The following is a 72,089-nucleotide window of genomic DNA, read 5'->3' as shown; positions in this document are numbered from 1 at the left end:
AAGAAAGAAGGTAATTAGCAAGTAAATAAAACAAAAGTAACTATAACTAACATTTCCAAACACAATAGCTGGGATCATAAAGCTTAATCCTATAAGCAAAGGGAAACCACTTAAAAGTTTAGAGTAATAGAATCATACACGCCAATGCATTGTTCAGAAAGATCATTCTGAAGCAGTATAGTGGGTGTCCTGGAGAGGATTAAGACAGCAGACAAGGAGAGGTTGAGGCAGTCATTGTGGAAACAGGTAAAAAGGATGTTAAGAAGCACTTATCCTCCAATTAGATGTTGAAAGTAAAATTGGAAGTTATTTAAAATGACTCCTGTTTTGAGTGACTGGATAAATGTTTCTGTCATTAATCAAAGTAGGGAGTTTAGGAGATGGTACAAACTTCAGGAAAGATAATAAGTTTATGTTGGGGTAAATACTTTAAAGATAAATTTTGAGTGTCAACCATAATCCAGATACTCCTTCAAGCAGTAGCTATCTGCTCCACAAGAGCAAGTGTTCGAGAAGACAGAAAAAACTACTGATAAATGCATAAACAGGATCATGTTCAATAGTGAAAGCTGCAAATGAACTATTGTGCAGAAGTGTTCAGTAAGCATGTGTCCGTGTAGGTCAATGGGATTCAGGAGTGAGGGCTTCGCCAGAGTAGCCTGTCTATGAGCCAGAGTCAGTTTGTAAGTGATTGAAATGATAGGAGTGAACGAGAGTTTCCAGAAAGAAGGCAGAGTGAGAGCATAGAAATTTGGGGAACAACAACTTGGAAACTAATGATAATAATATGCTATTGAAATGCCATCCATCCATACATTGCTATGGGGACTTTGAGAAAAGAGTTATTGACTGAGTTCACATTAGTCAGTGAAGGCATTATCAGAGTGGAAATATTTGCACAGATGAATAGAAGTCCTCTGGGAATTCAAAAAGGTGGAAGGAAGTCCAGGCAGAGGATCCACATTACAATAGGGGAGAGGGCATACTGGGGACAGAGGGTGGTGGGAACAGACATAAGGTATTTTGGCTTGATGGGAATATGCAGTATAGGAGTGGGTGTGAGAAATGGAGCTGGAATCCCAGGGGAACCAGCTATAGCCAGGCCAAGATCTGCAAGCTTCTGCTGTTAAATACTCAGTGCTCAAGTGATGTTCTTTGTTCTCCATGTTAATGTGAATTTCTATTAACATGTTGTTATGTGACTTTATGCATTTTCTTTCTTTTTTATTTTTATTTTTAATCTTGCCTTCCTGGTGGCCTTTTTTATTTTTTTTAACTTCTCAATATACATTGTAGTTGATTTTCATGACCCTTTACCCATTCATCTTCCCTCTCCCCTTCTCCCCCCCCCCACATCTTATCTCTTCACTTGTCTTAACGAGTTCAAGGAATTGTTGTGATTTTTCTGTCCTCTTCCCCCTCACACACTTTATTGGTTTATGTGTTTATTTATTTATTTACTTATTTTTAGCTCCCACAAATAAGTGAGAATGTGTGGTATTACTCTTTCTGTGCCTGACTTCTTTCACTTAATATGAATTTCTCTAAGTCCATCATGTTGTTGCGAACAGTAGTATTTCATTCTTTTTTATAGCAGAGTAGTACTCCATTGTGTAGATATACCACAGTTTCCTTATCCACTCATCTGATGATGGATATTTGGTCTGGTTCCAACTCTTGGCTATTGTATATAGTGCTTCAATAAACATTGGAGTACAGGTATCCCTTCAGAATGATGGTTTCCATTTCTCTGGGTATATTCCCAGCAGTGGATTAGCTGGGTCATATGGTAGATCTATCTGTAGTTGTTTGAGGAACCTCCAAACCATTTTCCATAAAGGTTGCACCATTTTTGCAGTCCCACCAACAGTGTATGAGAGTTCCTTTTTCTCCACAACCTCTTCAGCACTTATCATTCTCAGTCTTTTGGATATTAGCCATCCTGACTGGAGTGAGATGGTATCTCAAAGTGGTCTTGATTTGTATTTCCTGGATGATGAATGATGTTGAGCATTTTTTCATGTGTTTGTTGGCCATTCATATATTTTCATTTGAGAAATGCCTGTTCAGCTCCTTTGCCCATTGTTTAATTGGATTATTTGGGTTTTGACTATAAGCCAACAAATTTGAAAATCTGGAGGACTCGAATAAATTTCTGGACACATACAAAATACCAAAACTGAGCCAAGAAGATATAGAAACTCTGAACTGACCAATAACAGTAAAAGAGATTGAAGCTGATATTAGAAGGCTCACAACAAAGAAAAGCCTAGGACCAGATGGGTTCACTGCAGAATTCTACCAAACCTTCAAATAGGAACTGATACCAATTCTCTACAAACTATTCCAATAGATTGAAACAGAGGCCATTCTCCCAAACTCATTCTATGAGGCAAACATCACCCTGATACCAAAACCAGAAAGATACATCAAAAATAGAAAACTTCAGGCCAATATCCTTGATAAATATAGATGCAAAAATCCTTAATAAAATACTAGCTAACAGAATACAGCAACACATACACAAAATTATACACCATGGTCAAGTGAGATTCATCCCAGGGATGTAAGGTTGGTTCAATGTATGCAAATCAATAAATGTGACACACCACATCAATAAAATCAAAGACAAAAACCATTTGACCATCTCTATAGATGCTGAAAAATCATTTGACAAAATTCATTCATGATAAAGTCTCTCTACAAGTTAGGTATAGATGGAAAGTGTCTCAACACAATTAAAGTCATATATGATAAGCTCACTGCCAATATCATCCTGAATGTAGAAAAGCGGAAAGCTTCTCCCTTAAGAACAGGAATTAGACAAGGATGCCCACTCTCACCACTCTTATTCAACATAGTACTAGTCAGAGCAACCAGAGAAGAGAAGGAAATAAAGGGCATCCAGATTAGAAAAGATGAAGTCAAACTGTCCCTGTTGGTGGATGATATGATCCTATATATTGAACAGCCTAAAGCCTCTACAAAAAAAAATTCTCTTAGAGTTGATAAATGATTTCAGCACAGTTGCAGGATACAAAATCAACACACAAAAATCAGTTGCATTTCTATACTCTAACAGTGAACATGCAGAAAAAGAAAGCTAGCCCATTTACAATAGCCACCAAAAAATAAAATACTTAGGAATAAAGTTAACCAAGGATGTGATAAATCTCTACGAAGAGAACTAGAAACCACTGTTGAGAGAAATTAAAGAGGACCCAAGAAAATGAAAAGATATCCCATGCTCTTGGATTGGAAGAATTAACATTGTGAAAATGTCCGTATTACCTAAAGTGGTCTACAGATTCAATGCAATCCCCATCAAAATTCCAATGACATTTTTCTCAGAAATGGAAAAAACTATCCAGACATATATTTGGAAAAATGAAAGACCATGCATAGCTGAAGAAATCCTGAGCAGAAAAAAATAAATAAATAAAAATGGAGGCATAACATTACCTGAGTTTAAACTATATTACAAAGCTATAGTAACCAAAACAGCATGGTACTGACATCAAACCAGGCACATGGATGAATGGAATAGAATAGAGAACCTAGAAATCAACCCATACACCTACAGCCATCTGATCTTTGACAAAGGCAGCAAGTCTACATACTGGGGAAGAGACTGCCTCTTCAGCAAATGGTGCTGGGAAAACTGGATATTCATATGTAGGAGAATGAAACTAGACCCATTCTTCTCAACATATACCTAAATCAACTCAAAATGGATTAAAGTATTAAATATACATCCTGAAACAATAAAACTCCTTAAAGAAAACAAAGGGAAAACTCCAGGAAGTAGGAGTGGGTACAGACTTCATGAATATGACCCCCAAAGAACAGGTAACTAAAGGAAAAATAAACAAATGGGATTATATCAAACTAAAAATCTTCTGCACAGCAAAAGAAACAATCAACAGAGTGTAAAGACAACCAACAGAGTGGGAGAAAATATTTGCAAAATATACAGCTGACAAAGGATTAATATCCAGAATATACAAGGAACTCAAACAACTCTACAGCAAAAAAACAAATAACCCAATTCCTGGTGATCTTAATAGCTCCTTGCAGGCAGTGATCTCTGCTTTCTTTTTTATTCCTTATTCCCTTTTCCCGCTTGCTTGACATTGTCTCCTTCCTCAGTTTGATTTCAGAGGCGGATTTAATAAAATAATTTAAAGAAATGATATTTCTCGAATCTGAATAGACTCATAGTTTTGGCATTCTTGTCAAATTATCGAAGATGAGTACATGATTTTTGTGGGATTTTCGGTGGATTCCTTTAGAAAAGGAACACTTTTGTTTGGCTAAGCAGTCAAATAAGACAATTGTTGATGGTGAGAAAGAAGCCTTGAGTTTAATTTTCTTCTAAACCAGGACATGACAAATGTAGAGATGTAATGAAAGGCAGTGATATTTTAAGGGTTAAATTTGACTAGAAATCTGATCCAGGATTTTTGGTGTGTGTGTTTGTGTGTGTGTGTGTATGTGTGTGTGTGTGTGTGTGTTTCTTTATGAGACTGACATGTAGAGGGGGTAATACAGATGGGAACACTACATCCAAAGAAATAGAGTGCAATTTTTCCACATTTAAACCTCTAATTACTAATATAAGAAGAGAAGGTCAGGAGAGGCCAAGTTTTACCCCATAAAGTATTTACCATAATTCTGGCACAGATAGTTCAGGAATAATGTAAAACAAGGCCTATGAAGCTGGAATTGTTAGTCTTACTCAGAAATACTCACACTTTACCAGTGTCAACAGCAGCTGCCTCTCCTGATGATGTTCTGCCTTTGGATCTTCATTAAGCTCTTCCCCTCAATCATCGCACCTTGCCGTTTTCTATACATAAAAAAAGGAGATGTTGGATAAGTTTTCACCACCTTGCAGTCTTGTGCCAATGACATTTCAACCCCTCCATCACCCTGTTAAACAAACAGAATATGTCGCATTTGCCAAATACCTCATCCTACTATCAATTCCTTCTTTTCTTTTTTTTTCATATATCCTTAAATTTGCATTATTCAGAAAACTATCTAGTTAAAGGTGACATTTTACAAATAAAGAAATTGAGATCCAGACAGATGAAAGGAAGACTCAAGGTCACAGGACAGAACCAGGTCGCCTCATCCCAAGGCATTTCTCTTTCATTTTTTTTACTTAAATTTTATTTTTAATTGAAAAATAATAATTGTATATATTATAAGACACAACATGGTGTTTTTGTTGTAGAATGATTAAATCAAACTAATTTAAAAATCTATCACTTCACGTACTTATCTTTTTTGTGTAGTGAAAATATTTAAAATCTATTCTCAGTAATTTCAAAATATACAGTGCATTATTATTTATTACAGTCACTGTTCTGTGCAATAGGTCACTAAAGCTTAATCCTTCTAATTGAAATTTTTTACCTCTTGATCAATATCTTCCTTCTGCCTTCACCCTTCTTCTCCAGCTTCTGTGAGTTTACTTTTTTAGATGCCACATATAAGTGAGATCATCCAAAGCACTTCTCTTTCTGCAGCTTTATTCCTTCCCTGGTATGAGCATAAATTTAGAGCTCTATGCAACACTATTTGCAAATAGGAATAGTATAGATAGCCTTTTGTCAATACCCTCTTGTCTTTCACAGCCCCATCCTTTCATATTTCCCCTTTATTCTTCCCATTTAAAATTGTAGCACCAATACGCCTAGGGCTATTCATAATTCAGTGAACCCGGATAAGTAAGATTCAGGGTGAGTAGGTAGATGAGTGGGTAGATATGGCGGGGGACTGAGAGGAGGAAACAGATGTGAAGATGTTCACTTTCCCACCTGCAAGTTATTATTACAGATGAGAAGATTCTCTTTTAAGGCAGAAAGTGGACTGGAACTGGGGGAGGGGGAAGAGGTGTCAGATTATCAGTGACTTCAATTTCCTTTCTAGGGAGAAGTTTGCACTTAGAAAATACTAGTCGTTAACAGGGCGTTCACGGAATCTTTCCCCTTGACTCTGGCATAAGCCAGAGAGAGATATGAAAGTGTACTGAAAAGGGCTGTCTCCTGCTGGCTCAGCCAGCTCCCTCTGGATTTTCCCTTTGCAACTGGAAGAAGATGCCAAATGTGTGCTTCTCTAGGTGCCAAGAAGGAACAGTTTGCACAATGTCCTTTATTTTAAAATCATTCACTCTATGCCGTGAATAGTGAGAAAAAAATAGACATTAGTGTCAGTGTATGAGAGGTTAACGTATCTTGTGGAACCTCTTGTTTAAGGGGAAATTGCAAGAACTCTGCAATAGACCAAAACCACTTTACTGCAATCCCGCCATTGCGACATGTCACCATTATGGCACTAGGCTGTGGTTCAGCATGAACGTCTCCACAAAATGAGAAGGTCTTCTGTTCCAATCTCCACCCTCCTCATGTCATTGCTCCCCTGCCATTTATCTTGCCGAATGTGGCATATTGCAAATACCTCCAGTGACAGGAAATTCACTAAATATCCAAGCAGTTCACAACACTTAATGACAGTTTTGATGGTTTACATCTAGCCAAAATACTCTCTGTAGATTCTACTCACTGTTCCTTATTTTTCATGGGAGAATCTTTCTTCTGGAATTTGGAGCCCATGTGATTTATTAATGTCATTTGAAGGTCACAAGTTACAAAGCTGAGTAATAAGTAACAGCAACAAAAAAATTAAAATTCTAATTTGTTAGAGGTTTCCTGAATTCTGAACTTCTGATACATAGATTCCCATTTAAATTTCCAAAAGGAGAATTAAGATTCATAATATATCCTTTTCTCCTCCCCCTTTGCTCACCATCCATCCTAATAAAGATGTACAGTCCTAGTACTTTGGGAGCTATAAAGCTATTAAAATTCTGTATTCTTTCCTTTCATGGTTCAACAGGGTATTTGCACCAAATAAATAAGGAAGCTATTTTTAACTTTTTAAAACAGTGTTACTGAGTATAACTGACATACAATAGTTTGCACAAATTTAAAGTGTACATTTTGATAAATTTTGACACATGTTACATCCATGAAACCATCACTATAATCAAGACAGTTTCCTCAAGTCTTTTTATAATTTCTCCCTCCTGACCTCTTCACCTTCCCCCTATCCACCAGGCAACCACTGATCTGCCTTTTGTCACTATACATTGGTTCTTATTTTCTGGAATTCTACATAAATAGAATCTTGTGTACTCTTTTTCGGTGTGGCTTTTTTAACTCGGCATAAATACTTTAAGATTCATCCATGTCGCTTGTATTGGTCGTTTATTCCTTTTTAGTGATTAGGAGCATTTTATTGCATGGGTGGCAAATGTCCTATTGGTGGACATTTGCGTTGTTCCCACTTAGACTATTACGAATAAAGCTGCTATAAACATTTGTGTACTATTTTTGCATAGACACATATTTTCATTTCTTCTGAGTAAATATATAGGAGTGAAATGGCTGAGTAATGTAGTAATATTACTCACTGAGCAATCAGTTAACTAAAAATTAACTAATTAATTAAAAACTGTTGAATAAAGACATTATTTATTTAAAATAAGTAATTAATTAAATAATAGTTAATTAAAATTGTTGAATAAATAAATCAATTAATTTTTCTGGGCAATTTATACCTCATCTTCTTTATTTCAATGATAAACACTATAGAATACATGTAATTGTTTATAAAGGAGACTCATAGAGGTCAAGAAACTTACCTGTCATCACAAAGCTTGCAAGTTGCGAAGGTGAGATTCAAAGTCACTTTGTGTCTCCAGATCCTACTAGCCCCAGCCCTACCGTCCCTCACCATCTATCTGTCTTTCCCACCATTTTTTTCATTTATGCTTCAGTGAGCTTTATGGATTTTATGCAATTTTAGTCAGCCTTTGATAGTGGGGTGATATTTAAAGAGAAGCAAAGAACAAATATCAGGCATGTGGAAAGAGGAAATGGTGGGGTGTATTTGGGAGACTACAAAGAGACTAGCCTGCGAGAAGCAAAAACTTATATGGGGACGTAGTGGAGACTGAGTCTGGGATCCGCATCCCAGCTGCAGGAGTTGCCTCTTCTTTCTCTGAGAAGAGGCAACTGATACGGATTTCTGAGCAAGTGCGGGATGGGATGAATTGAACTAATCACACGGGTGGTCTGGATGGACTGAAGCACAGTGATGTCCATTCAAGTGTCCACTGAAATATTTTGATTGTGTGGGAGTGAGAATTTGAAAATGAGAATGGCAAAAAGAAATTTCTAGGAAGGGAGGTGCTGGTGTAAGAGACACTCAAAGAGAAATGGCCCACATTTTGTGACTAATTAGGTATAATTAATTCTTGACTTTTTCCATCATAATAACTTTCATCTCTCTCATGGGGGATAAGCCCTATTTAGTCCCAGGTTCAACCACGGTAAGCTGATCAGCATGATTTTCTCAGTTAAGTAGAAAGGGTTGGCTTACTTTTCTTCATTAGTAAGTATAGCATCATCAGCATAAACAGCTCTTTTTAGATGATTACAGTCTTACAATAGTTTTCTTTGGGTCATCTAAATTGAGATAAAAATATAGGACGATTGAAAGATGACACTAAATGTAAGCAATCTCAAACTATTTTTTGCAAGATGCTGCTAAAAAAATTCTCATATTAACATTTTTTTCATTGCTCCCAAAAGAATAGCTAACTAAATTTCAGTTATTTCAGGGTTGGCTTTTGTTTGGTACCAGTTATTTGAAGTTTAGCAGCATAAGGTTTGTGTTTGAAATGTATGGTTCATGTTTAACCTTGTCAGGTTTTAGATAAAAAGGGGACTTCAGGAAACAGTGGTGTGTAAACAACTGAAACTCAGCCTTCAAGGAAAAGAATATGAAACTGAAAGAGCTGTCAAGCTGGGAAAATCTTAAGAAGAATCTCTGGATAATGGTTTATAATATTATTTTTCCCTAAGGACCCAAGAAATGGAAAATATATTAGTTTTTCTGTGAGTAGCTTTTGGCAAAGCACCATAAATGCACTTCGTTAAAAACATCTTGGTGCCTCAAACACGCAGGCTGGAATATGTAATACATATGTTGAAGGTCTAATGAGGCCTTATGTGGGAATGATCCCTGGGAGACCCCAGGAGAAGATATTCATAGAAACAGACTTTTCTGCTTCCTTACATGGGCCTTAGAAATAGGTGAAAGAGTCATTCAGCTGCTGTGATCCTGGTTTCTATTTCATATTCCATTCCCTCCTCCACCCTTATTTCACCTTCCACCCCTCGAGTAAGGGGGAACATTCTCTCTAACTGATGAAATTATGCAGCTATGAGTGCACTTAGTTTCCATACCTCAGTACAATCTTTGAGGCTGGAGCTCTGGATGGGTGCCACAGTCAGAGAGGGTACAGTCTGGGGAGAGCTTGTGTGTGGAGAGAAAATTATTGAGTAGGTTTCACATCACTGACCATGAGTGAGCTTCATTCTCACAATCAATCTCTTCACTTTCTCAACAATTCCATGATGATTTTTCTCCATTGTAGTCAAGGAAAAGGGCACAGTGTAACTAGTCTACAATCCCCTAGCTAGTAAGCGGAAGAACTGAAATTTGAAGCAAGCAGATTGGTGAGACCCTACAGCAGAAGCTGTTGGTGCCCTGTCCGTATCCTCTCCTTCTGTGTGCAAGGCAGCCAGTCTCCTGCCTGAGAACTTTCAGGGGCAGCACCAAGGTAGGCTGGGAATTCTAGAGAGCACAGAGCAGACAGCTGTTGATGGGAGTCAGTGGATAAATATTTTAACCCCTCTACCCTCTGGGTGGGAAAACTCTAAGTCTATATTCTTGGCTCTCACGGTTCTCCAGTGGAATTAAACTCCTGTTACTTAAAGTGGTAACTGGCTTGATAATGTGTACTTTATTGGCTGTGTTCCCTGCCTTACTTTTTCACCCCACTGTGACTATGTCTTGCAAATCACCTGTCACATAGATTACTTGTCTCATGCTAACTTCCAGGGAAACCTAAACTAGGAAACACTACAAAGCCAAAATTCTTGGAGGCATTACGGATGACAACTTAGACATGGCACACAGCTGCCTTTCAGAATCCTTTGTTCATCTTTCCTCTTCTTTCTGGACCCCTCTGTCTCCATCCTTCGGGTGACCACACCTTCCTGATCCCAGCTGCTTTCCCCTTCCTCATTTCTCTCCTGCAGTAACAGCATCCTGATTTTTCTCGTGAAGTATTAGGAAAATTCTAATGTGATCAAAGTAGATCAACCCCAAACACGAGTGATTGTGAAAGCTTTTCACTCTGTCAAATAAATTTGCACTTCAAAATAAACCATCTTTAATCCAAATGGATCTGTAATGAATGCTGGATCAAGGATTTAACATTCAATAGACCTGAAGACTTTGAGGGTTCCTGGTATGTAATATCGAAGGAACTGAGGAAGAAGGCAGGAACTCCTTGAAGAAGCTGGGCAAGACATTGCTAGAGAAATAACATGATCTGGGCCTCACAAGACAAATAAGACTGAAATGGGCTGCAAAGAGAGGGCAGCACCTTTCCAGCAGAAGGACTCTATTTAAAAAAAATTATTTTGAAGTAATTTTAGATTTGCCTAAGAGTTTCAAAGATAATATAGAGAGTTCCTGTATGCCCTTCACCCAGCTTCCTCTAATGTCAATATCTTATATTTCCACAATGCATCTATCAAAACTAAGAAATGACTAAACTACAGACTATCCAGATTTCACCAGTTTTCTCAATAATGTCCTGTTTTCCTGTTTCAGGATCAATTCAGGACCCTACATTTCACTTAATTATCATGTTTCTTGTTTAGGCTATGACAATTATTTCATCTCTCAGAAGGACCCTTTAACTCTCCTAATCCAAGCAATGTGGATACTTCTAAATTATACAACTCATTTTATAGATGAGAAAAGTGGGATTTAGAAATAAGTGACTATTGAGGGTCACATTTAACTAGAACTAGAACCCACATCTGACTGCTCAACCAAGGACCATTTCACCCTACCACACTTACGTCTTTTCTCCTCTTTATTTTTTTTATTATTTTTCACCTCCTGTCTGTTATCATTTATTTCCTGATATTTTCCTCTATATGCTCACTTTCTCCCCATCTAGGGCCTTTTCTCTACCATACATAGAATGAGCAGGCTGGGCAGAAATAATATCTTCTGGTTTATCACGTTTATGACTTAGCATAAGGCTGGTCTTGCCTAGTCTCAGACAGATCAGGCGAGCAGAAACCCTGGAGAAAAGATTGTTGACAGTGAGGAGGAGCTTTGTTTTTCATTGCAAAGAAAGGAGGACATTCACTCAGGCCAGTGGAGGCTTCAGGCCAGATGACTTTCAATCTTGAAGAATTTTCTTTCATCACTGGTCCCATGTCTCCTTTTTCCCCCCATGCCCTTGTGCCTTTATTAATTTTGGCTCAGAGTTTTCCTTTTCAAGGTAGATGAAAGGCAAGGAATTGCTGCTTCCCACCTGGAGGGTTAGACCATAACTACGTCCTGGGGGAGAATGGCACGTTTCCAAGATGACCATTGGCCGCCAAAGCATTGTAATACATGTGGCTTTGTACCAGGGGAGGATATAAATCATGCTTCACACCTGGCCCTGTCTGTTTATTAGGAGTTATTTGCAAAGCACTCTGCTTACCCTTGCATTCTGTAGTTAATAGCATTTTCCTTCCTGGAACAAATTTCCCCTAAAACTGACATTGTAGAGGGTCACAATGAGCTTTATTTATGCATGTAGCTCAGAGACAAAGTCTGTTCCGAGGAACTACTGCTGAAAAGGCTATTAGCACAATGCTAAATGAATTTAGAGACCCATACCCTCATACCAGAAGAATACCTGTCAGAAGCTACAGGGGCTCTACAAAACTAGGAAGGAGGCAATATCTCAGCTTGAGGTATAGATGACCTCACTTTTTGTGCCTGGGGCTGCTTTTCCCTGTTTCCTGTTCTCAACTCCCCAGCCTATGATACAAATGTAACCAGACGCTAATGAAACAATAGGAGAGGTGGGTTTTCAAAGAGGATAAAAAATTTGGGGGGAGGTATTTGTGAGCTGGAGAACAGTGGGGCTAGATGAAGCAGACTCTCTATTGAGAAACAGCCCTGGAATAATCCAGCTGGATCTCTTCATTGAGAGGACACTGAGGTACTGAGAGGGCACTGACTTGTGCAAAAATGACCCTTAGCCAGGAGTAGAGTCAGAACTAGAACCAGGATCTTTTGTCTGCAGAACTGATTGCTCCCTTCTAGCAACTGTGCTGCTACAGTATCCCAGAGGTCAATTCTATTTGAAGCTCAGTCCAGTGAGACCTAAACTGGGCACTTACCAGAAACTAGCAGAAAAGTGCGGCAAAAAGGTAGGCATTCTCAATGAGTACTGTACATCCTTGCCAAGTTAAAAGTATGTATTAGCATCCCTATGTAGCAGAAACATAGTGTTTTACCTCAGGTTATTCTAGTAGTTAATAGTTTTGTGAATCAAAGCACAGTGCGTGTATTGTTAAAATAGTCTCTCTAATATACCACATGTATATTAGTGCCTACAAGTTCCATGAGAGAAACAATAATGTCTGTTTGGGTCCTTGCTGTTCCTCTAGTACCAAAAACTATTATTATAGCCTCCCATAGCAATCTACACTACCACTTCTACATTGTTTATGTGCCTATTTAATCAATGCCTAACTCTCTCGGTATACATTAAATGTCTTGAATTCATGAATCAAATTTGTTGTTGCTTTTCATTGTATCTCTAACTCATAACACAGTATCTGGTCCACTGTGTGCATACAATGTTATTTGGGGATATGAATATGGAATAGGATGACCAAAAAAAAAATCATTTTAAGACAGAAGACCTATGTTTTAAATCGGGCTTTAATAAAAGTTATAAGTCCTTGGGTAAGCCAATTAGCATTTCTGTGTTTAGTTTTCTCATCTTCAAAATCCTAATAGTAACAGCCAGTCCACAAATATTTTCCAGCACCAGCTCCTATAAGCCAGGTGCTGTGCTAGGAGCTAGAGACAGTGGTTCAAAAGGACACAACCTGCCCTTAGCCTTGAGGAATTTAGTTTTCCTGATTATTCTGCAGGATGACCATGAAGATCAAAAGAGATCATTGATTTATTTGCTCAACAAATATTCATTGAGTACGTACTATGTTCTAGGCACTGTTTCATGCACTAGGGATATAATAGAGAAGAAAACCAAGTCCCTACCCTCATGGAACTTATAATTTAATAGGAAATGCAACAGATAGAGAGATATAGATAGATAGATAAATGTATAGATATAGACACACTAAAAAATGTATTCTAGTATATTAAATATGGCCATAATTCATTACAGGTCCTCCCTTCATGAGGTGGGATCCCTTTCCTGCCCCTTGTGACTTGATTAATGGAATACAGCAAAAGTGCTGTCAAAGTTTGGGCGCTTCAAGGAGCCTTGCCATTTCCATTTTACTCTCTTGGAAGAGAGCCCTGAGTCAGTCACAAAAGGCAGCTGCTCTAACCTCCTGGAGGATGACAGGCCCCAAGGAGGAGAGCTAATATGCCCCACCTGACAGCTAGCCTCAAATGCCAGACATGTGAGTGAGGCCACCTTCTGGCCTGGCTGACAACTCAGTTGAATGAGCCCAGGCAAATCAACAGATGAATCAGTCAGGCTCAGCCAACCAACAAAATTAAGAGAAACAGTGAATCATTATTGTTTTAAGTTATTAAGTTTTGTGGTGGTTTGTTAAAAACCAATAGTATGTGAGATGGTGCTCCAAGGAATAATAAAACAGAATAAGGAGCATAGGGAGACTTGCTATTTTATGCAGATGGCTAGAAGAGTCCCACAAAGAAGAGCTACCTGAACAGACGAAACAAGAAAGACAAACACTCTGAGGCAGGAGCAGGCTTGTGTGGAGTGTGATGACCTGCAAGGAGGCCCATGTATCCGCAGGAGACTGAGAGCTGGTGAGATTGTCAAGAGGTAAGTGAAGAGAGGGGTCCAGGGTGAATTGGACCCTGCAGACCATTGTAAGGTGTCTGGTTTTTATTCTGAATTAACTCGGAAGTCATTGGAGGGTTTTATACAGTATCTGCCTAACATTCTGCAAGAAATTCATGGTACAATGAAGCCTAACATATGGCCCCTGCTCAATACCGGGATGGAGAACAAAGTTACCTCCATGTGAAGATGCTTATGAAAGTGCTATAGGGCAAAGATCAGAGCAACCAACCTTTCCTGAACTTGTCAGAGCAGCTTCTCAATGAAAGGGACATAGGAGCTGTTGGAATGAGACATAAAAGGAGTTTGTTGAATCAAAAAGAGGATGAAGATGATCTTAGGCAGAAATTAAAGGATGGGAAAGGAAGCAGGTACAGGGTCAAATGTTCAAGTCAGTGGGAGAGAGAAGAGCATTTCATAAAAACCTGCATGATGGTCGATGCTCAAGGAGCAATGTGCTGTTAAACAAGCTTAGCTCTAAGAATTTCTGTGCTGAACTTAAGCACTTGGAGAAACAGGAACTGTGTCTCTTCTGTCCGCCAGTCCTAAGTGCCTGGAAAGTATAGCACACATATAAAGCACCCAGTAAGTGCTGTGGGCCAACTAAACAAACTGGTTTAACTCTGTTAACTAGCTTTCCCAAAACTTACTATACTACGGAATTTACACACACCCCCTTCCCCTAAGCCATCTAGGATGCCTGTTAGTGAGCCGTAAAACACATTTGATTGATCTAGCTCTGAAGAATGCTGTTGAAACACTGGACTTTAGGTAGAGCATGTAGGGTAAGTGATAAGATACAGAGCTGAGTTGTGACACACTGGAAAGTTAAGGGTCTTAAGCTTTATTATATATGTAAATGAGGGTCTTTAAAAAAATACAGAATTATATGATGAAATTTGTTTTCTTATGAAGATAACTACCGTGATGCGTAATGGATGGAAAGAAAAGCAAGTGGAGACCAGGACACTAGTTCCCAACCCATTCTAAGGGTCAGGTTATAAGAATATGACCTAAGGTGTTGGGGTTAAGGGTGATTTTGAAGTTCTGACTTTTTTGATATAATACATATAAAAGTTTTAGAAACTTAGAAAGATGTGATATTTATGTTTTAGTAAAAAGGGCAATTTGATAGCTGATGTCAGAACCAGATATATTTATTGCCTTGCAGATTTTTATGTATATCCATGAAATATGTTAATTCCCCACTTTCAGCATAGTTTTGTTGGGCCTTAGGAAACTTACATAAATTGTTTTAGACCACAGCAGCCTCGATAATCAAGTAGTATCAGTAAAAATCAGAATATAAGAGTTTTAGGCAGAAGTAACAAAGCAATGGCTGAGGGGGCTAAATTGGGTTTCAGAAGTTTTTGTTTGCTTGTGTAAAGATTGTGTGTTTGTGTGTCTAATTTATTTATTTCCTAGCACTTATTTTTTTAAATTTATTTTTTTCTTGTGGGTATTTTTAATTAAATAAAATCATGCTTTGCAACATGATTTTTCTTTTATCTTCAATACAAAATGGTACTTGTATCAGTGAATAGATCTGTCTATTTTTAAATTCTTTAAAAAATTTTTCTAATTGACAAGTGAACATTATATATACAAGGGGACTTCAAAAAGTTAGTGGAAATGTAATTAAAACATAAAAATAAAAAAATATATACTTTATTTCTCAACATAAGCTCCATCAAGTTTAGGAAACTTTTGTAAGCAATAATACCAGCCATTTAGTTAATCCCTAAGGAATTGAGAGTCCTGAGAATTTAACCATATGAATGTCTTTTTTACATTATTAACTGAAGAAAAACGGGTGCCTTTTAAAGATTTTTTTTTAAGATTAGAAAACAAAAAGAAGTCAGAAGAAGCCAAATCAGGACTGTAAGGTGGATGCCTAATGATTTCTCATCAAAACTCTTATAAAATTGCCCTTATTTGATAAGAAGAATGAGCAGGAGCATTGTCATGGTGGATAAGGATTCCCTGGTGAAGTTTCCTAGGTGTTTTTCTGACAAATATTTGGCTAACTTTCTCAAAACACTCTCATAATAAGCAGATGTTATCATTCGCTGGACCTCCAGAAAGTCAACAGCAAAATGCCTTGAGCAACCCAAAGAAACCATTGCCCTGACCTGTGCTCTTGACTGGTCTGCTTTTGCTTTGATGGAACCATTTCCATCTCTTGGTAGCCATGGCTTTGGTTGTGTTTTGTCTTCAGGATCATCCTGGTAAAGGCACGTGTCATCACCTGTTACAATCTTCAGAGAAATGCTTCAAGATCTTCATCTCACTTGTTTAAAATTTCTACTGAAAGCTCTGCTCTTGTCTGCAGCTGATCTGTGTGCAACAATTTTGGTACTAATGGAGCAAAAAGTTCACTCAACTGTAGTTTTTCAGTAAGAATTGTGCAAGCTGAACCAATTGAGATGTCTGTAGTGTTGGCTGTTGTTTCTGCTGCAAAGCATAGATTATCTTCAATTGGAGCATGAGCGAGATTAATTTTCTCTTCACAAAGTTATGGGGATGTTTGGCTGCTGCGGGCTTCATCTTCAATATCATCTTATCACATCTTAAAATTAGTTATTAATTTGTAAACTGCTGCTTTCATTGGAGCATTGTCCTCATAAACATTTTTGAAAGTATCAATGATTTCATCTTTCTTCTACCCAAGTTTCACCATAAATTTGATTTTTCTTGCTTCAATTTTAGCAGAAGTCATTCTGCTCTGATAGGAGCTCTTTTCAAAGTGATATTTTATTCTTAGTTTCTCAAACTAGATACAGTTAAGATATGTTATAAGAGTCAGAATGAGTTTATTTTGGTGCAGAAAATTTTGCAATCCATGCATAGTTTTCTTCATTAACCCATTTTCCATGAAACTTTTGAAGACCCCTCATATTTATGGTGTACAACATGATGTTTAGATATATGTGTGCACTGTGGAATGGCTAAATAAAACTATTTAATATATGTATGACCTCAGATTATTTATTTATTTATTTATTTATTTATTTATTTGGTGAAAACCCTTAAAATCTCCTCTCAGCAATTTTCTAGTCTGTAAGATATTGTTATTAACTGTAGTCACCATAATATATGCTAGATCTCTCGAGCTTATTCCTCTTGTCTCACTAAAGTTTTGTGTCCTTTGACCAACATCTCACCAAATCTTCCACATCTCAGCTTCTGGTAACAATAATTTTACTGTTCCTATGAGTTTGACTTCTTTACATGCCACATATAACTGAGATCATATGATATTTGTCTTTCTGTGCGTGACTTATTTCACTTAACATAATGTACTTCAGGTTCATTCATATTATTGCAAATGACAGGATTTTCTTACTTTTTAAGGCTGAATAGTATTCCATTGTGCATACACAACACATTTTCTTTATTCATTAATTTGTTAGTGGACACTTAAGTTGATTCCGTATCTTTGCTACCATGAATAATATGCTGAAATTAATATGCGAGTACAGATAGTTCTTCAACATATTCATTTTATTTCCTTTGGATGTATACTCAGTGATGGGGTTGCTGGATCATGTGGTGGTTCTGTTTTTAACTTTTTGAGGAACCTCCACACTCTTTTCCATAATGGCTGTACTAATTTACATTTCCAGCAACAGTGTACAAAGTTTCCCTTTTCTCCAAGTTCTTGCCCACAGTTGTTATCTTTTGTCTTTTTTATAGTAGCCTGCTAGCAATTTAAAATAGAAAAATTTCATATAGAATCTAGATCATCAGGTTCTCTTAAAATATCAGCAGCACCAATATTAGGCCAGCATGCATTCCTTCAAAAAAACATCCCTACCCCCAAATACCTGTTAGTTAGTTTCAGCCTAAAGAGACAAAAGTAACTTCTGTGGGTGACTAGCCAACGCTTAGGGGCTGTATACAAACTCTGTTGAAAAATGTTTTCCTTTTAACAGTAGAAGCTTTGATGCTCAATGCTATCTTAAGAATCACAAAATCACAGGCTATTTTGCTAAAAATTCTGGATCAAAAGGGCTTATTGTCATTTTTTGTTTATTTACTTATTTTTAGTATTTAAATAAGAATATCTAGGGAAATTAAATAATCTGGCTTCTTCTTAAGATGTGTAAAATTTATGCATAGAAATAAACTTATTTTTTAAAACAAAACTATAATTTTGCTAATAGATAAGGGAAGAATTCATGAAATACAGTAATAGCATATGACTTGATAGTCAAAGGTTAGTTTATGTCTTAATTTTATTTTTCATATGTACTAACATATTATAGAATACCATAGTATTTTAAAACACAGAAACTGTAATTGAAAACACTTAACGTTTCTACGTGGAATACCCTAGTAGTTTCCTCAGTCAGTGATAGTTTGGTCCATTCAGTCACTCACACTGGAACTTAGGCAAAAAATGGGAATTTAATGGAATAATTCAGGGGTATTTCACGGAACTCAAAGGAAAGAAGTACAGCTGAGGCTCATGAGACACAAAGCCTAAGAACTAGGAAATTAAAAACTATAGTTAGTCTTTTGAAAGCTTTGCTTTGAGCATCTGCCTTAGTATGTGCTCTCTCTGTCCATAATTTTATTTTTTGACTTGACAGTGACAAATAAAGCCTAATTAGAATTCTGCATTCCAGTTCTAAATTCACAAGGCATCTTGGCGGTCCATTTTGGTCAAGGGTATGCCAGGAGAAGGTTTAGCGTGCCCACAAACCTCTCACCTAAAACTGTGAGGGCAGACCCATATAACTTAGGATATATAAGTTTTATTAAGAGGGGCATAGGTGTAGAAGGGAAACGATTGACATCTATTCTTGTATACAGGAATTTTAACACTTAAAAGGAATGCACCCAGTATGATCTTTTGTGTTGGGTTTTATTTCAAAGTTAAAAAAAAAAAACATTAAGAAGTGGCAAAGCATATTCTTCTTGAGTCATTGTGGTTTTGACCTTCTGGGAGTTGGTAAAATGCGTTTTGAACATTTTGGAATTCAAGACCTTTTGTCTCTTTAAATTCGGAGACAGATGAGTTTTATCATCTGTATATGGGTGGTAAAGGAGAAAAAAATGTGTACGTATGTTTGTCTGTGTGTGTACGTTTTGGTCTTGTCTGGATAGTGTCATTTTGTCTTGTCTGGATAGTGAAAGCAGATTCTCAGCAGTGGGGTGTGTTTTGCCTGTGTATAATAAACTCTTCTGGGAACACAGTCTTTCATTCGTTCATGGGTTCTGACTTTTATCTGACTTCTTTGTATATCTCAGTCTCAGACCTGTAGAAAAATCACATGAGATAAGAAAGACCCAGAGCCAGAATTACCAAATATTTCTCTTTCATATCATGCAGTGAGAGTGTGAGTGGATGTAGTCTATCCAGAGTTTTTTTTTTTTTCTTGCAACTCAAATTATTAAACATTTTTGTTTTAATTATTCCACAATGCATTTGGCTTAATACTCTCACCTTTGATTTAAAAAGTAAATAAATAGATAAAACATTGTTGAAGGGTGTGTGGTTCATACACATGGTTTTAATCTGTTCTAAGATGATTCAAGTGGTATTTTTTAATGATCAGTTTTAGCCAAGAAGATTTTGGACTTCTTCTATATCATTTCTAAAATAAGAGGTGGTGTCTTTTATTTAAGCAAATAATCTGAAACTCTTTTGCTTTAATTTTTGAGTGTGACTTTTGAGTGGGCTCTCCATTTGGCAAGACAAATAGTCCTGTCCACAAAGGGCAATGTGAAATTAAACAAACCATATAAATATGTGAAATTCCCATCAGGAAACCTGATAATATAATTCTATCCCTGGTAGTTGTAGGTGGAAAATTTAAATCATATAAATATCCCAGGAATGAGTAAATGAGACACCATCTCCACCCTTGGTGACAATGCCCAACTTAAACCAAAGTTGTGTCAAAATATTCTAGAAAAGTTATGAACAAATATACCAAAGCCCAATTTTAATTTTTTTTCCCTATGTTAATGAGAGTATTTAGCCTTTTAATGACAGCATATCTTTAACCAAGTTTTGACTAGCAAATCAGATGAAGGACAATCTCAACAAATTCATAGTTTATGCTTCCTAATTTAAGTTAAATTAAATTGGTTAATAAATTGTAGGCAATTTATTTCCTATTCCAATTTAAGAGAATTGCTGTTCACCATTTAGCATAGTGCTAAAACAATTCTAGTGATAAAATTAGCTTGTTCCTTCTTTGTAAAGTAAATAGAGAGTGTCCATGAATGGGATTACTAGACCGTAATGAAGGTGAACCTTGAGTCTTCAAAGTTGAGACAGAACTCTAGGATTGCTGAGCCTGTGAAGCATACCCCTGACTCGCCATCAATGATCCATAGAGAGCTCTTCATAACCAATCCCTAAAGCAGTAATTAACCTAACCATTAAGCTTAAGACTAACTTGAGATCTAATACACTTCCTTCTTTAAAGGTTATTTCTTCAAAAATATTTGAAATTAATGAGCCTTTAAATGGCTTGAGCTAAATTCTATTTGACTTGTCTTGATAATTTTTCTAAAACATGTCTGGCTTGATCATCTTTGTTACACTAAAGGATAACAACCAAATCCACCAGTTGTGCAGAATTGGGAGAGTCAAAACTGATTTCTGCCAGTTTGTAATGTATTTTTTTCCCCAGAATGCATTATGAGAAGAGGGCTATAATTCTTTAGATTCCAGTATATCGTCAAAGGAGACTTTCCGTCTTATTCCTACAATCTCTTTGCTTTCGTCATTTATATTAGCAGATTCAGTGACAGCAAAACTGAAGGTCAAAATAATTTTAGTGAGAAATTATTACATTTAATAAAAGAATGTTCAATTTAAGGCTTAGTTTTATTAGTTATTTATATAAACTAGCAAATGGTAATCTCAGTGAACATGTCAATTAATGATTTATAGCAATTAACACAAGCTAAAGACTTAAAATGTATGGAGGAAAGTAACATAGTCTATGACTTTGTGAAATTCTAATCAGATAGTTTGTGACAGAGGCAAAAACAGAATGAAATCTTAGAAATAGCACGAGAAGTGAGAAAGTAAAGAACAGGATCCTGAGGAAGCATCATTTATAAAGTACCTAGTGATGGAGTCATCATTAGTTGAAGATTTTAAGAAAATTTTACTAGTTTTATCCCACCTGCAGCCACTTCAAACTTCACAGTAGCTATAACCCTGGGCAATAGTCTTGATTCCACTGGGAAGTGGCTCTTTGTCCTTAAGAAGAATGATTTGCTCTTCTTTATCAGCTCGGAGAATTGCTATGGGAGTCAAGTGAGTAACCCGTTTCCTCACTCCATGCTCTTCGCTTCTTATTTCACTGCGGATGTGATTTTTATGCTGGTTTATTCATGGCATGTCAGAGGAGTAGTTGAATTCGATCTCTACTGAATTCCCTGAATGGCTGGTCTCACGATTAACACCCTGAACGTTCCCCATCAGATCTGTTGTTACACTTGACCATGACTGCTTGCTTAAATGGCTTTTTCACCACCGGATATGAGCTCAGTCAGGGAATGAAACTATGTCTATCTTTATTCCTAGTGCCTGATCCATAGTAGACACCTCGTAAGAATGTTGACTGCCTGACTGAATGGATGCATGGAATGAATGACAGAAGATATTTTATACGATGTCACTCTCAGACACTAACACTGTTTTCTGGGGGAAACCATCTACACGGTGGCGAGACAGTGGCCCTCATTCCTGTCTGAAGTATTTTAGGTTCAAATGACAGATTAGGGCTGGAGAAAGCGTGAAGGCTCAGCAAAGAAAGAAGATAACAATTGATTATTTCTATGCCAAGGGCTGCGTGCATAATTGTATGCAATCTTTACAATAACCCAGTTCACTTTTATGGCTGTAAAAATAGAGGCCAGCAGAAGTTAAGTAGCTTACACAATGTCACATAACAGTGAACTACAAGATTTGTCACCAGGGTTGTGCCTTTTATATGCTTTCCCAAACCGTGTTAACTGTGAGATGCTGGTGACCGTTGTTTAAAAGGTAACTGATGCTTAAATGCAGTATTATTTATTCCTCCTCCTCTGCCACTGGAGAATCATAATGCCTGTGATTATATTGTGACAGATGTGGTTGACCTCCCTAAAGCCATTCATTACCTTTTTTTTTTTTTTTTAACTCCTATCTCTTTCCTTTCTCAGTCTGATAATACCGTTTAGAGCTAGGACAGCTAATTAATGATACATTAAAGGCTATGAGAATTCCAATAGAAAATAAATCTTTTTAACTTTGTTTAACTTATGGTTTCTAAACTGATTAGACTACAGCATTTTTTTAAATGAAGAACTTACTAATATTTCAGAAGATACTAGATTCATCCAGATCAATGCAACGCTTGACTAATGACAATGAAATTGTCTTTGGTTTGAATATCAACACCTGAATTGGTTGCTTATGGCATAGCATACAAAAAAGATCCTTTGCTCATAACGTACAATTTTGTCCCCAGCCAACAGACAGACAGTAAAGGTATATATGCTTGACACATAAGGTGTGTATCTTTATTCTTTTTTTGAACTCTATCTGGAGAAATAGGAGGTGGAGAAATGTGGAGAAAATAGGAGGTCAGAGAGGGACCAGCAATCTCTCACAGATCCCACAGATCCCTTGTCTACTTACTGAACAAGGATGGAGCCACTGCCTTCCTCTGATCCCCCCAAAACCGTCTTCCCCACCATTAGGGACTCATCATCCACAAACAGCTCTGTGGTCATTTCCTCAGGAAGATGAGCAGATGGAAGGAAGACCCCACAGTTGAGGTGAAAATGGCCTGTGAAACTACTCCTTGGGGTAGGTTACTGGAAATTTTATCTACGCAGGGGGAGAGGAATGAGTCATTTCATATGAACTAATTGTCAGAAGCTTAGATTGTTGTTCCCACATTTTCTCCCTCTCCCACATTTTCTCTGTATTCTGGACTCCTTATCTTGAAAGTGAGATGACACATATTACTACAAACTGTTTTTCTCTGGGTACTAGCTCAGCACTATTGATGCTTAACAAATATAATTAATTCACTTTGGGGAGGGGTCACAGCTAAATACATAACTTCCTGAATTACACTTTTTTCACATACCAATTTACACTCGTAAGCAATACTTCCAGAGCATTAATTCCTGAACTGGAAGTGGAGTCATTACAAAGTCCTATGGGTAAGAGAAATGAAGTGGGAGTTTGGGAGGGCTCTGTGAGTTAAAGGTTAGTCCCCAGGCTCCACAGCCACAGGAATCTCTCGTTATAAACAGAGGCGTGGTCATTTTATTTAGCTAAAGTGCAACCCAAACGGGATGCCATGGACAGTAAACAGATCTTTAATAGTTAAAAGAAAAATGTTCCCAGTACTTCATCCAAGAGCTTGTTTCCCAGTCTGTTCTCTCCCCACACCCAGAAGGAAAAAAATTCTACATCTTATGCTCTATGAATTCCATGTAATTTGAACCCTAATTAAAGCCATCCTTCTGAATTGCATTCATAAGCTTATTGCAAGTTAATTAATTGCTTCAGTGGGTGAGGTGGATTACTTTAATTTGAAACTCAGATGAATGTCATTTTGCAACTAGGCAAACTCATCTATAGACATTTACATAATTTAACCGAAGCCATTTCATCCACAAGGAAGACTTATTTTATAATCCGGTTTTTGTCATTTTAGATACTCCCTTTATTATCACACTGCTGTCTTAGTAAGGTGGGGGTGAGAGGAGAAACAATATCACTAAGAAAAAGTGGCAAATTTCTTTCTGAGCAAGAACTTGGCAAGCATATCTTCCATATTGTTCTTTGCTTTCTCCAAAGCAATGATGGGAAAGTTATAGTTTCTTTTTAAATTTTTTTTGGAACGGAATTTATATGTGATGAATCAGCCCTTGCCAGGATTTCATAGAAGTTTTGGATTTTTGGATGGAATGCAGGGAAATTCTGATAGGATATGATTTTTTAACTTACCAGTAGTGTTATTTTACTTTTCTGGCAAACGTAACTCGTTTATATAGAGACCTGCCAAATGCTACTATTTTATGGGACTTAAGACAGTTACATCAATGCTTCAATGACTCTAACACCCTTGCACCTGCTTCACTGCATTTTTTTATTTCTTCCAGTTGTGTTCAAACTCCTAACGCAGATAGGTTGTTTCTTGGGTGCTATTCTGCAGAGAGACAAAAGCATAATCTTTTTCATATATTAACTATAAGTTTTTTCAATAATGGGAGATGATTATAGCTGGGATGTTTTACAGTATTTTTATGGTCAATAATACCTCAAGTTCATAAGTTTATCATACCTTATTTGGGATTACTTCTTTATGAAAAATATTTTGCTGAGCTGAGAATATCCAAAGCAAGGCAGAAAAATAAACCCATCAAATACCCTGTCGCTGAAAAGATGGTAACAGATGTTTCTCATCCCAGATAACTCTAGGGAGGTGAACTGCAGGGTTTCCCATGCTTCCCAGATGCTGCGTGATACGTCTGAGTTCCCAGGATGCATGCAAATGAAGTCGCAGTGGGATTTGCAAGAAGGAATTCCCCAACTCAGAGACTCAGGCTAGGGATAGGAATAATCAAGGAAAAAGAATTTGCATCTGGAGTTCTCAGGCACTTATGGGATGCTCTGTGTTTGAATTTAGGTCACTCTTTCTACATTTTCTTAGTGTCCAGTAAAGGAGCCAGATGAGTTCCATCAGCTGCTCTTAATTTTCTCTTTCCCTTTAACACTTTCCTAAATATTTTGGAAATAATAGGAGAGGAAGAGAATGGCTGAGAACAAGGGGTGAGATCCAAAGTTAAGGAGCTGAATCACTCAGGATTCCTTAGTCTTTCTCAATATTTTACACCCCCACCCATTTCCAATAAATATTAATAGTTTATCCAAGTAGTTTGGAAACATAAATACAAAGATGCTGGCCCCCCAGTGCTTCATTGTGCTCATTTCTTTGGATGATTTCTCTACTGATGCATGTCCCCATACACATAAAGAGGTGACATTACTGAGTCTTACACTACGTAGCCCACTGTTCTAAGGGCTTTATATGAATAAATCATTCAATCTTTACAAGTGCTCTATGAAGTAGACACTATTAATTTTGCCTTTATACAAATGAGGAAGTTAGGCCATAAAAGTTAAGCTACTTATCCGTTTACATGACTAATGAGTGGAGACATCAAGTTTTGAAAAAAAGCAGACTAGCCTCAGAGGCCACGCTCTGAAGCTCTATGGTGTACTGCTTGATTCTGGATTTATAATACAGCTTCATAGAGGATTATGTTCTCAGTGGAATTGAATCTAAACAGAAATATATTGCTTGTGGATACAAGAAGCCCAAGAATGGTTTTTCCAAGACCTAGGTTCTGCTTTCATTTCTACCACCAGTGAGTTCAGTCATCCTAGCCAAATAACAAAACTACTCTGAACCTTGGATCCACCACCTATAAAATTATAGAGGGATGGGTGGGGGCTGGAAAAATTTGAGTCTCTTCCAGCTCTCTGATTCTAGGATTCTTGGGTCATGTATTGTGGAACATCTAGATAACTACATACTGATGGTTACTCATAAACAACTTTTAATTACCTTGTGGAGACCACAGCTGTAACATACAAGTGCAGCAGAGGAATGGTTCATGTAAGATTGGTTGTTATTTTTGGTTCAGCCTTTCATATCATCATTTGCACAAAATTAAGAATTAGAAAATGAGTATGAAAACCCATTACATCATCCATCCGTCAAGGAAATTTGTACCATTGATGTAATCTAAAAAGAACTCTCTCCAAGCACAAGGTTGTCATAGAGATTATATCTTCCAAACAACCACTTCTTAGCTACTGCTTTCAAGAGCTGTGATTTTGGACTTATCTCATTTGAGGGTCTTGGTTGGAATCCAAAAAATCATTGAAGAGAAAGATTATTCTCTTGTGGAAGCACTTAGAATTGCTTTTCTTGAAACATTTTAGATTCAGGTTTGCAAAATATGCTCCTCTGTTAATTATAGCACATTTGATAGATTACAATTTTTCTATCTCACTGGCCCCCAGGAGCCAGATGAAATGTTAGAAGAAAAGCACAACACAAGAGCACAACAAAGTTACAGACATGGTTATACTGATCCAAAGTTGAAGTGATTCACAAAATGCATATATGCAAAGTAAAGTTATTTTTTCCTTAACTCATGAGCCCTAATTTCTTCTTAACAGGATAACCAGTATAGTCCTTTCTTGAAATTTCTTAATTCAATCCAGTAACTTTTCTTGCACATTCAGAATTGTTATATCAAGTTCCATTCCATTTAAAGTCAGAGCTCTATCTTAGACTTCCCTTTCTTTCTGATCCCAACCCTAAATTCTCAAGAAGGAAGCAGGAAGAGAAGCTGGGGAAACTTCTTGTGCAAGTAGGGGACGACTGCTTCATGACTGGCCACACCCTGCTACACTGAAGTGTGATTCAATTTCCACTCTTGTCTGCTGTTGTCATGGATGATGATACTTGGTGGTTCCTCTGCCCAGCTAAATTGAGAGTGTATTTCAGGTTCCACACAACGCTGTCAATTTTGTTGATCCCCTTCAGACATTTTTAGCTGTGGAACCAGCTTGTTATATGCTTCAGACCCTCTTTGGTAGACCTCATCTCTCCTGGTCAGTGACTTCCTGAGCCTGGGCCCCAAGCCTTTTCTACATGTGTCTGTTCGGCCAACTGATATGTCCGAACCTCTTCCATGCCACTTGTATATTGTAGGTACTGGAGGTGTTTCTAGATATTTCACTCTTTCTTCTTTCCTCTGCACTCTGCTGTGTCCCAGAGTTCTAGGACATATCCACAAGGCAATCTCTCATACTCCATCAGGGGAGAAAAATCCTGTACCCTGGAGATCCAACTTAAAAGGGCTATCAGTTAGGTGCTTTGCAACTGCCTTTCCCTCTTGGGAACTTCATCTTCCAAAACTCTCCTCCCCTTTGCAAATAAACTTTTCTTTGACTCAGAGTTATGTATTGTTCTTCTGGTGCAGAGAAGGGCTGGAAGAGATGGAATGGAGGGAAGTAGTAATGTTGGGGAAGACCCAGGTCTCCTGGTTTGTTGTATCCTTTTTACTTTTTCCCAAGAATCCATAAAATTTATGATAGCTAAAAAAGAAACACATTGATGCTTGAGGTTATCAGACTGCACAAACTAAAATTGTGGTGTGGGAATGACTCTTCCACACTCCTGATGTTTCTTTGCATGTGGAGAAACCTCTACTAAAGGTAACATTCCTGGTGTCTCTCCTGCCCTCTCATCTACTGCTCCATAGGAGAGGAGGAGGGACTTTCTTTCCTTATCGGTGAATGTAGAAAGGATAAAGTAGGCATACTCTACTCACCTCATTTTTTTTTTTCCTTCTTAGGATGCCTACAGAGAAATGGGTTCTTGCTTGTTCTCTGTGGGCTCCCATAGGGGAGGCTGTGGTTTACCAGAATGGTCTGTACCTGGATGGAAACTCCTGCCCTAATTCTGGGCTCATTATTGGTAAATTTGTTTTCCCAAAGTGCTCTCATATCAGCTTTGTCAGTAATAAAGGCAACCTTTTGCTGTCCCATCTGTCCTATCTGCCTTATTCTTACTTGTTAATTAGGTCAGACCTTGGCCAGAGAAGATAGTTACTTTTGGTTCTAATTTCAACAGATGTTTCGTATCTCATTCTTTCATACCATTAATGTTTTCCTCCTCAGTTCTGTCCCCCTTCTCTCAAATCTAACCAAGAGTGTAAAGACTTTAGATCAAATTTTGGCTATGCCACATGTAAATAGTGTAACCCTAGATTACTAATTTAGTCTCTGGGCCTTGGTTTCATCATCTGTGAAGTGAGCATGTTAAGAATTTCTTCACAAGATTATTGAGGGGATTAATTGGGACCATGTTTATGAATGGTTCTCACTTGCTGCTCCTCTCCCATGGGTTTTTTCTTTTTTCTTTTTTTTTTTTTTTTGGCTTTTCTAGGAAATCAGGTAATTCTTACATCTCATTTTCAGGTCTTAATGAGTAAAAAGGACTTTGGCATTAAAGTATTTCTTTTGTTCCAAATCACCACTTTCAGTAACCTGCAAAAGCAGATACTCACATACAAGTTCTTTCAGCATCCAGGCTGCTGCTTCTAAAAACTATTTATAACTCAATGGATTTCTAAGGGCATCCAATTCAGGAGCTTTTGTTTCTTTACTAAGGTATTTCTTCATTTTTAAAGACTGGGATGTGGATTTATACTGTTTCAACATCATATGTCTCAGCCAGAAACCAGTAAGGAAAAAAAATGAATAAGTTGTTTGAGGACTCTATCCAAATTCTTGCTGGGTTTTGGAAACGTGAATATCCTTCTTTATTCTTAGTCTGAGGCAGAGACTGTGAGGATAGAAGAGGTTTTACAAGAAAAGTACAGCTAGAGAATTTGGTTTGCTGTGAACTAAAATGCTATCATATGCGCTGAGCAATGCTATACACTGATTTATGCTGAGGGGTGTCTATAATCTCTTTCCTAATAGACAGGAACAAATTAATCATTAGGTCAAGAGAAAAAAAGTGGTTAAAGTGGTGTGAATAAAAGGAAACTTGGATGACATGAGGAAAATGTGTCATTGAGAGATTCTCAATAAGAATAACCTCAGATAAGTCATCTGATACTGTGTAACACCCAACTTCCTTAAGATAAATTACTCAAATGGCCTGAAGGGTTCTTCAGCAGCCCAGCTGGTCTGGGCAATGAGTTATATCTGGGCAGTATTTTAGTTTCTGCCTTCAGGACAAACACTCAACTAAATGAGCTTACTCCGCTTTCATGTGTTTATTTTTATATGAGTAACCCCAAAATAAGAAATTTAATAGAAAATAGAAAGCAAGAGCAATCATCATTTCCATCATCATCATCATCACCCTCATCCCACTACCGCTGTGATAACTACTGTTTATACTTTGTTCACATTGCTACTGTGTTTTCTTTCATCTATGTAGATACATGTGCAAATATACATAAATATATATAAAATAATATACACATGCATATAAAATTACTTTTATAGCTACCAGAGAGTAACCATAAATGAACTGTCCTGTAACCTTTTTTATTTAACATTTTAATATAATTTCATTCAGATCTATGTTATTATTTTAATAGCTACTTTTTAAAAAGATACCATGATTTATTTGATCAATCTCTAATTAATGAGCATTTAGATTGTTTTAATTTTAACTGAAGTTAAAAATGCAGACTTGAACGTCCTTTAAAACACATCTTTGCTTAAATACTTGTCCAATTCATTATTTGGCTTAGAAGTAGAATTAATGGGTAGAAGGGAATGCATATTTTTAAAGCTTCTCATACTTGTTGCCAAATTGCCCTCCAGAGGTATCATACTAATTAATTAATTTTTTTATTTTTTAACAAGGATATGCACATTCATTTGTTCAAATAAATACATAAACTGAGTAATGGATGAATAAGAAAATCCTCTGTAGAAAGTAGGTCTTCAAATTTTCACAGAAACTGTAGATGTAAAACTTATTAAAATTTACATATTTCATTTTATAATCTCTATAGCTATTTGAAATAGCTCTCTAAAGTCTTCCAAAAGTATGCAAATATCAAATTAATTTCAACAGAGGACGATGAATGAACTTTTCAAAAGTAAATTAATTTCTAAGCAAATCAACAAGTCCACTTAATAAAAAGAAATCAAGAAGAGAAATTAAATATCTAAGCTTAGCAACATAAATTGTTTAAAAAATCAATTAAAACAATGTAAACACAATGGCACTTCAAATTGCTTATGGAAAATAGAATTGAAAGATGATGGAAATCTTTCCATGAACTATTTTGTTGTTGTTGTTGTTTAAATTTTTCTTTCTTTATTTCTTTCTTTTTAAAGACTAAGATCATAGAAGACATGTTCTCTGACCACAATAACAGAAGGAAGTTTAGAAAACTTACAAATGTGTGGAAATTAAACAACACTCTCTTAAACAATGGGTAAAAAGAAAAATCACAGGGAAATTAGAGAGTACTTAGAAATAAATATCAAAGTGCAACATATCAAAATTTAGAGGATGCAGGCCTCAAGCAGTGCTTAGAGAAAATTGTATACTTGTAAACCCTTATAGTAAAAATAAGAAAAATCTCAAATTAGTAATCTGAACTTCTACTTTAAGGAAAAAGAAAAAGTAGAACAAACTGAATAAAAAGCAAATATAAGTAGGAAATAACAAAGATTATAACAGAAACATGTAAAATAGGAAATTAAAAAACAATAGAGAAAATCAACAAAAGCAAAAGTTGATTCTTTAAGAAGCTCAAAAAAATTTGCAAACCTTTATCTAGACTGACAAAGAAAAAAGAGAGAAGAATGAAATGACTAAAATCAGAAATAAAGTAGGGGCATTATTACATTGTCACTGTGGCTTTTTATGGTGGTAAGATTTAGTTCCTTTCTCTTTCTCATTTGCATTTTTGTTCTACCAGTTGGTTTTGTTCTTTCTGGTGTATTCATGGTAGTGATTATTGTTTTTTAGATTACAGATGCAGGACTTCCTTAAGGATTTTTTTGAAGGGCTGGTCGTGTAGTGGTGAACTCCCACAGCTTTTGTTTGTCTGGATAATACACTGTTTTCCCCTCATTTCTGAAGGATAGCCTTGCTAAGTATAGTATTCTTGGCTAGAAGTATTTTTACTTTTAGTGTTTTGAATATATCATCCCATTTTCTTCCTGCCTATAGAGTTTCTGTTGAGAAGTCTGCTGTTAGCCTGATAGCAACTCCCTGATAGGTGACTTGATGCTTTTCTCTTGCTTCTCTTAAGATTCTCTGTCTTTGAGCTTTGCCAGTTTGACCATAATGTGTCTTGGAGAGATTCTTTCTTGGTTGAATATGTTTGTGGATGTTTGAGCCTCCTGTATCTGAAGGTGTGTGTCTTTCCCTATACCTGAGAAGTTTTCCATTATTATTACATTGCATAGGTTTTCCATGACTTTTCCTTTCTCCACCCCTTCTGGAACATGTGTAATTCAAATGTTTTTGTGCTTAAGGTTGTCTGCTAGCTCTCTTGTATTTTCTTCATTTTTAATTTTTTTTTCTTTTCTTCTCTCTTTCTTCCTTTTTTTTTTCTTTTTTGTCTGCCTGTGTTATTTCAAAAAGACTATTTTCAAGATCAAAAATTCTCTCGTCTGCTTGCTCTAGCCTGCTGCTTAAGCTACTGATGTGTTTTTTTGTCTAGTTGAGTGAATCTTTCAGTTCCATGAGTTATGCTACATTCTTTTTTAAGGTATTAATCTTTTTGTAAATTTCCTCCTTCATATTCTGGATTTTTTTTCTCATTTCTTTATGTTGTCTAACTGAGTCTCCTCATACCTCAGTGAGTATCCTTAAGAATGATGCTTGGAATTCCTTTTCAGTCATTACAAGGGTTTTCTGCTCTATAGGGTCTGGTATTGGAGAATTACTGTATCTTTTGTCATATTTTCTTGGGTTTTCATACTTCTCATATCTCTGTGTTGATGTCTGATCATCTGGTAGAGCAGTTGCTTCTTCTATTACTCTGTAATGGGCTTTGAGGAGAGAGACATCCTCTTCTTTTTCCGGTCTCCATTGGTGACTCTGTGTCAATGCAGTTGAATGTCTGGAAGGCTGCCTACACAGTGGCTGTGGCTGCTGCTGTGGCATTAAGCTGCTTTTATGGCAGTCATTGCTGTGGCACAGAAGGCTGCCTGCACAGTGGCAGTGGCTGTGGTGGGCTACCCATGCAGAAGTGGTGTTTTTGGTATGCTCTCTTGCCTGCTTTTGGTTGGGTGTACTGCTCTCAGCTCCTTGCCTAGGAACCTGGGTGTGCTCTCTTGCTTGCTTCCAGTCACAGGGGGCTGCAGCCCTTGGCTCCTTGCCTAGGACCCCAAGTGTGCTGTATTGCCTGCTTCCAAGAAGAGGGGTTTATGGTCCACCCTAATTAAAACTTTTCATAGCAGTATTTGAGAGCAGCCATTCTCCCCAACTCTTTGCCAAAACTTGATTTTCTTTTTATTTTTAATATTCTACATTCTGATACATCCCTTCTTTAAATATCCTTTAATCAAAATTCAGCAACTGGTAACTTACAAACTAAACTCCTTGATCATAAGAAACTGGCAAAGTGTTCCTTAATAATGGTTTGGGGAGAATGAAAGGGTGAGTGAATATGCAAATTTGTCCCTAGATCTCCTGTACTAGTTATATCTCTTCAAATAAGGTTTCTTGAGAGAAGTTCCCATAAAGAAATTCTGTTTTAGAATACAGGCATATTCTGATTTTTGGCCACTGATCAAAGTATTAGGTCTACATGCTAAAGGAAAGCAAAACAAAGCCAACAAGGCATTTCACATCACACATTGTGATTTATAGTAATAGGGGTTTTTTAAAATTTTAATTGAATCAAAATTGATTATACATATTTTTGGGGTTCAACATTGAAATATGTTGATCAAATCAATATTACTAGCATATATATTATTATAAATCATAATTATTACTTATGCCCCTGTCCAATCTCTCCCTTCTAATTACCCTAGATTTCTTCTCTCCTTCTGAAAGAATAAGGGTTACTCTGTTGATTTGTTGCCTAGATGATCTGGCCAATGCTGAGAGGTGTGATCAGGTCCCCCAATATTATCATAGAACAGATTCTTCTTCTGTCACTCTGAAATGGTCTTTGTGGAGAGAGACGTTCTCTTCTTTTCTTTATCTCTACTGGTGACTGTCCTTGTGTCAATGCACTCCAGTGGATGGTGGACTATCCGTGTGGTGGTTGTGGTGTCTAGCCACTTTTGCAGCAGCCATGGTTATTGTGGTGGCTGTGGTGGGCGATCCACATGGAGGTGATGTTTATGGCATGCTCCTTAGTGCTTATGGTGTGCCTGGTAGTGGGGAGTGTCCGGTCCCCAGATCCATGCCTCTGGTCCCTGGGTAGGCTCTGAGGCACTGACACAGTGTGCCTGGTTGTGGAAGGGGGTCCAGCCCCCTTCTCCATGCCTCGGTTATCCAGGTGGGCCCCTAGGCACTGGCATGATGTGCCTGGTTTTGGGAGGGGGTCCAATCCCTGGCTTTATGCCTCAGGCCCCCGGGCAGGCCCTGAGATACTGGCAGTATTCCTGGATGTGGGAGTGCATTCCAGTCCCTGGCTCCAAGCCTTGAGGCACTGGTGGTGTGAGTGGTTGTGGGCGGTGGTCTGGTCCTCAGCTCCAGCCTCATGTCCCTGGCAGGCCCCAAGGCACTGGTTGTGTGCCTGACCCAGAACTAATTTTTTGTCCTTTGCTTACTTCTAAAATGGGGGAACTTCCTATGGGAACCAGTACTTGAGCTGTGTTGTTGAACTAAATTGCTGCTTTGCTGCTGTTTCCCTAGGAAAGGCTTTTTGTGAGGCTCAGTGCTTAATGATTGACCTTACAGGTACTTCTGGCTCTCCAGGGACCCGGTGCACCTGGGTTGTATAGAAACTCTGATCTGGACCTGAGTTTTATTATCAAGTTGCACCCCATGCAATTCTGCATTCCTGAACAGTCTTCTCTGAGTGGTCCTGAGCTGATTGGGGGGCAAATCAGCTGTCCTTGCTGTGTCCCAGTGTTCTCCTGGTGGGCATGTCTCCCCCACCACCTGTGCTCCAAACACTTCCCACTGGACAGGCCCTGTGCCAGTCCCTTGCGTTGACTCACCAGCCTATGAATAGCTCCCCTTTTCAGCTGTTCTGGCTCCTTGCTCCTGCATGGGTCCACAGGAACCCTATTAGTGGTCTTGCTGTCCTGGGGTCCACCAAGGCCCTCTTCTCCCCTGCAGCATCCAAGTAACTCCATCTGAACGGCACAGCTGTGGCTTCTGCCAGCTCCTGCTTCATGTGCTCAGCAGCTTGAGCTTTAAAGTGGCTGCGGTTCGAAACACTTAAGAGCAGTTTTTTCTTTCTCTCATTGTGTCTTTTCTGGCTTTCATGAACTCTGTAGGTCTCTCCTCCTCTTCCCCTGAGCTCCAGCAGCCCCAGCTTGGCTGATAGTACATTTTTATAGTTGTAAATTGGTTGATTTGGGGGAGAGAGTGACACTGGGGACCATCTATTCCACCATCTGGACTGGAAGTCCAGTAATAGGTTTTTGTCTGTGTTTGAGTACCACTTGTACAATTTGTGACTGGAATTAAATTAATCATGAATTCATTATCTCAGTATTGTAGAAAGAGATTCAGATTTGGAGTTGGGAGACCTATTTCTCTATATTACTGATTCAAATGATGAAATTACATTTGACATTCAAGCAATCTGAAGAAACTTAAAGTGCCATCAAGAAGCAGTAATTGGTAATCTGGTGCCAAGATACTGGTGATATAATTTTGACTCTGATCTACCCATATATGTAACTGATTTATAGTTATGTAACATGGTTAAAGGATAAATATTTGAAACCTATTTTTCCTAGAAGATGAGTAGGAAAAAAGTGTAAAAACACCTCAACATGTCTGTGTGTAATGTGTTAATCGTATGAAAACAAGCAATGTGATAGCATTTTGAACATCTACTTCTGTAAATTTTATGCCACAGTACTTTAATTTCATTATGACTTCTGTGCATTTTAATCTTTAACCAAACCATTTCATTGAAATATGATTTTGTCTTCAAATTTGCTGCAACATGCAATACAATCTTATGAAGATAGACATAATAAACCATCACACTTAAAGTATTCTCTATTTCTTTCAAAATTGTTTTTGTTAATTTAAATGACCCAAAATCACTATAGCAGAAATAGAGATGGGAGAGGCTGGAGGAAGGCACATGCTATGTTGGAAATGCCTGCTAGGCTACTAACTCAGCAGGCAGCTTACAATTTGGGAAGCAGTGATGCAGTCTCTGCTTACAAGTCCACGTGTGAAAACATAAATCATTAGTTTCCATTTGCAAATAGCATAAGAAACTTCCTCTCTGACTCTCGTGGTTTAAAGACAAACACACAACAGTGAAGTAGTGACCTATCAGCCAAAGTACATTTTTTCATTTGTCAAATCATTAGTCATAGCTATGGAAAGAGCTTGGACTGTTGGGCCACTTAGGTCATTCCGTTTTCCCTCCCTGCTCCTTCTGACTTGTACAAACCATCCCCTCCCTCCTCTAACAGAATGCCCCGTTGTCTGAATGCCTGGCTTGATAGCATTTGCTATGACTGTTAGTTCCCCTGCCTAATGGATCCTTGTTCATTCGATTCATGAGGACCCTGCTAAACTTGAGTGTTAGAGATATTCCTATATACAGAACCATCACTTAAACGTGGACAGAATGATCAGAAATAGGTCCATTAAGAAAAATAAATCACCCAAAGTCACCCCTGACTTTGTTTCTGGGCATTATTTCACTGTGGCCATGAAACGAGATTCTTTTTTTCTGCCCCTTCCATATGGTAGATTGATGAGAAAAACAGCCTCAACTGTTTGCATCTCCCTTTATCCACATTCTTTGCGATGAGATTTTGGATCTTCTCCCTTCAAGAGGTGGAATCTATTTCCCCACCCCTTGGATCTGGCCCAGCTAGTGACTTTCTCTGACCAACAAAAAGAGAAGGAAGTAAAGGGCGTGCCAGTTCTAAGCCGAAGCCTAAAGTGGCTTTACACAACTTTGCTGGCTCTCTTGGAATCCTGCCCTATCACCGTGGTCCCAGCCAGCGACTGCAATAGGAGAGAGACTCAGAATAGAGGCTGGTAATCCCAGATGCAGCTATCCTAGACAAGCCACCTACCTGCTGACCTGGCAACTGACAGCAGCTGCGTGAGTGAGACCAGAAGTACCACCCAGCTGAGTCAAGTTCTAACGGCCAAACTTCCAAATCTTGGATGCGCTTTAAAGCCATAACTTAGCAAAAGTTAACAGGTACACTTGTCCATGCTTAAAGCTACTAATTTTTAAATAGTAAGAAATAGTAAATACAAGTCAAAGGGTTTCAGCAGAAGTTGCAAATTCAAATGTTTTCAGGAAGCAACAAAACTACGAAATTGAGTAAAATATCCAAATATGAGAAAATTCTTCTTAGTTTTCTTTTTCCCAATTTTGATCAAAATAGTTGGATCAGAACTATTTTTATGCTCTTTTAAAAATTTTATTTATGTATATTTTATTGCATATATTTAAGGTGTACTATATGATGTTTAGATATGCATATACATAGTGAAATTATTACTATAGTCATAGAAAATCTAGTAAATTTTCAGTATATAATACAATATTATTAGCCTTAGTCTTCATGCTGTACATTAGATTTCTAGACTTATTCATCTCACAAAACTGTTTTGAAAGATGAATAAGTGAGATAGATGTAAGACATTTCTGTCCACCTCCCTGTCCCTGGTAAATATTATTTTACTCTCTGTTTCCATGTATTGAACTTTTTTTTAGATTTCACATGCAAGCAAGATCATGCAGTATTTGTCTTTCTGTGTCTGGCTTATTTCACTTAGCATAATGTCCTTCAGGTTCATCCATGTTGATGCAAGTGGCAGTATCTTCTCTTTTATGGTTGAATAATATTGCATTATATATATGTACATATTGCATGTATACACACACACACACACAAAATTTTCTTTTCCTATTCATCGCTTGATGGACACTTAGGTTGTTTCCATATCTTGTCTATTGTGAATATTGCTGCAATGAACGAGAGTGCAGATAATCTCTATAAGGTGTTAATTTCACTTTTTGGAAGGAATATACTTAGCAGAAGAACTTCTGGATCATGTAATAGTTCTATTTTTAATTTATTGAGGAACCTCCATACTGTTTTCCACAGCAGATGTATCAATTTACATTCCTACCAGCAGCGTACAATAGTTCCCGTTTAAATCCATACCCACACCAGTGCTTATCTATTGTCTTTGATTATAGCCATCCTAACAGGTATGAGGTGATATGTCATTGTGGTTTCGATTTTCATTTCCCTGATGATTAATGATGTTGAGAGCCTTTTTTTATACCTGTTGGCCATTTTTAAGTCTAATTTGAAAAATGTCTATCAGGTCCTTTCCTCATTCTTTAATCAGATTTTTTGTTTTTGTTTTTTGTTTGTTTTTAATTTGCTATTGCTCCTAAAACGAAGGAGATAATGAGTTATTTGTGTACGTACCAATTTTTAGATGGTATTTAGGTATTTAGCCCACAGACATTAAAAATGTAATATTGGAATGAGGAGTGAGCTCAGGCTGACAATATGGATATAAAACTTAGCTGCTGATGGATGCAAATTATTGTGATGGTTATACATTACTGAAGAAACAAATGCAGAGAAAAGAGATTATGGTGAAAAACTGAACCCCAATGCTTTGAGTTCATATTTATGTGGTGGAGTTAGAACAAGCACAGAAAATAGAGGAAAACTAGCGATGTTGAAAGTAACCCAATGTCTAGCACAGCATCTGGCCCATAGGATGTTCACACACACATACAAATACTAATGGCTTAATTACAATTGGTGAGATGGTTAATAAATAAATGAGCAAGTATAATGAAATATAATTGGCCACAGGTTTGAGGTAATCTTTACAATCACCTCTTGTATTAGAGGTAAACAACAACCTCTGATTCTAAGAGGAAGCAGGTATGTTGAGAAAGGCTAAGAAAACCAGATGATTACAAAAAATTTGTCAGCGAAAGAGAACAGAAAAAGAGAATGGTAGTTTAGAGGACTATAAAAGTTTAAGAAAGGCAAAACAAAGTGTTTTTGTTTGTTTGGTTGGTTTTTTTGTTGTTGTTGTTTTAGTTTGGTTTGATATTTTTGCTGGCCAGTACAGGCATCAAACCCTGGACCTTAAGTTTTTAAAATAAAGGTTTTCTGAACATAATTATAGGTATAAGGAAAATCCTTAATAGAGAGAGAAACAACGGTGGTTTAAGAAATATAAGAGTTGATTGATGGATGAAGAAAGATGGGAAATGAATGGAATAAAGGACATAAGTCAAGGGTTTCTGTGACAAAAGTAGGAGGGCAACCTCTTCTGAAAAAGAATTTTACAAGAACAAAATGAGTAAAGCTATAAAATGGAAATGTGATAGGAAGAGGAAAGATTAATTTGAAAAGCAGTTTGACCTTGTCACTCCACTACTTACAACTATTCCACAGTTCTCCATCATCTTTGATGGTTCAGAAGTTAGTGGGGGTGGCTGCTATGGATTATAAGAGTAGTTAAAGAGGCTGGAATAGAAGACTAGTGGGGAACTGAAGTTTAGATTCACCAAAAATTGATTATGTGTTTCCTTCTTATGCAGCAGAAACTATTCTATGCAGTAATTCTGAGACAAGAGCATGTCTATCTGATTGTAGGGAACATGAAACTTACTAATGGGTTAAGTGGTTCAGGGCAGGTCATCCTGCTAATTAGTGACAGTGCAATGGTTTAAATTTGGCATGCTGATTCCAAGGATCTTGTCATTTTTACAACACCAGAGTTGTGTTGTAGCTTTAATGAACTACCATCTTCTTGTTGGGGTATCTTTGAGTTATTAAGACAGATAATGCACTGGATATTATGTATAGTAACAACTAAGAATCCCAGGCATGGTCCCTCCCTGCCCTCACTTTGCTAAAGCCATTCCAGTATAATGGCAAGACACTGTGACTAGGATTAAAAACAAAACAAAAACTAACAAAAATCACTGAAGTCTGAGTCTTGTTTTTGCCCTTACTTTCTACTAGATCTTCAACAAAAACAATCTTATTGTTAAAATGGGACGATCCCTTTGTTATATAACTCTTGGTGTACAAATTATATAACTCTTGGTGTATAAATTAAATAAGGCAGTAACTAATAAAACACTATATGTGAAATAATTTTGAATTCTGCCTACTGTTCTCCTTTGCCTATTATGTCCTTGCTCATTTTTTAAAGCCTTCTTGAAATCTGCATCTCTCTCAGCCCCACAGTTACCAATCCCAGCTAGAACCAACCACTCTTTATTGTGCCTTTGTTTTAATCACAACACCTAAAAATCTTGATTTCCATTATATACATTAGAGAGGATAGAGCCAATTCATCCCTGTATCCCCAGCACTTAGTGCAAAGCTTGGAAAGTAACAAATATTCAATAAATATTGTGGAATAAACTTGTGAATCCTCACAATGCAGGGTATACCATGATTATTTGCTATTGTTCTATTCAGGTTTCCAAGGACAAGGTAGTAATAGGTTTTTGGAAATCTGAAATCCACTTTTAAAATTAAAAAAAAAAAAAAGATACTATCTTCCACATAAATTGAACATTTCTAATGCATACAGGTATTATATTTTAATAGTACATAAGTTGCAATGTAATTATTTAAAATTTTAGCATGTAAACCTTACTTATTCTTTGGGTATCTTTAGGAAGAAATTTTTCAGTGTTGATTAGGCTTAGAGACTCATTCAAATTTTAAAAAGCCACCCAAAATGAGTACTTAATCAAATACAGAAGTCAAGCATAATCTCTCTGTAAAACAGTTTAAATTTTAACTCATGATATTTACAAATCTTAGCTGATTTTATTTTAAATAGGTGATATTTGGAGATTGAAATTAGTGGCTGTGAAAGCAAAAATTTCAATTGTTTAGTAAAACAGATAACAACTATAAACTCCTCCTTTTCTTTAGTGCAGTAAACAAACATAGTGCTCAGAATCCAGTGGCCCAGGACATCGATTGTAGCGAATTCCTTAAGTGTTATGACTGACCAAAAGAGGAAGCTGCAGCAGACTTGCCACTCATGGGTAAAACTTGTCAACTTTCCAAGAGCAGCTGCTGGAAAACAGTGCAGGGCGGCAGCAGGCTCTGGCAATGCTTACACCCCAGCTGGGGCTACAGTCTTAAAAGCTTGCACAGTGATTAAAAATTATGATTCTTCCCCTTTGGAACATACTCCTGAGATACACCTTCAGCGACTCTGAGTTCCCGTTGATAGTTATCTCCATTTCACCCTTTGGAATCTAGAAGATGCTGGACCATGGCAGCCGGCTGCAATGTGTGAACCCTGTTACCTCTTAGGAGAAAGAGAGATCCCCACCAGGTGCTTCAAATCTCTCCTGGTTGCTGGCTGAAAATGGTTAGAGAGCACAGGAATGACCAGTCTTAATTTTGCCTTTTTTCTGAAAGGGAGCCGGCTGCCCAGAGGTAAGTGCACCAGGCTGTGGAGTCAGCTGAAGTTGTGTCCCAGCTCTGCCAGTTTGTGTCCTCACATATAGAATAAGGAACATAAATTCCAACTACTTATGGATACTGTGAGAATTAAAAGGAGTATTCCGGGTAAAGCTCCTAGCACAACATCTAGCATGCAGAAAGTACAGAGTGCGAAGGTAGAAGAAGTGAAGGAGATGGGCAGATTTGGATGAATAAGACCTGCAGCGAGAACTAGGGTCCTGTGCCTGGGATGTCACCCTAATGACAAGGTACACCCAAGGTATACCTTGTCATCCACACCAACACGTTGATGAAATTACCATGTTGGGATGCCTCCAACATAATTAAGACAGGTTTTTTTTTTTTCTCCAAAAACTGCAGGAAAATATCCTAGGAGAGGCAGCAAAGTGTGATGCTGTTAGAGGAAAAAACCCTAGGATTAGTCAGAATTTGAGCTATGAAAAATTTTGTGAACCTGAAGAAGTTACTGAATTTGGGGGGTCTTTGTTTTTTCTTCTGTTGAATAAAGATTTTTGGAGTTACTGACTGGTTTTCAGATTGTATTCCTCACAGCTCTAGGACTGCAGGACTTTGCCTTGGGGTGCTCCTTGGGAGGAAGGGAGCAGGAACAGAGAACTGGTGGAGACTTCCCTTTCATATGGGTACCGAAAAAAGTGGCTTTGCTTTGATCTCTTTGAAGTACTGGTGACTCCCATAATGTTTCTTTGAAAAGTGAGTCGTATTCCTTAAGCAATGTTTGAATAGCACTGGACTAAATAATCACTGTAAGATTTTTTCTAGTTAAAAAAAAAAAAAGGAATATTTAATCAGAACCCGCTACATAATTTGTAGAACCCAGTTCAAAATAAAAATGTGGAACCCCTTGATCAAAATGTAATACAAAGCCTTTTTTCCCCCTGTTTTTCCCATTTCTCCCTCTCTCTGTCATGATGGTTTTCATTTTCTATTTAATGTTATGTCCCCTTGGACACAGGGATATTTGAGAGAAGAACAGACCTTCACAGGTGCTCAGGTCCCAACCCCATGACTCAGCATGCAGGGCACATGCACCTGCCTTCAACCCACCCTGCACCCACACCCAGGCAGCCCCTGGGGGTGAAAGGCTGCAGTGACTGCTAGTTGGAGGCAGGGTAGCAGAATGCTGAGAACACAGCCCAGTGAGGCAGCGGAGGCAGGCCAGCACGTGAGCTGAGGCTGCAAAGCCCTGGCTCATGCTCCATTGTCCCATTAGACTTGACTATAAAACACCAACTCAAAGATGAAATTAAAAATTTCAAGGTGATATCTGCAGGGCATTAAACTCCAAGGATGGGACCTCCTCCTGAGGGTGGGGTTTTACATCACTGCACTGGCTACATGCACATGAAATTGACCCTGGCTTTAATATCAACAATCCTAAAAGAATTGTTCTAATCTAGTGGTTTGGGTCATTTTTTGCAAATGGCTAGACTACAGACAAAAACATAATCGAATTTTCTGAATATTAGTTGAGTATTATCAGTTGCAAACAGGGCAAAACAATCAACCAAAGAATAAAACAACAAAACCTCACAAACAGTTATTAACAATAAGAACAACTACTATTGTTTGGGAAACCACTTAATGTGTTAATTAAGATTAATATGACCCCCAACACCCACATTCTGAATTCTGTAATTCTTCTTGGTTCTCCCTACAAAAGTTTTATCTCTTTCACTTCTTTCTTCAAAATATTCTCAGCTAACCACCCTCATACTGTTTTTCAGTACTCTCTAAATTTCTGCTAGTCAGTTATATTACTATCATCCCATTCACTTTCCTCCTTCTTCTCTCCTGAACTAAACAACCTGAAACCTGGTTTCTCTCACTGTTCCTGACCCATCCTTCCCCAGGAACACACATCAATATAACTTGCCTTTGATCTGTTGTTAAATTACCCCCTCATTAATCTCCTGGTTGATAAGCCAACCATTACAGAGTCTCATTTGCCAATGTGTACATTTACCTTGAACACTCAAGGAAGGAGGAAACCCCATATACCTGAAATACAAATACAGATACAATTGCAGAGGAGGCTATTTTTCAAAACATGTCTTGGTTCAACCGGTACACATACAACAGCTCACATCTGAGTACTAGTTATCTGCAAATAGGCTTATCAAATGGGAATAGACATTTAAAGCTATTCAAAACTGAGAGATTTATTGGCTCTGACTTTAAATACATAGGATAAACAAACCCTACTTAAACCTATTCCAACTCAATCCCAGCCTGAGATTAAAGCCTTAACTGCTTACATGACTCTGCCTGAATCACTAACAACTTCTGTCAAAGCATATGCATATTTAAGTTGTTAGGTAGAGTCAAGCAAGTGGGTGGCTGAGATACTTTATATAATTTCAAAGAGCATTTTACATACTTTCATATTAGACCAGCATCATTTGGCCCAATTACAGATCCATTTGTTGGTAAATAGGCATCCAAAGTGGAAAGGAGGAAGTCAACCTATCCCTATTTTCAGATGACAGGACTGTATATATAGAAAACCCTAAAGACACCACCAAAAAATTGCTGGAACTAATAAATGAATTCATTGTAGTGGCAGGATACAAAATCAACATACCAAAAATAATAATAATAATAATAATAATAATTACAATGTTTCTATATGCCAATAACAAAATACCTGAAAAAGAAATCAAGAAAGTAATACCATTTGCAATAGCTACTAAAAAAAAAAAAAAATACTTAGGAGTAAATGAACCACAAAGGTGAAAGATATCTACAATGAAAACTATAAAACATTGATGAAAGAAATTGAAGACACAAATAAATGAAATGATATCCTGTGTTAATGGGTTGGAAGAATTAGCATCATCATTATCCTACCCAAAGCAATCTACAGATTTGAGGCAATCCCTATCAAAATACCAATAACATTCTTCGCAAAAATAGAAAAAAAAAATCTTAAAATGTGTATAGAAGAACAAAAGGGCCCATATAGCCAAAACAATCTTGAACAAAAAGAATAATGGTGGAGGCATCACACTACCTAACTTCAAAATATACTATAAAGCTATAGTAACCAAAGCAGCATGGTCCTGACATAAAAATAGACAAGTAGACTGTACTAGTCCTTTTCATGTTGCTATAACAGAATTACCTGAGACTGGGTAATTTATGAAGAACAGAGATTTATTTGGCTTATGATTCTGGGACAGCTGTATCTGGCATGGGCCTCAGGCTTCTTCTACTCATGGCGGAAAGTGGCAGGTACAAGCAGATCACATGGTGAGAGGAAGCAAGAGAGAGAGAGAGGAGGTGCCAGGGTCTATTAAACAACCAGCTCTCATGGGAACTAATAGAGTGAGAACTCACTCATTAATCCCCCCTCCCCCAGGGAGAGCATTAATCCATTCATGGGGGATCTGCCCCCACGACTCAATCAGTTTCCAACACTGCCACACTGGGGATCAAATTTCCACATGATTTTTGAACGGGACAACACATCCAAACTCCATCATAGACCAATGGAACAGAATAGAGAGCCCAGAAATAAATTCATGCATTTACAGCCAAATGATTTTTCACAAAGGTTCCAACAATAGACATTAAGGAAAAGACATCCTCTTCAGTAAATAGTGCTGAGAAAACTGGATATCCACATGCAGAAGATTGAAACTGACCCATCTCTCACCATACACACAAAAACAGCTTAAAATGAATTAAACACTTGAATTTAAGGCCCCAAACTATGAAAATATTAGAAGAAAACATAGGGGAAGCACTTCATGACATTGGATGGAAAAATAATCTTTTTGGAGAAGATTTAAAATGCACAGGCAACAAAAGCAAAAATAGACAAATGGGACTACATCTAACTAAAATGATTCTCCATAGCAAAGGAAACAATCAACAAAGTGAAGAGACAGCCTACAGAATAGAAGAAAGTATGCATTCGAAAAGGGGCTAATATCCAGAATATGTAAGGAACTCAAACAACTCAATAGCAATAAAACAAATAACCTGATTAAAAAATTGGCAAAGGACTTAAATAGACATTTCTCAAAAGAAGACATACAAATGGACAACAGGTATGTGAAAAATGTTCAACACCACTAATCATCAGGGAAATTCGTTTTGTTTTGTTTTCTTTTCTTTTTCCAAAAAGAGCCTCTGGTTACTGTTGAAAAACAAGTATTTTTTACAGTGCCTACTAACCTCTCAACTGGATATGGAAAAAATAAATCATTAAGGTCATATATATGTGCAGCCAAATACTCTAACAGAAATTGCTTTCATAGTGTAATCATCATCATCATATAGTTAATGAGAAAATACAGGCTTAGTTTCTATACCTTGATAGTTAGCAACACCTAAACACTTCCCTAGTTATGAAAAATTATAGGTAAAAACACAGGACTCTGCCCTGGTAAAAAGCATCAGTACTTAACAATGCTGCCTGGATATGTTCATGTGATATAAGAACCTCTGTGTGTTGAAAACATGCAGACCAGCAGAAGGCTACAGACATTGTGAACTCAAGCACTTTTTGTCTCTACTATAGCAATTAGTCTGAAAAGCATTTAAGACACATGGCTTGTCAGAAAACAGATGTAATTTCACTCTTCACCTTGAGTATTTTACCTGAGTATGGATGACTGAATATGTCATAGTTTATAAACTGCTATGTCTCACACACAATTAAACAAGGAAATTGGCTTCTGCTGTATTTAAAAAGAGATTTGTAGCTGCCTAACCCTGATTCATTAGAAGAATTTCCAAGCTGTCTACACCCTGTTTATCTTATATGGGGATGAGCATGAAGTCCTACATATCAGAAACTGTAACTTTGATTTAAAGATTAAATAATGGCAAGGCAATTTTTTTAAATTTTAATATTTTTAAGTTTTAATTGACAAATAATAATTGCATATATTTATGTGGTACAATGTGGTGTTTTGATATATGATTATAATGTGAAATGATTAAATCAAGCTAATTAACATATCCATCACCTCATCATTTTTATGGTGAGACATTTGAAATTTACTCTCACGGCAATGTTACATTATTGTTAACTAAAGTTACCATGCTGTGCAATAGATCTCAAAAACTTACTCCTTCTGTCTAACTAAAACTTTGCACCCTTTAACTTATGAGGCAGTGTGAAGCCGCAATTCAGTACATGGACTTTGCTATTGCACATGCTATGTGTTCAGCCCAGACCTTGTCACTTATAGCTATGTGACAATACACACTACTTAACTTCTCTGTGCTTCAGTTCCTCAACTATAAAATGGGGATAATAGTACCACCTCACAGGGATCTTATTAGTGTTAAGTGAACAAGGCCTGGCAAATAGCAAACCTATAGGAAATAGTAACTGTGGTTATTGACGTTATTTGCCCTACTTCTTTTCCTTTTCATCTGACATTAATTTATTGAGTACAAGATATCTTTCAAAAGAAACAGGAAGGTCACTGCACCTGCCGGCCTGTTGTTCCTATATTAGTTCTTAAACCTTCAGAATAATGTTTAGGTATAAATTTAGACAAACTCCCTACTATTTCTTCCAAATACTTCCTCCAATTGACAAATTATCCTAATTCTCACCTTTTGCTAAGAAGAAATAAATGGATATTTTACAAAGGATAGAGATGGTAGCACTTCAGGATAGTGTTTCTAATTATAGGTGCAGACCTGTAAATCATAATTTTGTATAGATTTTATGTAAATTGAGACTATATGATTAAAAGAATAAAGATATGATTTTAAGAAAAAAACATTTTATTTCCTTATTACCCTACAGAGTACTGCACTTACTCTTTTATATCGTAGGGTCTAGAGAAATATATTTTGCAAGTGTTCAAATCTAATTAGTCATCAAAATTCCGTTCATCTTTGAGACCATGAGCCTTGCAACTGAAAAAAGTGACTTATCCAGGTTTTCCAGCAATTGATGACATACTTGACCACATTTTTTATCAGTCAAGATTTGGTTGCAGAAAACAGGAACCACTTTTACTATTTTAAGCAAAAAAGGATTCAATAAGGATAACAAATAACATTATCGAGTACTCCTTATGAACTAATGTCTGCTCCAAGCGAGTCATGTATATATGTACTGATTTAGTCTTCACAACAGTCCTAGGAGCAAGTGATTTCCTCAGTTTTCAAATTAAAAACCTGAGATTCAGAGAGTTCCCCAAAGTAACACAGCTACTAATTAGCTGAGTCATGATTCCAACACGAATATTATAGTCTCAGAGTGTTCATGCCTAACTACTTTGCTTTACTGCCTTTCAGTACAGAGAATGAGGTGTTTACCAAATTCCTGAAAGGAGTGGAAAAGATGTGCCTCCAGGACTGACTTTAGAACAGCTCTGAAGAACTGACCTGCTCTGCCACAGATGGGAACTGGAGAATTCAATAACATTGGCTGGCTTCAGTCTAATAATGTTCTATGTCAAGAGACAAGTACCTACTTCTAGAATTACTTCTCCAAAGCTATGTTGTATCTAGTACATTACACAAGCAAAATGGGTGTCTTGCATTCTACTGACTCTCTCCACACTTAATTCCATTTGGAATTCAATTCTATTGCCAATCACTGTGCCCGTTTAGCAGAAAGAACTTAAGTCACATCTGGAACCCAGCTTTGCAGCCTCTGAGCCAGGAAGACACACCCAAAGGAGGATGGAAAAGATGACAAGCAAGCCAATCTAAAGCATTGTGCAAACACTTTAATAGAATTTCTCCTCTGCTTTAGCATTTTCTCACTGTTCTTAGGAAGTATTACTTCAAATAAAATAATGCAGATGCTTACGAAATAAAAAGGGGGAAATTCACAAGTGATGGAAATAGGATGTTTTATTTCCTATTTCTTTTCCTTTCAAGTTTTAGTGGCAGATAACAGAAAAAGACTCTTCAGTCTGACAGAAAGACCCAGCAGTTGTGATGGCCATAAAACAATAACAGATTTTGTGCCTTTTTAGAGCTGTCTTGACAGGGTTATAACTTCTGGGTATAGAACTTCTGCAAATAAGTTAAACAAAGAGGAAGATGAGAGAAAGTGGGTTGGTTTAAAGAGCATACATTACCAAAGCTCTTCAATTGTGTACCTGTCCTATGAAAAACAATTGGTTCCTGCTCTAAATTTACAGTTCTCAAAATGTAGTGTGCATTTACCCTATGCCAGAAAGCTTGTAAAAATGCAGATTTCATGAATTGGAATCTCCAAGAATTAGGGCCCAAGACTGCATTTTTAAAGCATGACAGATCTTTAATATAATGTGTGTAACATTTTATCTGCCTGGGCACCAATTCCTATACTACCTTGCTATCAGTAATTGTTCATATTTCCACAGAAAGAAATAATTGGCATTGGTAGTGGGAGCAAGAATATCATGCAAATCTGCTTCCTTTTTACATTATTTTTCTCAAAAGGGGTATGAGAGCGAATATGGCAAATGAAAATAGAATGTGAACAGATGGGAAGTGAGCTTACCTAGTGATTGGATATTATTTATGTTTTGTAATTTGATCAAAGTGTCATTCTCAAATAATGCTTTTCAGCTTGGTTTTTCTCCTCACGAAAGAATACGGTCGTTTCCTATACAGAGAAGGAAAAACAACTTTTTCTAGACTCCTTCTTCTGTATATAATTCTTTCAACAAGCCATTTTTATTTGACTTCATTCTGACCTTGAGGGAGTTTGTGTGTTTGATTCTGAGTTCTGAATGGCAGAAGATTCCTTTTAAATCAGAGACATCCCTTCTGGAGCAAAGTGAAACATTCTTCTTGCTTCTCATTGCAAGCCCTCCTCCCCAAGATGTCCCAGAGACCTAAAGTCCCAAGGAACAGGCAGTTGAAAGTGTGACTCTCGACAAAGGCAGAAGAAATGACACAAAGAGATAGAAGTCATTGCCCAGAAAATGTCCAAATCGACCAAGTCTCTTCATGAGGTTCAGCACCCAGCTCCTCTCTGAGCCTGGAGGTAGGGCTGGCGTGATGGAAACCAGTTTCCATCTCTCATCTACATGCCTCCTGCAGGTTCTATGCTGCCCACTAAAGAAATCTCCACTTTGGGTTGGACTCTTCTCCTGCATCCTTATGAATAGCTCCTCTTCAATAGCCCAAAGGCATCCAAACTTAATATGTCCAAAACAATTTATGGTTTTTAAGTACTCATGAGTCTGTTCCTTATCCCATGTCCCCATATCTATGAAGCGTCCACCATAGATCTAGTTGAATAATCCAGAAGCCTAAGAGTTATTGTTGACACCACGTCCTCACTTATACACCACCCACAGTCAGTCCATGCCCAGTTCACTGGATTTTACTTTGCATATGTCTCTTCTGTATTTGCATTTTCTTCCTCTATCTTAAACAACAAAACATTATTTTGAGCTAACTCTACCCGTACCCCTAACCCTAGCTTAATTTTCCACATAAACTTCAGTAGCAGAATCCTTAGTGGTTTCAGTATACCCTCTACTTGCCTGTCTTCAATATTTATTCTTCACCCATTAGCCAGAATGACTTTTCCAAGCATAAATCTGATCAATCATCTCCCTTGCTTTAAAACCGTCTTTAGCGTCTTGCCATTGCTCTCAGGATAACTGAAGGATTTGGCTTTTGCTAAAACTGAAATATTCATATATGATCTGACCAGACACTATCTGCTTCTTGAAATTCACTCACCCCTTGAGGAGCCTCTCTAGCCACAAGTACATTTTTCAGTTTTATACACGCCCAAACTCACCTATACCACAGGGCCTTAACATATCCTGTTCCACCTGCCTAAAATCCTCTTTACTCCTACTTGATTCAATTACTTCTCACCTTCCCCCAAGTCTCAATGCCATTTCCTCAGAGAAGCCATCACTAAGTGAAATCCTTATTATGTGCATTCTTAGCACCATGGTTCTCTTAATAAAAGAACTTATAACATCTGTACATTTATATTTGTGTATGTGATTATGTGATTAATATCTGTCTATCCACTACATGATTCTCTTTTTAAGGGCTAAAACTATGCTTTCCCCAGAAATGGCACTGTCTTGGGCAGATAGCAGGAATGTAAGAAATTGTTTTGAATGAACGAATGTTCAAATGGAGTTCTGGAAATGTACAAGGATAAATTTTATATTTCTCATATCTCTCCAACTGTGCCATTAAACAACGACTGCCCATCTAAAATGTGCTACAGAAGATATAGTAGATTCACGTGGTTTTTTGTTATCGTTTTCTCCCCATCCCATGAGAATGTGAGATGTGGAATGACTGGATCACAAAGCATATGTTAAAATAAAAGCAAATACTCCATCTGTTCTTTGGCTATGTCTGTACAATGCCAAACATCTGTACTAAAACATCGGAAGTTAGATCTCCATATAGTTACCCATTATACAAATGTTTGGCATTATGGAGATATTTATTGTCTGGGTCATTGTACACTACATGAACCCAATATTCTCCAATTTTCTTGAAAGTGTCTTTTGTCAAAAATGATTAATGACCCTGTAGCCACTTGGGTTTTCATTTGTCCAGTAATTTTGAGACTACAGATATACTACAATTTTTGCATGCCAGATATTTACATCAAATCTAATTCTCACAACAGCTCCAGCAAAATATTTTCTTAATTTGAAATTGGGGAAACTGAGAGTCAAGATCATAAAGAAAGCAAGAGCCATGACTAGTATTTTATTTAAACATATTTGATTCTACAACTTACGTCAGTTTCTTCTCTTTAATACCACATATCCCCTCTAACTTACTTTTTAAGGGAGAGAAAATAAAATGAGAGAGAAATAATAATTTAAGAAAATGAGATTCTCTCTCTCTTCCCCCTCCCTTTCTCCTTTCCTTGCTTATTAACTCCCCCTCTTTCTGTTTAATTGAATTTTCTAGCTCAGAAGATTCACATAACCTGTAATTTTTTGTTAAACATTTGCTTACTTAGAAGGTCATAAGATCTACAAGAACAGAGAATCATCACTATCTTGAGCACAAGGAGCCCTCATCAACACCAAACTTATGAGGATATTTGTTCTGGAGTGAGCTGTGTATCTATCTCAGATCCTTCTCATTTGTTTTTAGAATCCCTCTTTTAAATTATTGGTATACAGGAACCAATCTATGAGACCCTTAGAAGGATAGTGGATCAAATATCTTATCTGAGGATGGTTAAGTGAGGACTCCATTATTTTCCAAGAGAAGGCATTAAATGACCAAGTCAGGAAACCCAGGTTCTAATCACAAAATTGCTAATCAGTTTTGTTGAGAGGGATGTCAGACATTATTTAATCTGACTCTTATAAAGTACAAGTGAGGAAAGTGAGATTTTGAGAGGAAGGAGCCATTCCTATACTCACATAGCAAGTCCTACCATTACCACCATCTAAGACCTTTCCAATACTAACATGTTTTCTTCAGGGAATAATTAGCAGGGAAAAAATCCCTAGCTTTTCATCTACTCCAATCTCCAAGAAGCAGACTGCTGCAGTCCACAAGATGCACGCACTTTATTTTCAGTTCCAAAGTTCTTCTTTTACAAGGGAATGAATTTATGATAGAGCGTGAGCTAATACCAGGTTTTCGGGCCATATTAAAAAAAAAAAAAAGAAAGAAAGAAAACAAGTGTTTAACAGGATGTGTCTGTGTAACGGAGTCAATTCAACAGGGGCCAAGTTGACCCATTGGCAATTGCTATGACAAATGTCCCATTTTTCACCTTCCTCCAGACCCCAGAAAATATGTTTTAATAACATTTGTAAATTCTGCCACACCAGGGACCAAGAGAAGCTACAGTTTTGACTTCTTTGGCAGAAAGTTCCCACTGAGCTCTAGAGACCTCTTTCCAGCTCCCTGGAGGGATTTCTTTCCTCTGACTTTAATGTATTGGCTTCATGTGTATGACAGCTTGAAAACATTATAGAGGCACCCAACCATGAGAAGTGTCCCAAGGACATGCTCCAGAAGACAGTGACTAAAGACTCTGCCCCATGGAGACAATCACCTGCAAAATTCTACTTCTTAAGTTGGAGTCAAAGTTCAGGCCCTCCTGCATGATATTAGCAGGTCAGATTGCATAATTACAATTTCCTAAGCCTCAAGCATAGAAGCTGGGACTGTATTAACTGTTTGGTTTATATAGTGCTATGAACTCACATACACAGAGCCTAAACTCTGTTTGCATCTCAGGTGGCTGTTCTCTTTACCATAGTGGTTCTCAGCAGGGTTGATTTTGCCCCCTTGGGAACATTAGTCAATGCCCAGAGATATTGGTTATCACAGCTGGGTGAGAGGGTGTTACTGGCATCTAGTGGGTAGAGGCCCAGAATGCCGCTGAACATCCTACAGTGTCTGGGACAGCTCCTTACAACAAAGAATTATCTGATTCAAAATGTCAATACTTACAGTGTTGAGAAGACCTGATTTAGAATAAACCAGACAGGCAATAAACAGATTGAAAAATAGTCCAATAGGTTTAATTCCAGTTAAAAGGCATATGTTAAAATCCCTATTTCAGATGTATAAATGTAGACAAATTATTTTGTTTGTTTGTTTTGCCCTCTTTCCTAATTTCTTTATCTGTAAAATAGAAATAACAAAACATGTACATCCCTAGCACAAGGAAAGCACTCTATAAATTTAATTATTATTATTAGAGCACCAGAAAATATTTGATCCAAATGCCTCTCTTCTGCTCTACTTTTACTGTCTCTTGGGCAATGAATATAATTTGTTATTTGATACCTTCTTATAGCCTATGTTTTAGATGCATTATCTTTCTATCACATAGCAATTCTTTGAGTTGGATCTTCTTACCTCCATTATAGCAACTGAGGTACAAAAGTACTAAATGACTTACCCAAATTGCAAAGTTAGTAAGTGGCATAGCCAGGGTTTGCACATGTTTATACTTTAAAGCCCATGCTTTTATCTACTCTGTGGTGTGGGTGCACTTCACATTTCTTGGGTTTCCTGCTACCCAGAGACACTGCACTGGTTTGTATGTTTGTCTCTCTTGCTGGTCTGTGAAATGCTTGGGGAAGGACAATGTCTTGGTCACATGTACATTCTTGTGCTCTATGTATTACATCTTGAGTTTTTGCAACATCCTTGGAGGTAGTGACTACACCTGGAAGCTAATGAAGGGTCTGGGGATTAAGAATCTCAGACTCTGTGTCTGTCAGCGACAGAAACAATAATCACATGATATAATTTACACATTTGTAAAAAATACTCTGGTAGGAATGAAGGGTTAATTGCATTAAAAGGCAGACTGGGACAATTAAAAATAATTAGAAGACTGTGAAAGACAAGTCATGCCCATACCATCAAAGGTCATTAAGCAAGGTGCTAGCAAACCTTGTGACAATCGTATGTGGATTAACATGACATGCAAGTGCTTTAGAAGCACAGTCGTCATTTTATCTGATACTGTAAACAACTAACTCCACTCTACTCCAGTGTTCTGTATTCTTCAAGAATTGGTTTTAAACCTTCTGCTGCACTGTTAAGAGAAGTAAAGGAAAAGCCACAGACTGAAAGAAAATATTTATAGATCATATATCTGATGAAGGACTTATACCTAGTATATTTAAAGAACTCTCAAAATTCAAAATTAAGAACAGCCCAGTAAAAAATGGGCAGAAGATTTGAACAGAAACTTCACCAAAGATATACAAATGGCAATAGTCACCTTTGGAGATGTTCAACATCATTAGTTATCAGAGAACTGCAGATTTAAACTGCAATGTGATATCACTACACACGGTAATGGCTAAAATAAAAAGATTAACCATGCTAAATGCTGATGAGAATGCTTAACAACTTGAACTCTCAAACACTGTGAAAATGTAAAATGGTACAACCACATTGGGAAACAGTTTGGCAGTATCTTAAAAACTCAAAAACACACCTCCCATATAGTCCCATATGATCCATTCCTAAGTACTTACCAAAAAGAAAAAAAAAAAAAAAAAAGCATATGTCCATACAAAGACTTCTATGTGAATACACATAACCCTTTACTTCGTAAAAGCCAAAACCTGGAAATGATCCAAATATCCACCAACAGGTGAATGAATAAACGAACTGTTGCATATCCGTAGAGCAGAATACTTCTCAACAATAAAAGGAATAAACTCTTTACATGTGTAACAACATGGGTAAATCTCAATATCTTAAGAAAGAAAGCAGACCAAAAAGAGTACATGCATATAATTTCATTTATGTAAATGAACTAATGCCAACTAATGTATAGTGATAGAAAACAGATCAGTGACAGTGATTCAAGGGGCGGGGGAGGAGGTAGGGACTATGAAGGGGCACAAGGAAGTTTTGGAGTGATGGTTATGTGTACATCCTGATTGTGGTGATAAGCTCATGGGTGTATGCATATGTCAAAGCTTATCAAATTCTACACTTAAAATATGTGCACTTTAACATGTGTCACTCATACCTCAATAAAGCAGTTAAAAATAAATCTGCACTTGTTAACTATTAAAGTATGAGGATTATACACACACAAAAACTTGCATGAATTTAACATAACATGTTTCCTTTCTCTGATGTGTGAGAAGATCACTTTTTCTGGCTTTTGCCTTCAGTTTTTTGAAAGAAGAAACTTTTCTGAGTTAAATTTTCCATAAGAGGAACTTTAATATCTCTTGTAATACTATTAGTAAAGATTGTTGATACACTTTTGTTTGATTTGTCTTGACATCATGTTGAAATCTGAGGACTAATACAAAACTCAGGCATTTTCTTTAATCAGAGACAAAAAGGCCGGCAGGTGTGTCATGACATAGCTTGATGATTTGTTAGCAGAAGTAGAAACCAACATAAAACACCTGTGTACACCCTCGGGTCAATTGCTAGTACCCTCACGGTGTCTCAGTAGAATCACACACTCATATATACTAAAGTAAAAGATAGACTCCTTCTTTATGAAAAATGTTATCAAACAATCTTGAGGATTAACTGAGAATATGTTCAACATAATAAGTGTCACAGCATCAATAACCGGTAGATAAGATAAAAATTCTGGATTTGCAAAACCTGAAAATATGCTCAAGAAAAAAAAATACATAAGACATCTCCAATTTTACTGATCCCAATAATATATACATTTACTAATGTTTATTACTAATATATTACTAATATCTATATGTCAATATATGTATTACTAATACTAATAAATAACACTAATTTTACTAATACCAATTAGTGTATATTACAAGTTACCAATACATATAATACTATTGCTATATAACAATATAATTATATCATATACAATTTATGTTATATTATGCCAGCTCTTTTATATGTTATTTATTAATATTAAAAACTATTAAATAATATGAATTATATTAAAAACAATAAAGATAACAGTAATATTAGCTACCATTTTAACATTGCTGTTTATGTAGTTCTATTATTCCCTTCACTTAGCTAAGTGCCAAGTGGTTAGTGTTGAGATAGAAATTAAGGAAGGCGACCTACTTTTGGTAGAGTGGTCATGAAAGACTTCTCTGAGGAAAAGACATTAAAGAACAGACCTGAAGCATGAGAAGGTATAAAATCAACAAAAGCATGGACAAGAATGTCCAGAAAGTAAGAAATATATATTCAACAGCACAGTGGTGGGGACGACCTAGGCACATTTGAAGGGCTGAAAGTGGGCCAGTGTGACCAGAATTTAGCCAGCACAACAGAGAGTGGAATAGATGTTATTAGAGAGTTTGGGGTAGGAGCAGATCATTCAGGACTTTGCAGACTAATACAGTCTTTGGGTTTTATTCCAAATGCAAAGGACGGTCATGTACAGGTTTTCGGCCAGAGAATGGCAAGATGCAACTTATTTTTAGAAGATCAATTCTCTTGTCCTTTGGCTAATTAACAACCCAGCTTTCTCAAACTTGTTCCTGAGAATTTTCTAAAAACTTTTGCTCCCACACAACCACATAGGTCTTTCCTCTCATGATACCTCAGCTGGACTGTCTTCTGTAGCGGGGGTATTACATGAGCCAGTCCTGAGATTTAAACATGTCTGTGTGAGGATCTCCCAGGCATTCATGGGTTGATGTCTGGGGAGAGAACACCTGAAAAGAGGTCTGGGGATTGATGATTCAGATTAGAGATTGACAGTGAGGTCACTTTGGGTCTGGAAGAGGTCAGAATGATTTCTGTTCCCTGGCCCAACCCAACCACCACATCAGAACCTGTGAGGTGAGGGGTTGCCATGGAGCTGAGTGAACACTTCAGAAGGAGCAAACTAAAAAACAGACATAACCAATGCAGGTCCATCCACTGTGGGATTGGGTGACAAAACGTGCATAGACACAGATACAGGTTTTGAGAGGCTGGAAGTTTGTACAATCATATAAAGTATGCCATTTCAAGAAAATGAATACAAACTATGAGAACAAAATTAGAAAAAGGTGAATATTTATTTATTCTATTTTATTTATTAATTTTATTTTATTTTGTCAATATACAATGTGGTTGATTATTGTGGCCCATTACCAAAACCTCCCTCCCTCTTCCCTCCCCCTCTCCCTCCCAACAATATCCTTTCTGTTCACTTGTCATATCAACTTCAAAGAATTGTAATTGTTGTGTCTTCTCCCCGCCCCCGGTTTGTTTGTGTATTTATTTATTTACTTTTACCTCCCACGAATAAGTGAGAACATGTGATATTTCTCTTTCTTTGCCTGACTCGTTTCACTTAATATAATTCTCTCTAGGTTCATCCATGTTGGTGCAAATGGCAGTATTTCATTCTTTTTTATAGCAGAGTAGTATTCCATTGTGTAGATGTACCACATTTTCTGTAGCCACTCATCTGGTGATGGACATTTGGGCTGGTTCCAACTCTTAGCTATTGTAAATAGTGCTGCAATGAACATTGGAGAACAGGTACACCTTCGACTTGATGATTTCCATTCCTCTGGGTATATCCCCAGCAGTGGGATAGCTGGGTCATATGGTAGATCTATCTGCAATTGTTTGAGGAACCTCCATACCATTTTCCATAGAGGCTGCACCAATTTGCAGTCCCATGACAATGTATAAGAGTTCCTTTTTCTCTGCAACCTTGCCAGCATTTATCATTCAGAGTCTTTTGGATTTTAGCCATACTAACTGGGGTGAGATGATATCTCAGTGTGGTTTTGATTTGCGTTTTCCAAATGCTAAGTGATGTTGAGCATTTTTTCATGTGTCTGTTGGCCATTCGTATATCTTCCTTTGAGAAATGCCAATTTAGCTCCTTTGCCCATTTTATAATTGGGTTACTTGTTTTTTTGTTGTTGTTGTAAAGTTGTTTCAGTTCCTTGTATATTCTGGATATTAATCCTTCGTCAGATGTATATTTTGCAAATATTTTCTCCCACTCTGTTGGTTGTCTTTTAACTCTGTTAATTGTTTGTTTTGCTGTGCAGAAGCTTTTAGTTTGACATAATCCCATTTATTTACATTTCCTTTGGTTGCCCATGCTTTTGGGGCCGTATTTACGAAGTCTTTTCCCAGTCCTACTTCCTGAAGTGTTTCTCCTATGTTTTCTTTAAGTTTTATTGTTTCAGGAGAAGAGAAGGAAATAAAGGGCACCCAGATTGGAAAAGATGAAGTCAAACTGTCCCTATTTGCAGATGAAATGATCCTATATATCAAACAGCCTAAAACCTCTACCTAAAAAAAAACCTCTTGGAATTGATAAATGATTTCAGCAAAGTTGGAGGATACAAAATCAACACACAAAAATCAGTAGCATTTCTGTTCTCCAATAGTGAACATGCAGAAGGAGAAATCAAGAAAGCCTGCCCATTTACAATAGCCACCAAAAAAATAAAATACTTAGGAATTGAGTTAACCAAGGATGTGAAAAATCTCTATAATGAGAACTACAAACCACTGCTGAGAGAAATTAAAGAGGACACAAGAAGATGGAAAGATATCCCATGCTCTTGGATTGGAAGAATCAACATAGTGAAAATGTCCATACTCCCCAAAGTGATATACAAATTCAATCCAATCCCCATCAAAATTCCATTGACATTTTTCTCAGAAATGGAAAAAACTGTCCAGACATTCATATGGAATAACAAAAGACCATGCATAGCCAAAGCAATTCTGAGCAAAAAATAAAATAAAATAAAGCTGGAGGCATAACACTACCTGACTTTAAACTATGCTACAAAGCTATAATAACCAAAACAGCAGGGTACTGGCATCAAAATAGACACACTGATCAATGGACTAGAATAGAGCATCCAGAAATCAACCCACACACCTACAGCCATCTGATCTTTGTCAAAGGCACCAAGTCTACACACTGGGGAAGAGACTGCCTCTTCAGCAAATGGGGCTGGGATAACTGGATATCCATATGCAGGAGAATGAAACTAGACCCATACCTCTCACCATATACTAAAATCAACTCAAAATGGATTAAAGAATTAAAAAGGTGAATATTTATATGTAATGAACAAAGGAGTCACAGTATGTTTACAACATGTAAAAAGCTGACAGGCATTTATAAACATTACCAGAAAATCCAGAAAATATTTTTATTAACTGTCTAACACACCTCTCTAATTCCTTTTTCTTCTACATTTCTTGGCTGCATACTCTTTGATCACCTATTCACAGGACAACATTTTTGTGATTTTTTAAATAGTGAGAATAGAAAGATAGCACAGCCTTTGCTCTGTCGTATCTGATCCAAACTTGCTTTTTATTATTAATAGTACTATAAAACATATGACTTCACTTCCAAACATACTAGCTCTTTCTAGTATTTCTTTGGATTGTTCCCTTACTCAGAATTATGGTAAGTTCCTCTCTGTGTGAGTCACATCAAAAAGACAAAAAACATGTGGTGCATTTATAATTATCTATGCTACATCATCAAGTATGTTTTTGACAAAAGAGAACTTCCATTTTCTCTAGGCATAACAAAAAACAAATCTTCTGTTTATAATTTTATACATTTAAAAAATAGGATTTTCCACAGGTCAACTCCTGGCTCATACATTTCAAATTGGTTTCTTCCTTCACTACAGCTGTGTAATTCCATGTCTGGCGCCAGAGGAACCCTTAATATTACATTAATTCAGCTTGCCTTGAACTTCATGTCATAATCCTGTGTCAGTCAGCATATGTGGCAGTAGGAGTCTTTCTAGAAATCATTTTTATACTGGGTGGCTAGCAAATACATTAAGCATTACACGGAAGTAACTATAAACTACATACATCTATTCTGCTAAATCAAACTAAAGAATCCTCCAATTCAACTTTCCTGCTATACACAGGAATATATATAGTAGAAGGGAAGTCATAAAAGAAAGAGACAGCAGACTTAACTGACTGCCATTTAAATATATTCTGCTAATTCTATAAGATAGACATAGGATCATGTGAATGCATTGCTTGGGCCCCTTACAGTGTCCTAGAGTACATCTGTCTGTGTGTGGGGAAGAGGGTATTTTCCCCTTTTCTGCATAAAATAGATCATTTTTCCAGCCCTAGGAAGCCTTAAGGGAGTAAAACATCATGTTGGAATCTCCAGGGTGACACATTTTGGGGAGGATTGTGAAATAATATTCTTGATACAATTACTAGCATTTCTCAGAAGTCACAAGCAACAGTGTGATGTACTGCCCTAAAGCAGTACTGTCGCTAGCAGGGCACCTCCTTGGGAAATGAGGAGGGCTTACCATGAAAGAGTGTGAATCATGAGAAGATTATAAGCAATGATGAGACTCTTTACTACCCCCAGGGATTTTCCAGAAATTACTGGGGGACTACCTCTTGTCTTGAACTATAAAATATGTTATTTCTATTAATATCATCAAATTTACACCCATGAGAAATGCCTACTTTACCCCCATGGGTAATACCTACTTTATACCCATGGGTAATGCCAAATTTATACCCATGGGTAATGCCTACTTTATTTCTAAATTCCACAACTAATTTGCACCAAATGGATTTAGACAGTGTTAAGTGCCAGATATCTCATCCACAACATCACATCAAACAGACGCTGTGTTCTGAATCCAATCATCTCCCGAAAAGCAACCAGGCACCTGTCCAGTGTTGGCCTTGGCCAAATATCAAACTTAGATTCAAACAAAGGACATGCTCTTGTAGCCTTATAAATGGCCAGGTCTTCGTTCAGCAACACCGGAAGTTCCACAACTAAAAGAAGTGCTGTTTAACCAAGTTTACAGGCATAAAACCTAAGAAGGCATTGTGAGGTCAAATGCATCTCATCTGAATCTCCTGGAAAAATAGTAGGTACAGTCTTCACCCAGAGAGACTTGTCTTTCCCATCCTCTTATCACCCACCAGTATAACTTGGCTCTGTCCCAACCTCTGTCCCTAAAATACAACTTACTTTATGCCTTAAAAATTATTCTTCAAAATTTATATCCTGCCAACAAAATTTTCATTGCCCTATCACTGTTTACCAATATCCGCCCCCCCCCCTCCCCCCGCACAACACTAGCCATTTTGCCACGGACTAACCCCATTGTCTTTATCTACTTGCCATTTTGTTGGGCTAAGAGCAAAGTTCCTACTTATATATACCCAGAGGGTATCCTCAGAAACACAAATGTAGAAGATAAAGAGGCCAATAAGGGTGAAGAAAAGAAAAATCATAACAAGGGATTTTTTTCATTTGGACAGAATGTTGGTTTTATATTCCTATCCATTTTAAAAGGCATAAAGTAAGGCTTAGTGATATTAAAGTTTTTATTAAGAAAACTTAGCAGGTTAGTAATTGTGGAGCTGGGATTCTAACTGAAATCTGCTGCCTCCAGGGCTCTATACATACTGCAGCCTCTGGATTTTAATTCAGAGAACTCAGTACTGTTCATTGTTAGGACTGTTTGTTTTCATGTTGGCCAAGTGCAGGAAAAACATTTTAAAGAAATTTTAAGTGAAAAGTAAGTGTATATATATAAACTAATTTGCCTGCCTCATTCTTAGCCATATGCTGCCAGCACTAAGCTTCGTTCTTTCTCTTTCTTTAAAGAGGACTTTCAAAAGCATGAGGCACATGTGCAATAAGAAACTCTCTATAAAAATGTACAATTTTAATCTACTATTTATTCCTTGAGGACTTACCGAGTACTCTAAGCACGTTAAGTACACTCACCTTTCAAACAACCCTATGAAAGAAATATGATCGATTGATTGTACGGTAGAAGCAATTAAGGTTTAGAAAGGTTCAGCAGCTTGTGCAAGGTAGCTAGAAAGAAGTTGAGAAGTGAGCTAATGCCTGTCTGACCTGAAAATTCATTCTCTGAATCATTACACTAAATTTCCTTACATTTGTTAAAATGAGAGTTAGGCACATCTTTCAAAATTACTCTATACTAGCTTGGAGGTCAAAACATTTCTCCCCTTTTTTATCTCCCAAGAATTACACAGCACAGTATAGTCTGAGCATGGTCCTTGGGCCAGACTGCCTGGGTTTATCTCACAGCTATACCAGTTACTAAATGTGTGAACTTGGGCAAGTTAACTAATTGTTCTAACTCCATTTCCTAATCTGCAAAATGGACATAGTACTAGTGCCTACATCATACATTATTATCAGAATTAAATGAATAAATATGTGGAAAGCAGTAAGAAAAATGTATGATACATAGTAAGTACTACATTAGTGTTTGCACAGAGACTACATGATGCATTGTATTATGTTAGTATGTTCGTACAGGCAAATATGCGATGCATAGTAAGTACTATATCAGTGTTGCATAGAAGAATATGTAATAGTAAGTTCTGACTTCTTGTGCTTTTCCTCTCCTCCTTTTGACATGCCCCACTCCATTTCTTGCCTCAGAAGCAGCTTGGTTTGGGTGTAGTCTGACAGCACCTACCTCAGCTGCAATGCACATCTCTCACTTTCTGTCCTGGATGTACTCCGACACTTCGGGTGGCTCCTGTATCAGCACCTACCAAGCTTCACATCTAGAGGTGTGAGTGAATTATCTCCCCATGTGGCAACCCCTGACCAATGAAGAATGGGAGGTGGTGAGTAAATGCCTCTCTCTTCCATCTCTCAGGAGACCATTCTGAGAATCGTTTTAAATAGATCTTGGGGGCGTGGGGTGGCAGTGGATAGAGCTCCTAGGAATAAGTGATCCAAGCTTCTGGAAGCTCATAAAGGGATGTGAGTTCCCATGCCTGCCCGAGGAGAGCCCCCTATTCTTGGTGCCAACCTGTTTCCCAGTCCATCTTGTGTATCATATGGAGCTAAGTAAAGCAGACAGCAGAGAAATAAAACCATTGGATCACATATCATACAGATGGGATCCTGTTTGCCTTGGCCTAATATGATCTAAGTAATTTGCCTCCAGTAAGAAATTAACCCAGTTCCACAAATAAAGTGTGATGATGAGAACACAGCAAACATGGGCTCTAATTCCACAACTATGTTTAATGAGTTCTATGACCCTAGGAAAGATACCAAAGCACTTTAAGTCCCCACTGTCTTATTGCAAAAGTGGGGAGATGATAATTACTTTCTATACTCTTTTTCTATAAAATTAAAATTCTAATTCTCAGTGCCTTTTTACAGTTCCTCACACTGTACAAATTATTTGGAGCATATAAAGAAAGTAGATTCAAGATTTTAAAAAATCTTACAACCTGTCTTATGGGAAATGGATTTGATAACACAAATTTGCAAATAATCTATTTTAAAAAATTTAAAATAAATATATCATAGCTAAAATATAAAAACAATGTAACCATTATCCACATGGTAAGGAGGCTACAGTTTGAATATTTTTTACAGCAGCATCCTTGTAGTTTGATTCTCACACACCCATAGTATTAATACTATTAATAGTTCACATCTGGGAAACAAAGAAGTAAATTCAAAAGGGCCTGAAATTTGCTTTCAGTTCATGGTAAGTAACTAATGGACACAGAGCTTTCCAAGGAAATTGATCTTTCTAAAGGAAATTGATCTTCTAAGGAATTGATCTTTCTAAAAACTAGCTTTTTACTAGACCTGTACAAGATAAACAAAAACAAAAACAAACACTGAGAGTGAGAGACTAAAATGTTTAACTAGATAAAAAAAAAAAAAAAAGGAAAATACCAGTATGATGTGGATACCTCCTTGTTTGTAAAAATGTGCATGTTTCTTGCCTATCTAGTAAAATCCTTGAGGCTGGAGATAAGTGTTATATTTAATGTTTTGTCTTCTCACTCCACACTTGTACACGGTAAGTTCTGAATCATTAATCACCAGATATATGAATGATTGAGTGATAAATTGGGAATATGAGAATTAGAATCAGGTGTATTTCCTCCAGGATTCCTTCCCTGACTCCCAAGCCCCAGTCAGGGCAAAGTAGTCTCTGCTTTGATAATTCCCAGATCGTTAATGATATTTATCATGGGATATGAGAATTCTCTCGTATGTGGCCATATCTTGATAGCCTGTGAACTGCATGACAGGAAACACTGAGTTTTAATCATCTCTTTGTCCTGTGCCCCTAGCACATAGTAGATACAAGAAGAACGGGGTGAAACAGCAAGTAGAGAAATGTACAAAAAGTATTTGGATGAGAGAGAACAATTTGGTAATTTGAGATTTACTACTATCGTGGTGTTATCTGAAGCTGGAGAAAGTAGTAGGGTAAAAACACAGGAACTAGACCCTAGGAGATGTTCAAAGTTATGACAAGAATGGAGAGGGGAAGAATGATGGAAGAGTCACTGAAGATAAAGAAAATCAGAAAAACATGGCATCATGCAAATAAAGAAGAAAGTGGCAAACCACTTTTATGGTCTTTCCATGATGATGCATTTATTGCACCTTCTAAAAAATTTATATTTGGCATGGATATTTAGAGTACCCCCTTAAGCTGCTATTCAATTTCAATTTGGGCTTGTATAGCTGCCGCCTCAGAGAACGTAAAGCAAGTGAGACTCTGAAAACATGTAACTTTGAGTCTGGAATTTCTAATCCTTGCTGTATGGGCTGGAGCAATTGTTTAGCCTGGACACGCCTAAATTTTGTTTGCACAGTGAAAACATCACCATGTCCCTCATTGGGCTGTTGCATGCAGTCACTAATAAAACATTATGATAAAGCTCTGTGCAAATATGAAGTGCTATGAAATGTCGAGTAAGACACTGGACATCTTTGTTTTCCATCAGACACATCCCACGAGACATTTTCCTCCTTCCAGAACATGTACGCTCAATGAAGTGTCCATCTGGCAAGTAAGACTCTGCCAAGAGTGGAAAGGCAAATTATTATAAAGTAAACAGCTGAGTGCTAGTATGCAAAGGTGGTAAAAGACTTGTAGCCCTGCTTGTATAAAGGTTGAGAACAGGGATTAGGATGCTCCAGAATGTGCAATGTACTTGGTATTTTCCCCAGGGAGGAGGAAGGCAGGGAAAATTTCTGGCTACCTGGGCCCCTTTGCCTTCCCTCCAAAAACATTACACTTGGCTAATGGAGCTGTAACTTTGTTTTGATTTCCTGAGTGGTCTTGAGTTACCTAATATCTGGCTTGCTTCCCTAGATGGCTGCCTCTTAGATCTCTCCAGTAAAATCATAGTTAAACCATTTTCATTAGGAACTGAGTACTACATGATCATAAAGTACCTCATGAAATGCCTTGATTAGTAGAGATCAAAGGCTGACCTTCATTGGTTTTGCTGTCTTTCCCCTCCTACCTTGCCTTTGTGTTAAACTGCATTAACCCAACTAAGCCCAGGTCTCCAAAGTTTGTATAATCTGGAAAAGATAACTTCTCCTGAGAAGTCTGGCTTTTCTTTGGAGCACATGGCTTGCAGGTTTTCTGTGGCCCAGGGCACAGTCAACAAACTGTTCCATCTATTCTGTGGAAAGAGAACCAGCCACTGCTCTCAAAGTAGCACTGCTGTGGTTGCTTCAGCAATGCCTCCTAGGATTAAAAAAGACTTGAATTAACACCATGGCCAAAGGCAAGGGGTCTATGAGCCTGGCTTTCCTCATCAAATTGAGTCATTTCAAGTACACTCAAATGCCAAATCCCTTAACAAAGCTGTTCACCATATTGTGGTAGTAAGGGGTGTTCTTCATTAGGACGGCCCTGAATTTAAATTCTGGCTCCTTCACCTCTCTGAGCTTCAAGTTTCTCACATGTAAATTGGGGACACTAGTGCCAACCTCACAAGACTGTTGTAAAGACTAAAGGAGATAATGCCCAGAAAACACTTAGCATAGTGCCTAGCACATAAAAAGCACTGGATAAATAAAGACTGTATATATCCACCAATTCAATACACCTGGGGAGTTCTAGAAAGGATAAGGGCTAATGCAAAACTGTGACACACTAACTATTTTCTGGAAAGTGTTTCCAATTGCCACAGGAGCCACAGCAGCCTCCAACTTCCTTTTGGATAAATATGCCAGGGAGGAATGGAAGATGTTTCCTTGGATTAGCTGTTTGGAGCCAGGCAGACCTCAAACCTTCCCACAAGCACATAAAAGAGGATGTCTACTCTTGGTCTAAGAGCAAGAGACACAGTGGAAAAATATGGCTTTCTGTATTGTGGGGTTGAGAGACAAAGAATAGAGACAAGGTAAGCTTTTTCTTTTTTCTTAGTGATTTTTAAACTGACAAATATAAATATTTATTGTGTACAACATGATGTTTTGAAATATGTATAATGGTAAGATTTTATATGTCAAACCCAAAGTGGACTTTGGCCATTTCCACAACGGAAAAAGCAGAATCTCTTTCTGAAACGTTGCTTGAAGTCTCATCTGACAATACCAATTTTTTTTTTTTCTCATCTCTGTAGTCTTCATAAGTTTTCTATATTATGATAATAGTATAATACAGTAAAAGCAGCTGTTATTCTTATATTATCACAGTTCACTCTTACATACAATTTGTTTGATAATTTTAGTGCTTAATGCCCTGTATATGAGGTGGGCAGTTTCATTTTATTGTTTGCAAGGATGCACTAAACTTTTGTCTCCGACCTTCATTTCTCATTCCACTGCACCGAAGATACTTGTGGAGAAACTGTGAAGTGAAATCTTATCCTATGTCTCCAACTTCTTCTCCCCCAGGAAGTAATTAGAGATATAGTCAGCGGGACAAAGAGAGAGAACCAAAGCTCATAGAAGTTAATTAATGCTTTTACCCCTAAATCTCAACACTTCACCTATAAAAATGTACCTTTAGCTTGGCTTCCATTTATAAAGTGCAAGACCTTTATATTTTAAAATATAAATTACTAAAGGTTTCAAATATTTAGGATCGCAGACTCCTTTCTGAGGACAATTTTTACATTATATTATAGTTAATAGCTGTTTATCTATTAGTGTTCCCAATAAACTTTGAGCTTTTGAGGATAGGATGGCATTTATTTATCTTTGAGTACTCAGCTTGGTATAGTGCCTAGTACATCAAAGGCATAAAATATGTTTTGATTCACTGGCTGGCTAGATATATGAATAAATGTCATCAACGTATAATTCAGCTATCTAAAGGATTACTGTGATGGTCAATTTTATGTGGACTTGATAGGACCACTGGGTTCCAGATACCTGCTTAAACATTATTCTGGGTGTGTCTGTGAAGGTGTTTTTGGATGAGATTAACATTCATTTAAATCAGTAGACTGAGTTAAGCAGATTGCCCTTCCCAAAGTGGGTGGGCTTTGTCTAACACATTGAACACCTAAATAGAATAAAAGACTAAGTAAGAAATAAGTTTTTCACTAGCCTGACTGTCTTTAAACAGCGACACAGGTCACCTCCTACCTTTGGACTCAGACTCGGACTAGAAATTACACCATTAACTCTCCTGGTTCTTAGGCCTTCAAACTTGGAGTAAAACTATACCATTGGTTCTTCTGGGTCTGGAGTTAATAGCTTCATAATCATGTGGGCCAGTTCCTTAAAACACACACGCGCACACACACACACACACACACACACACACATTTTTACATGTGTGTATATATATGTATGTATATATGCCCCCTATTGGTTATGTTTCTCTAAAGAACCCTAAATAATATAATTACCTTATTGGTTTGTTTGAAATAGAATCATCCATAAATTCCTTTAGTAAATTCATGACTTTGTTTACTATTTTCCTTGTGACTGATATTACAAACTTAAGCGTGCTTATGTGTCTTTGAAGAATGATATGAGAGTTGATGACAATTTAATTGCACATTGAGGGCTTCATTTTCAGTTTCCTAGAAATTTGCTTTCTTACAAGTCACAGATTCAAACCAATGTTTGTGATCGTGTGGGGTTGCTGTGTGTGCTGCTCCTCAGACACTAAGACTGTACACTTTGACTAAAACAGATAAAAAATAACAGTTCTAATCCACAAGATGACCAGTTCTCAGGAACTGGTTGAGAGAGAGGCGTGTCTCATTGCTGGCCTGGACATTAGTAAGCCTCACACTTGGGGGAGACTCGCTAACACAGTGGGCAGTGGTAGCAGTGTCAGCCTGCTTCTGAATTTACCTCGCTAAGCAGAAGGAGAGAGAAGAAGAAATAAAGTGCTTGGAAGGTAACGTGTTACGTAATTCTTATGCACTAGGTTCTGTGTTAGGCATTTGAACACACACACTGATTGCTGTAATACTTGTAATAATTTAAAATTCTTTTTCATTTCTGCAGATTTGAAAAGTGAGATTGAGAGAAATTAATCATTGAGTCTCATGAATTTCATAAAAGAACAAGCCAGGATTCAAACTACAGCTTGACACTACAAGGCAGATTCTTCTCACACCACCACTAAAGGCAGGCAGATAAAAGAAAGTGAACAATATAACTTTTAGAGTCAAAGACACCAAGGTTTAAATCCTAGCTCTACAGTGCATCTTTAGATAAATTCCTAGCACACAATTTCTTTATCTGAAAACAAGGATAATGTACAACTCATAGACCTGTTGGGAGGATTAAATTAAGATAATATATGTAAAGCATCATAAATAGCAAATTAGTTTGGTTTGTAAGCTATTGCAGACTCATCAGTCTCCCCACCTGGACTGTTTTTCCCAGGGATAGAATATGCAGCAATAGACTGACCTAGTGCCTGATGCTCCAGTGCAGGCTGGTTGTGCCTGAGTCAGTTTCCACACTCCCTCCCACGTCAGAAGCTCTCCTGTTGAAAGAAGCATATTTGCAGGGGGATCTTGCAAAGAAGCAAACATTATAGTTGTGCTCCTTGAAAACTGTGAAAATAAGATTAGATAAAAAGGACTCCAGGGGTTGTTGTGGACCTGAGGAAGAAATGGAAGTTTGAAACTACTTTAATGACTTAGTGGATGTTCTTCTGTTGTCTTCTTAGAGGCATAGGCTCCATCTACCTCCATTCTCCTGCCATAACCTACCATAATCTGTTAGGGTCTCATAATACTCCTAGATAACCTACTTATTCATAAAAGCCTACTCAGAAAGTAGGCTAAGTCTTGCACAGATATGATGTAGTTGGGGGGGGGGGAGAGGAAGCAGGGGAAAGAGGAATGGGTAAAGGGACACAAAAATCAACTACAATATGTATTGAGAAGTTAAAATAAAAACAAAAAAAGAAAGTAGGCTAAGTCTGAACTTTTTTTGTATCCCCCACACTGTCTAATCTAGTCAAGGAGATTAGTTCATTATTTGTTGATTGATTTGTTTAATTAAAAAATTTGCTATTTTCAGGACGTGTTTTTCCATACATTTTGCTAGATTTGTTCCTAAGTATTTCATTTCCTTTAGAGCAATTGTAAATGGTATTATGTCTTTAATCTCAATTCCACATGATCGTTTTTATCAGGTAGAAATACAATTATTTTTATGTGTTGATGTTTTATCCTATGATCTTGCTGAATTCACTTAGTTCTAGGAGGTTTATTTGGAGAAAAGGGGCAGATTCCTTTGGATTTTCTACGTGAACAATCATGTCATCCACCAATAGTGATATTTTTATTTCTCCCTTTCCAATCTGTGTGCTTTTATTTCTTTGACTTCCCTTTTGCAGAGGCTAAAACTTCCAGTACTTTGTTGAATATGAGTGATGACGGCAGATACCATTGCCTTGTTCCTAATCTTCAAGGGAAAGCACCCTATTTCTCACTGTTGAGGCTGATGTTAGCTATAGAATTGTTAGATTCTCTTTATAGCCTTGAGGAAGTTCCTTTCAATTCCTTGTTTGCCGAGAGCTTTTATCATGAAATGATGTTGGTTTCTGTCAAATTCTTTTTCTGCATCAACTAATATGATCATAAAATCTTTCTTTTTAATCTATTGATATGGCAGTATACATTGACAGATTTGTGAATGTTGAATGAGCCTTCACACTTAGATTCATACTTAGAGTAAATCCCACTTAGTCGTGATGTAAAATTCCTTTTATACATTGTTGTATTTTGTTTGCTAATATTTTTTAAAGCATTTTGTATTTAAGTACATGAAATACTGGTCTAAAATTTTCGTTTTTTACCTCCTTATTAAATCAGAAGAGAAGTGTCCCTGCTACCAGTGATTTTTATTTCTCTCTCTTTCTCTTTATCTCTCTCTCGTCAGAGAGGTTAATCTCTACTGTTTTTTATCATTTATTTCTGTTCTGTTCTCTATTTCCTTCCTTTTGTTTCTTTTGGGTTTATTGTATTCCTCATTTTCTGGCTTCTTGAGGTAGGGACTTAGATTTTTTTATGTGAGATATCTGCTCATTTCTACAGGAAGGATTTAGTGCTACAAATTTCCTGCTCAACACTATTTTAGCTTCTTCTCACATATTTTGATATGTTGTACTTTTACTTTCATTAAGTTCAAAGTGTTACCTCCATTGAGACTTTCTTTTTGATTTATGGATTATTTAGAAGTGTATTATATCACTTACAAGTATATAGAGATTTTCCTGTGGTCTTTCTGTTACTGATTTGCAGTTTGATTCCATTATAGTGAGAGAATACACTATGTATTGTTTAATTATTTTAAATATGCCAAGGCTTGTTTCATGGCTCAGATTCTTGTATATCACAGTGGATATTCCATGGGAGCTTGAAAAAAGATGTATTCTGCTTTTGTCAGGTGGAATATTCTCTGTATGCTAATTATATATCATTGATTTAATATGTTCAGATCTTCAATATCCTTGCTGATTACCTGTCTAATAATTCTATAAGTTGTGGAAAAAAGTTGTTGAAGTCCTCAACCATCATTATGAAATCATCTATCTTTTCTTTCAGCTCCATCAGTTATTGCTTTATGTACTTTGAGGCTCTATTGTTTGCTGCATACACATTCAGGATCATCATGTCTTTCTCAATGTATTATTTCTTTTATCACTATGTAATGGATCTCTTTGTCTATAGCAATTTCTTTGCTCTTAAGTCTACTTTACCTGATATTACTATAGCTGCTCATTCTTTTTTTGTTGAATATTTGCATGGGATATCATTTTCCATCCACCCTTTTACCTTCAACCTACCTATGCCATTGAATTTGAAATGAGAGTATTTTAAACAGAATATAGTTTTGTTTTTGTATCCACTCTCCCTTATCCACTTTTCTTTGCGTCATAATTGGCATATTTAAACCATTTACATTGATTTGCTAGGGCTTAAGTTTGCTGTTTTACTTAGTTGTTTTCTCTGTTTCTCATTCCTCTACTTGTTCGTTTTTGCCTTTCCATGGGTTACCTAAACATCTTTTTATGAATCCCACTTGACATATTTATAGCATTTTTGAGTGTATTGCTTTGCAGTTTTTTCTTAGTAGTTGCTCTGGGTACTACAATGTATCTATGTAACTTATCACAATCTTCTGGTATCATCATTTTAGCACTTTGAGCAAAGTGTGAAAACCTTACTTCCATTTAGGTCCATTTACCCTCCTGACCTTTAAATACTACTGTTTTGAATGTCAGATGTTGCTATTATTTTTGTTTCAATTATCACATGTAATTTGGAGAATTGATGAGAAAAAGGCTAGTCTATTGTATTTACTCATATATCTGATATTTCTACCTTTCTTCATTCTGGATGCTTCAAAATTATTTATTTTATTATTTCCTTTCTGTTTGAAAAATTTCATTCTGCCATCTTTTAAGAATAGGTCTGCTAGTGACAAAGTCTTTTAGTTTCCTCTCATCTGAGAATGATTTTATTTACCCTTTATTGCTGAAGGATATGTCTTGCTCAATATAAAATTCATAGTTTACAGGTTTTGTTCTTTCAGAACTGGTAAAATATTGTCCAAATTTTTTCTGACCTCTGTGGATTCAGGTGATAAATCTGCTGTCATTTGAATTGGCTTTCCCTATGGACAGTGTGTTATTTCTCTCTGGTTGCTTTCAAGATTTTTTCCATTGTCTTTAGATTTCAAACATTTAATTTTAATGTCTCTTTATGTTTCTTCGGATTTATTCTCTTAGGAGCAGTTTTCAGCTCTACAATTTCCATTTGGTTCTTTTCAATACCAATTATTTGCTGAGGTTTTTTTTTGTTTGTTTAAGTGAATTAATAATTTCTTGCTAAAACCTTTTTATGATGATTGTTTTAGAATCTATGTCAGAAGTAGGATTCAAACCCATGCCTCCACTTGGAGACCAGAAAGCCCACAGGCAAGGTGTTCACCTTGAGTCTGGTGCCTTGGACCACCAGGCCATCCTAGAGGGAGGGGGACTAATGAGGAATTGGTTAATGGACACAAAGAATGATTTGTGTTGTAATGATGAATAAGCAAACTATCCTGATCTAACCATCACACATTATATACAGCTATTGAAAATCAATGTTTTACCCCACATGTATGTATAATAAATTATCTTAAAAAATAAAAAAATAATAAAAATTAAAAAAAAAATTTAACTTTTAGAAGGAGAGAACAGACCTATAGTTACCAGAGGTGGGAAGAGGGAGGGGGAAGGAGGGTTAAGTGAGTAACGGACACAAAGAGTCATTATGATTTGTAACAATGAACATGCTAACAACATTGAGTTGATCATCACATAAAGTACACTTATACTGATAGTCAACTCTGTACCCCATAAATATGTATAACCAACTATGTTTTAATTAAAAAATAAATAAGTAACATAAAAAGAGTTTCAAAAAATAAAGAAAAAATCTATGTCAGATAATTTTAACACATGATTATTCTGTGTTGGAGTTAGCAGGTTGCATTTTCTTATTCAAGATGAGATTTTCCTGGTTCTCGGTATAACGGGTGATTTCCTGGACATTCAAGCTATTACGGTAAGAGATTCTGGGTCTTATTTAAAATTTTTATTTAGCAGTCAGTCACCCTGTTTTGGTTTAGCACATAGGTCCTGTGCTACTTTTGTAAGCTGTGGTTTCTATGACAGTTTACTTTTCAGAGACTTTCTGGTGCTGTTTCTCATCTGCTTGTTTTATCAGGTGCCACTGGGGGTGCTACTGGTCCCTGATGATTCTGCTTCAGAAAGCAGAGGAGCTACTGCTGGCTGGGCCACCTGATGCCCCTTTATGGGGGAAGGGAGTCTCTGTTCTGTAGGACAAGGAATAATTCCCACGCTGGGCACTTGTTCTGGCTGAATCCCAATACTTTTAGAGGAAAAAGAGTGCTTCTCTTACTAGGGCCGTTGTTGTGGCATAATTCTCATTGCTGACATACCTGGCTGCATGGTTTGAGGAGTCTCAGGTCCAGGGCGAAGAAGTACACTTCCTCCAGGTGCTTATTATTGGTGCTTCTAATTGATCCCACTTGCCAGTTTTGCTAGGTTTACCTGGTTTAGTTGGCAGAATTTCCATTCAGTAGAGGAAGAAATAAGCCTACCTGGACTGCCTTTTGCTGCTATTCTGGGAGATGTGAAATGCTATTTCTATTGATGTGAGGTTAGAAGACATGCTTCTGTTGTGCTG

Source organism: Cynocephalus volans, chromosome 15 (genome assembly GCF_027409185.1).
Source record: "Cynocephalus volans isolate mCynVol1 chromosome 15, mCynVol1.pri, whole genome shotgun sequence".
Classification (NCBI taxonomy): domain Eukaryota; kingdom Metazoa; phylum Chordata; class Mammalia; order Dermoptera; family Cynocephalidae; genus Cynocephalus; species Cynocephalus volans.
The sequence above is the reverse complement of the archived record's forward strand: the minus strand, read 5'-3'. Positions refer to the sequence as shown.